This window comes from Lacerta agilis, chromosome 10, assembly GCF_009819535.1.
Source record: "Lacerta agilis isolate rLacAgi1 chromosome 10, rLacAgi1.pri, whole genome shotgun sequence".
Lineage (NCBI taxonomy): Eukaryota > Metazoa > Chordata > Lepidosauria > Squamata > Lacertidae > Lacerta > Lacerta agilis.
Genome location: NC_046321.1, coordinates 28,389,196 through 28,461,284, shown reverse-complemented (window position 1 = coordinate 28,461,284; position 72,089 = coordinate 28,389,196). Strand labels below are relative to the sequence as shown.

The 72,089-nt window shown below is 44.2% G+C and overlaps 1 protein-coding gene and 1 long non-coding RNA gene across 2 annotated transcripts; one reads left to right on the top strand and one right to left on the bottom strand.

Annotated features, from left to right (window-relative positions):
• Positions 1-15,135: 15,135 nt before the first annotated feature.
• Positions 15,136-59,267, bottom strand: MGAT3 (beta-1,4-mannosyl-glycoprotein 4-beta-N-acetylglucosaminyltransferase). The gene is made up of 2 exons (XM_033161389.1): positions 58,853-59,267; positions 15,136-18,731 (listed from the first exon to the last, which is right to left on the bottom strand). The coding sequence occupies exon 2, from the start codon at positions 18,728-18,730 to the stop codon at positions 17,225-17,227; it is 1,506 nt and encodes a 501-aa protein (XP_033017280.1). The 5' UTR covers position 18,731; positions 58,853-59,267; the 3' UTR covers positions 15,136-17,224.
• Positions 31,590-33,109, top strand: LOC117053565. The gene is made up of 2 exons (XR_004427418.1): positions 31,590-31,658; positions 32,859-33,109. It is a non-coding gene; the product is annotated as an uncharacterized LOC117053565 (long non-coding RNA).
• Positions 59,268-72,089: the final 12,822 nt, after the last annotated feature.

Here is a 72,089-nt window from a genome sequence, read left to right as displayed (position 1 = left end):
ATGCGATAAATAAATAGGTCTGCTAACCCTTTATAGTGGCATCCTTTGCTCCTGTTTCAGAAGACTATGGAGCAGTGCTGTCAAGTATCCCATTTCCCCCAGGATTCTCCCTTATTTTTAAGCAGTTTCCCGCTGCTCTCCCCTTATTTTTTATTTCCCTTAAATTTCCCGTTTTTAATGGAAGCAGCTCCTCCCCAGCTGGCCAGGGATTGGGTGGGAAGACCTCGCCTACTTGGAGAGAAAAGCCTCAGCCCTCAAAGCAAGTGGGAGATGTTTCCCGTGCTTACAGGGGGGTGTATTCCTCCCCCTGCATCAGCCCCTATCCATTGCCGCCGAGCCCCTCAGCCGGCCAATAGGGTTAGCTGGTGGGCAGAGCCTGGCTGCCTTTGAGCAGCTGCTGCTTCCTGTCCTGTTTTGATGGGATCAGAAAAAAAGACGATGGGGCTCCATTGCGCGGAGCACGTGGCTGCCCTCCTCTTTGCTGGCTGCCCTCCTCTTTGCTGGCTGCCCTCCTCTTTGCTACGCTCTGAGCCTGAGCCCGCTTGGAGTTTACATTGCTGCTCCGCCCATTTTTGCTTCTGGCTCCGCCCACCACTGACATGTGACTGTCCCCAGGATAGGTGAGACTGCTGATCCCTTATTTTCAAATCCGAAACTTGACAGCTATGCTATGGAGGATCCATTTACTCTTCCTGGATCTCCCCATCATGTCTTTCTTTGGCTATGTGCCTGATCGAGGATAAAAGCAGCTGGCCTTTTGGTCTACATTGCTTTGTTGACTTGGGCAATGCAGTTGTGGCCTCTTGGCTGCTCCTGCTTGTCAGTGTTCTTAACCAATGAATGAAGTCAGAGCTATGATTTATAAGTGAGTTGGTTTGGATAGATAGACATTTCTGAGGTCCTAAAAAGCTGCTGGTTTACCCTCCTGTTTACTGATTCTGCTTATTTCCTACTCCCTGGAATCTCTATTTTACTTCCTTTTCCCAGCAACCAGGATGCATCTTTCTTGGGCTGGGTTCACCTGACATTGGGTAGTCCCTAGAAGTTTCTTTCTGCAAATCATAGTACACAGTAAGTGTGGGTGAATGTTAAAGAATCCCTCTTCTTCCCAAAAGGCAAATGTGAAAACTTTGCAAAGAGGCTTAGACACATCTCCTGTTTTGCAGGAACTAAAGACCAGGCACTCATTAAGAATTTACTGCATAGTTAACAGTGGTATATATTTCTACCCAGAAGTATCTTTGTGTTTAATGGGAGTTACTCCCAGGTAAATGGGTACAGGATGGCAACTGAGGCTTTGGTTTAGGGTTGACATTTCGGAGAGAGGGGTTTTTGTGTATTTAACAGCTGTATGGCAGGGAGAGATTCAACAGGTTAAAGCTTTTTCCCCGTGTGGAAAATACAGTTATGTGGAAAGCTTCACCATGACTACTCTCTCTAAATTTGTGTTATGTCATGCATGCCCCCATGATAGTATTATATTTGATAAAAAATGAACTATTGTTTTAAACATGTTCTAGTTGTATGGCTTGGGAAAAATAAGTTTTCAGTCCTAGGCCTTCTCAGTAGGCATGGTTAGAATTGTGCTGATCATTTTCTCCCCAGCTGCCCAAAAACAAATTGGGCCTCTGCTGTGTCTATGTGCTGTAAAACACACTGAAGTGAAAAAGTAATTACTTCCACTTTCATTCCCAAACAGTAGCTGCATTTGATCCTTCAAAGTAAAAACAAATCCTCTGTACAGTGGTACCTCTGGTTAAGAACTTAATTCGTTCTGGAGGTCCATTCTTAACCTGAAGTACCACTTTAGCTAATGGGGCCTCCAGGTGCTGCCGCGCCACTGCCACGCGATTTCTGTTCTCATCCTGAAGCAAAGTTCTTAACCCGAGGTACTATTTCCGGGTTAGCAGCATCTGTAACCTGAAGTGTCTGTAACCTGAGGTACCACTGTATATTCTTTTCTGTGTGTAACCCCATCAAACTCAGTGTGGGTTACATCTAAGTAGAACTGCATAGGTTTGGGAATTATAATATGAAGTAGTTAGGATGAAAATTGAAGCAGGTTTTTATTTTTATTTACATACACACACACACACACACGGAGAGAGAGAGAGAGAGAGAGAGAGAGAGAGCTTTATTGTGGCCCATAGACCCCAAAAACATATTTATTATTGGTAAACGGTGTTTCCGTGCGCTGCTCTGGTTCGCCAGAAGCGGCTTTGTCATGCTGGCCACATGACCTGGAAGCTGTATGCCGGCTCCCTCAGCCAGTAATGCGAGATGAGAGTCGGACACAACTGGACCTAATGGTCAGGGGTCCCTTTACCTTTTATACTTATAGCCCACCCTTCACCAAATGGTCCCTGGGTGGGTTATAAAATTGCCACAATTAAACAAGTACAATTGACATTTAAATAAATACATAAAACCCACAAAACAGCCAATAACAAAGCAACAAAAGAACAGCAGGGCATCAGCTATGACTTGACCCACTCCCCACAGTCCCTATCAAATTACTGCTCACCTTAAAAAAGGAGTGTCCGCTCCTGCCTTAAAACATAACTAATAGGTAGAAATGCAATGGGAGAAACTCCCCCCCCCCCAGAAATGCATCTCTTGCTATTGAATTGGTGCTTGCTGTGAGGCATTTAAATATGCACCAGAATTGCACAGTGGGGGGTGGGGTGGAATATGAAGCACTGCCTGGGGGAGGGGGAGGGTAATCCTTGTTTATTTATTTTGTGTGTTTCTTTTTGATAGAGGGTACAATTTCAAAGCAGCAGCAAAACGGAGACCCTAATCCAGCCTACTTTAATTCCGTTGTTACATTAATCCCTATGCATTTCCGTCAGTTTTGCCCCACATACAGAGGGTTCTGCCAGCAGCAATCACAATCTGCAAGTGGTGCTCAGGAAGCACTGTTCCTTTGTAAATGTTCGTGATATTCCAGAGAAGGACTTGAGACCACAGATATAGGAAATAATAGCATGGAAGGCTCCCGTTATGCGCAAGAGCTGACTGTCCTCCTCCTCCCACCCCTCATGCTCAGCTCAGCTCAATGGTGCCGCCTTCTGGTTGTTTTCTTGAAAGCTCGTTGCTGAAACACTATTCTTGAGAATAGCATTTCTGATTGGAAATTGCAGGGAGGTCAGCAGCACAATAAGTGCTACAAATAAACTCCTTCCACTTCTATGGGAAGAGCAAAGCATTGTGGACCTGGTTGCTGGACTTTGTGGACCTGTCCTAGTCCATGTGCCCAGATGGAAGAAGAGGTTGCTGAGACATTTATGGCTCAGGGTGATTAAAAAAAACAAAAGGGGGGTAGTAAATCCTCCTGCTCTTTTGCAGTGTATGTTTTCCTATGGAACAGGAATTACAACCTGCATTGGTGGCTGCATTGCTTCAAATTTGGAGGGTGGCGATATGGTTCACTTTCTGCCCTTAGTTTGTTTAAAAGGCTTTATGCACATGCAAACAGTTCTGTATAATGAACTTTAAACTTGGATATTCTCACCAGGGTTAAACTGCAGAGTACATGGGATTTATGGGTCACTCTCTTTTAAGAAGAATGTGTATCCTACCCTGCTCCTGATTTTGTTTTATTAACAGAGAAGGGCCCACGCCATCACTTTCCAGAGTGTCTGTGTCTAAACTAGAGAGATGGATTACTTCCTCTCTAGAGAGCAGGCCTATGAAAAATCTGGTATACTCCTGCATAACTATTTTGAGCATAATTGTGGGGGGAACTGGGGAATGCGTAGTTGTACATAAGGAGTATGTGGACACTGCAGAAGGCATCCTTCCCACAGAAATATTCAGTATTCATGAAAACATACATATTCCTCATAATTGGATGCTTGGAAGTAATTTTCACTGAGGTCCTTAATTCCAATTAATGCATATAAGACAGAGGAACCACACAATCATTATGATTTCCAGGGATTTTTTAAAGCCAGAACTGTGTTCCGACACTTCTCAGGTGGGCGCCATTGCCATTCTAAGAGAACAAGGGAGGCGTTCATGGTGAGTTCCAGCACCTCTTTTTCTAGAAAAATGGCACTGACTATGCAGCAGCATTTTTCAGGGGCTTAGCAAAGGGGCTTAGCAAAGGTTAGCCGCCTTCAAATGTCCTATGTCCAGGGAATCCTTTCCATGTGGATTCACTTGCACAAAACCTGTTATACATCAGGATTCTATAGGTTTTCACAGGATCTCCATTATGATGTCATCAAAATGCCAATACCCCATTTAATCTGGATTTCCCCTTACACCAGCTAATAAAAACAACCCATTATACATCTGCAGTCACTGCTCGTGTGGAAGCTTATTAGTATTGTTTGGGGTGAATGGGTTTGTCATATTTTGGTGATGTTTCAGGGGCTACTGTCTATCATCACACCCACACTTCCCTTTACTCCTTATTTGGGCACAGCCTAGCCATTTTGTTTCCTGCAGCCTAATACCAGATGAAAAGCACCCATTTTTACAGATTGATGGTTACTAAAAGCACATCAGGTTCAGGGGAGCCATTCTCTCATTTACACAGTAAGCGTGACAGATTGTCTCATAGACTGTAATCTACATATATAGTGAGCTTTTTAAAATTAATACTAATAAGGAGGTTTTGCACAAGACCTATTGTGCAAACCTTATATGAGTCAACTAAATATAATGCTTGTGCAATACCTGGTTATTATTTAAATGTTAAAACTGAATGGCAATAGGTATTGTACCCCAAAAGTCTCCATTTTGCCCATTGTGAATCCATATCACAGGCTGGGAACTTTTTCTTTCGTATAAGAAAAGGTGTGTACGCACAAATACAGAAATAGTACATCCTCAGAACAAAACAAAAGTAGTGAAAGGTGGGAGGGGTGATTTGAGTGGGACAAAACAGCAACCCCACAACTCAAATTATTCCCTTACACACACCTGTTTTGTGATCATGTTGAAAACAAGAAGCCCAGTTTAAAATATTATTAAAGCAAGTTTTAGGCAATTGTCATAGTTTTGAAAATTAAGCTCTTCATCATTCACAAACATGACACAGCAGCCAAATTATGGCCCATGGTAATTTTACCAGATGTACATAAACAGAGCATTTGGTTATCTCAATACCAAATCATATATTCAGCAACAATATCACTTTTCCTTGTCACGGGTTCCTGTGAGTCCTAGATATTTTTTAGAATTTGGTATGGTATTTTTGTACCATTCCTTTATTTGGGACCGAGTACAGTAGTCTGCTCTACTGGTGTGGCTGTGGCGAGAGTACTAAAGCCTGGGTGTGATGCTATGCAGGGACCGGTCACATCTGGATTTACAGGCCAGTAGTGTGAGTTAGTGCCAGTGGAGGGTTTTGACTGAAGCAGCTCCTCTACCACATTGCAGCTAAGGGAGTGCTTGCTACTTTGGTTGGGATGGAACCAGAAGTTGAATGTTCTCTTCTGGTATGTTGATTAGGAGGCAAAAATGCACTAACTTGTTTTTGAGCTTGTGCTGAATGGGATTTCAATGTGCTAGTAACATTTGTTGGCAGCACTGGCAGCTTAAGGTTTCCGCTGGAGATTTGTTATGCATTGTATGTAGCTTGTCTGGGTTTTTATTTTTTTTAAATTGCTTGAAAACAACAATCTTACAAATGGTAAGGTGTCACGTTTACTAGCTGCCATTGATCTGCCTCCATTAAAAACAGTTTGCAAGGAATGAAAATATTTTTTTCCTTTTCTGATTGCATTGCACTGGTTTAGAGCTGAGAATCCTGCTTGCTTGATGATGGTGGGAACATGCATAGTAATTGTTAAGGCAGACTTGGTTCCTTAGTGTTCCTCAGATGCACTGCTAAGAAGTGGCTCAGGGGGGCCAGATCTTCTGCGCCAAGCCCCTATTTCCTTCCCCTTTCACCTTCTTTTTAAAAACTTACCTTTCTTTGCTTACAAAGTGGCTGAGCACATGGCAAAGCACAGTGTTGATGAGACCCCCAACCACCCATCATCTCGATTTTCCCAGAAGCATCTATACATATAAATTTTTGTTTGCAATTATTTTATTAGCAAATTTGTGTTATGGGTCTGTGTCCCAAGTCTGTTATGCTCTTAAGTAGGGGTGGCAAAGTTTATTAGCTTTTGAGCCACATAATTGAAGTATTCACAGAATGAACAGAAGCACTGCCTTCTTTTGCCTTCCACCCCTCAACAAGTCCTACGGCTACCATTCTTCCCTCTAGTCTGGCCCAACAATCTTTGCCCCGAGCTCCAGAATCTCCCTCCACCAATCAGACAACAGATAACAGTCCCTTTCCTTCCTTGCTAATCACATCTATTCTCAATGTGCAGTGTAGCTGGGAGAGGAGATGAGGAAGATTGAAGAGCTCGGCCTTACAGCACTAATGTTTATGCACACTTAAATACATCATACACAGCCCATTCCTAAGCATGTTTACTCTCTGGGGTCCTATGGGACTTTCTTCCTACTAAGTATGTGCATAGGAATGCACTGCAGCAGTGATTGCATTTCTATTTTTTGTCTGAAACCATCTGGGATCTGTGCTTGGAATGGCTTAAGAACAACCTGTCACTGGTGAGCTGTGGCTTGCTTCTCAGAGTGAAGTGCCTGGATGAAAGCACCATGATTAGGTAAAATAAACCGTTAGGACTATTGGTGAAAACATTTTGTTATCTGGAACTGTAGCTGTAGCCATTAGCAGAAGAGCAGGGGAGGTGGGAGGAACTGACTGAAAATAATTCCTCTACTCATAATTTTACTAAGCAGAGCGTATGGAAATCCCATAAACTTGGAGGGCTTTGCTTTATTGACACAATCTTTCCAGCTCTTTAGATTGCAATATAAAGTTATATTTAGTTCTTCAGATCATAATGTTCCCAACAGTGTACAACCCAAATTCAGCAAAGCATTTGGGCATGTGCTTAACTTCAGACCCTTAAGTAATCCCATTGCTGGGCTGCAAAATACTTAAGCATGCCAGTGCGTGGGCTTCTTCTCATTTTGCACTTTATTGACTGGCTCAGAGGTAAGCCCTAATACAGCTTTATGTATGCCACAGAGATTCTCTTTTGGCTGAGAGCTGTGGCGTATACATTTTTAAGCAATGAACTTAGCTATTTTTAGAGGGTTTGTTTCCATTTTCTGAATGCATCCGATCAATAGATGTTTTGTACAACCCCAGAAATACAACATATGCCTATCTATATCATTTTTATTTGAAGAATGTGTGCAGTGCCATCTAGCAAGGAGAGCCCCTAACGAGCAACTATATATAAGACAGTTTCCGTCTGATTCTTTGGAATCCAGAAGGAACAAACAAGCTTCCTCCCACTGGCTGTAAGATTTCTTTTTGTACATGGTGTTGGAAACTTGTGCATACAGTAATGGCACTACCAGATGGGAGGTTTTATGCATGAAACCAGACCTTTTGAATAAACATTTGCTGAAATTGTTCCTTTGTGATAAACGGAGGTCCAGGGTGGAAGGAGCACAGGTTTGGCACCAGATGTCTTAACAGAGCAGTATGAGCACTTCCAGACAGTTGCTGGTGAGGCACAGGTGTGTCAAATCACCCACAGTCCACAACAGGACAATGCCCATCCCTGCAGTATGTGAACCAGTAGGTTCAGTGTAGGTAGCACAACAATCACCACTCCAAAACAGCCATGGTAGCTATAAACACACAGGTTACTTGTTACCTTTGTCTTGGAGGTGTTTTCCTTTGGATGCCACGTCAGAACTATTCCTGCTGCCACTTCCTTCTCTTGTTAGATGTATTTGAGCTCCCCAGGGCTTCCAGAAACAAATGGCATTAGCCTCCCTCCTCACAATGGTGGGAGGGATAGGAAGATAGGAGCGCATCCTTCCTTGTGCTACACTGAGAATGCTTTGTGATATGCTGTCTCAGAAGGATCAAAATAAACTAAGGGCACTGGTGACTTCAGCAGTAAGCCACTTCAGTCTTACTTAATCAGCTCCTAAAATGTTATCGTAAATCGGGTAGTAATAACCACTTTGGCTGTCATAGAGAGCCAGTGTGGTGTAGTGGTTAAGAGCGGTAGACTTGTAATCTGGTGAACCAGGTTTGCGTCTCCGCTCCTCCACATGCAGCTGCTGGGTGACCTTGGGCTAGTCACACTTCTCTGAAGTCTCTCAGCCCCACTCACCTCACAGAGTGTTTGTTGTGGGGGAGGAAGGGAAAGGAGAATGTTAGCCGCTTTGAGACTCCTTCGGGTAGTGATAAAGCGGGATATCAAATCCAAACTCTTCTTCTTCTTCTTCTTCTTCTTCTTCTTCTTCTTCTTCTTCTTCTTCTTCTTCTTCTTCTTCTTACAACATAGAATTGAAACCTATGATTTTTTAAAACACTTTTCCTAAATGCCCGAGCAATATTGAAATCATTTCTGTGGAGTGTAAAATATCAAGCTTATTTTATTTCATAAAGGAATAATTGCATTGCAAAAGTTTAAAAATTCAATTAAGATCCCAACTTGCAAAGTTTGCCACAGAAGCAAGGCTGCTATTATCAGGCTGAATATTTACAGATTTAATAATGGCACCAAATCCCTTTCTCTGAAGTTGTTAGCTACATACCGTACCTGGAGCTGAGACAGTGAGCCATATAATCAAAAGCTTTGCAAAAGGAGGAAGCAAAGAGAAAATGTGAGCCTTCAGTTCTCTGGGGATAAGATCTATTGTCTGGACCAAAAGTTTCACACTGTTCTTCTTGTCACTGCTCTTTTCCTCCATGAGTGGAGTCACTTTAAGCTGCATTTAGGAACATAGGAATCTGACTTATACCAAGAGAGTCAATTGGTCCACCTCCTAGCTGATTATTGACTACACAGACTGGCAGTGGCTCTTGTCAAGCAACAGTCTCGCCCAGCCCCTACCTAGGCTTTGTACCCATAGGAAGTATCTATGATTTAATCATCTGTACACACCAACATTTACTCACCTAGTTGTATTAGACTGAAATCCTAACCTCACAGAATTTAACAGGGCTTACTTCTGAGCAGATGTGGTTCAGATGGCACTGCTACTTGCTACGCATAGCAAAAGATAAACTAACAACATTTGCAATCCTACATGAAGGGGAATTGAACCCATGTTATCATTTCCAGAAGTGAGTAAATTGCTCCATGCAGGACACTGGGCAATTCATACTATGAGGTAGTGTTGGGGAGCAGAAAACATGGCATAGGAGTTTGTGCAAGATCATCTATTGTCTGTTAACGGAAGATTGCTTGAATAGGTTGATTTATGTAGGTGCTTCCCAATCCTTCTCTCCCATTAATAACCTATGTAAACAGTTTTGTGTGCTTTAGGCTGTATATTGTCTCCCTGCTTATTTAACTTATATGCAGAATTCATCATGCGAAAGGCTGGACTGGATGAATCCCAAGCCGGAATTAAGATTGCCGGAAGAAATACCAACAACCTCAGCTATGCTGATGACACAACCTTGATGGCAGAAAGTGAGGAGGAATTAAAGAACCTTTTCATAAGGGTGAAAGAGGAGAGCGCAAAATATGGTCTGAAGCTCAACATCAAAAAAACTAAGATCATGGCCACTGGTCCCATCACCTCCTGGCAAATAGAAGGGGAAGAAATGGAGGCAGTGAGAGACTTCACTTTCTTGGGCTCCATGATCACTGCAGATGGTGACAGCAGTCACGAAATTAAAAGACGCCTGCTTCTTGGGAGAAAAGCAATGACAAACCTAGACAGCATCTTAAAAAGCAGAGACATCACTTTGCCGACAAAGGTCCGTATAGTTAAAGCTATGGTTTTTCCAGTAATAATGTATGGAAGTGAGAGCTGGACCATAAAGAAGACTGATCGCCGAAGAATTGATGCTTTTGAATTATGGTGCTGGAGGAGACTCTTGAGAGTCCCATGGACTGCAAAAAGATCAAACTTAACTATCATTAAAGAAATCAGCCCTGAGTGCTCACTGGAAGGACAGATCCTGAAGTTGAGGCTCCAGTACTTTGGCCACCTCATGAGAAGAGAAGACTCCCTGGAAAAGACCCTGGTGTTGGGAAAGATGGAGGGCACAAGGGGAGGGGGACAAAAGAGGATGAGATGGTTGGACAGTGTTCTCGAAGCGACTAGCATGAGTTTGGCCAAACTGCGGGAGGCAGTGAAGGATAGGCGTGCCTGGCGTGCTCTGGTCCATGGGGTCACGAAGAGTTGGGACACGACTGAATGACTGAACAACAAAAAGTTGACCTGAGATTTGATTTAGAGAGGTACATGGTGCAGAGGAAGATGTTTCTTCACTCAGTTAGTGAAACTGACTGATCCAGGGATTGAAGGGAGAAAGAGGAAGGAAAGTATGTTGGCAATGAATGGGTCCTAACAAATAAGCAGGCATTTACCATAGGTGGATTATTTGCAGAAGGAAGGAAATGTTGCTACATAGTATGAACTTGTCCTATGATTTTAAGACTGCTGTTAAGTAAGCCTCCAATGACTAACTGACCTTTTAACTAAAGACTGTGCAATAATTCACTTATTCATTCATCTGCTGTGTATATATTGTAGTCATATGCCATTTATTACCAAATATTTTGTATTATGTCTCATTTGCTCCTTCTCCTATCAGAGACAGTAGAGATGGGTGCATGGCACCAAATCTCACATTCCTGTTTGTCTGACAATTCTGGGTGGAATATTCAGGGGAGGGGTATACAGTACATGTATAAATCCAGTTGGGAATCATGTGGTTGAAAGTGGCTACATACTCTGCTATATCCTGCTATGGAGAAAACACAAAATATATTTAACTGTGCATAGGCTTCCTCAGTTGACTGGACAATTGTGCTTTCAGGCTAAAGGGAAGTAATATACAAACACAGTCAGTTCCAAGCTGAAGGAAACAAGCAAGCTCCCCTCTCCTCTTCCACAAACATCTTCCAGGTTCAGTTGGAAATAAAACCACCACACATGCTCATTTCCCTTTCATGGTTTGTAATTTGTTTTATTTCTTCCTTTAAACATCCCTTTAAGGGTGAAATGAAATCCAACCATTTACAGAGAAAATGATTTCAGAATGTACACTTTGATTTTTCCCTTACAAAAAATTATTAATTGGTATTTATAAATTAGACTTTAAAGGGCTTCTTCAACTTATTTGGCAAGTCCCATGTATTCCTTAGCCAACAAGGGGCACAAAAGCTATTTCTTTGTGCTGGGACAAGAGATTCCGTATCCTTTCCTTAAGAAATGAGCTATTTTCAGGACTTTCCATGGCAGAATACTGCTCAATTGTTCCCTCAGGAATCATGCTGGATAGTGGTGTGTACCCTTGTTGCAGATTTTTCTTCATATCTCGTTTACGCCAATTTACCAGCCTTGTTCCCCCCACCCCCACCTATGAGAGAGTTCTGCATAAAAATTCTCTCTTGCTTCTTCATGGCAGGGTCATAGCCTTCCAGATGTTATTAGACTACCACTGCCACCACCCCAGACCATTGGCCATGCTGGCTGGGGCGGCTGGTGGTTGACTCCAACATCAAGTGGAGGGCCACTGGTTTTCCAGCCCTACTTTTAAAGCGTGGTTATGGCCCTTAATGCCTCCCTCTCTTCCCCCCAACAAAACTCATCAACTCAATATTTTCCCTTTTTAAGATCCTTCAGAGTTTGAAAAACGCTCCGAAGGTTGAGTGGAGTACCATTCCTTTTTTTCAAACCATTCAGTTTAAGGTCTATAAAGCCATGGCACCTTGTCCCTTCCAATCCAATCCAGAGTGTGACTACTTCCACGATTACTCCAGATCTCCACCAGTAGAGGACAGACAGAGAAATGAAGTTTGGCAACTGCCAAGGAGCAGGCAACGAGTGAAAATGAATGGTAGTTCAAGTCTGAGCTCTAGATTCGCAATGAAAACGCTGTAGTTTCACCAGAAACAATTCAGAACATCCGTATGTGCCAGCTATAGAAAAGAAGTTACGAATCTTCCAGTTTTCCTTTTTCAGCAGCTGAATACTCAGTCTTAATGACAGTATCGGGAAGACAAGGAGCTACAAAGCAGAGAGAAAATATCTCTTCCATACAGATAAACAGAACTAAAAAGAACAGCCTATCCAGCTCTCTGCGCAGTGCCAACTTTGTCCCTTGTAACTGGATACGGTGTGAAGTAGCCCCCAAGGTCACAGAGAACGTATGAATATGAGTAAGAATTAGTACAAATTGATAACCAGTCACATATGTTGCTGCTTGTATTGGTCAAGGGGTGAAAAGATGCTTACAAGTAGGTCAAAGGAGCTGTTCTCTAATGCTTAGTTCATGTAAAGAGCAGTTAAGATGGGGAAACTGTTCCTGGGCCGTACCCATTTCGTACTGCAGCTATGGGATTTCATAGCAGAGTGCTATCTCATTGGTGAGGGTGGGTAGGAATCCCTAGAGACACAAAACGAACATATCATGGAAAAGTCTAGGGTGGCTATAATTCTTCTCCCTCACATCTTCTTTCCCACACACAGGGAAGTTAGTTTTGTTTTCATATAAGGAAAAGCATTCAACCCCCCCCCCCCCTCCACACACCTTGCAACTTAAAAAGAGGTAGAGTTCAAAGACCGATTTCACAACCTCATTTTGTACAAATCAGGTTTGAAGACAGTGGAATGTGGCACTATGGGAGATAGGGCTTCTCTGAACAAATGGAAAGTTATCCTCTAAATCCTGTCTACGAAGTGGGCACACTCTCCACAGTTACTGGCCATAGTTGCTGTCACTGGCCATGACAATACTTCCGGAGGTCTACTAGGGATAAGCGAGGTGGGTTTGTTGTGGGGGAAATGGGAAAGATATACTCCCCAACTTCCTCCAGCTGTTCACGGAGAGAAGAGACTCAAGCTAGCTATGCTACGAGTTATATGCTGGCATTCATGAGGATAGTGCATCATGATGGTTACAGTACTATTGGTACACTTGCAAGTAGCATTATGCAGCACTGTAACAAAGACTGCTCCAAACGTTTCTACATAGCAGGAAAGAACTCTGCTAATACTTTTAAGTCAGCCCACCCTTTGCCCATTTGAAGTGGCATGAGTTATTCTAAAAATCAAAGTTCTTTCCAAACACTCATCAATACAGTTAAGACACGACGTCACCGCAGCTGCAATGCTGAACACAAATTCTATGTATACATTAAACTGACAGAGGGGCAGGCACTAAATATCCACTTGCACAGCAGCAGCTCCTCGTTAGTATGCAGCCACTGAACACTCCAATGTGAGGTTGGCTTTGCCCACCAACCACACCAAGGGCTCATCCACATTTCTGTTTGCCCCACTGCTTTCTCATGGGAAAACCCATAGTTTAGTGCTGAATCGGAACAAACCGCAATCGGCAAAATCACTCAGACCTCTGGCTAGAAAGCAGGGGACAAGCGGAAGTGGGGGCGAACCCTTAATTACCTTTGTAATGATGTGCAAGGATCTCAGATTCTCTATGTGGTACCAGCTGGATACAGTTGTTACAAGATGGAGGGTGTGCACACCCTGATTTTTCTACATCGGTCCCTCTACAATTGTGCCTAAAGGTTCTTCAATCATCTCAGAGCTCTCCTCTTTTACCTGTTGCATGCACATTTAATATCTGACTCATTAAATGTGCTGTTGCATGCACATTTAATATCTGACTCATTTTCCATTGACTCTGCAAGTCAAGGGGTAAAATTAGGTGCCTAAATTACTGGCTTGCCAAGATATTTCCCCAAATTTGTTTCTCCTTTGGCCACTGTCGGCCACCCTCCACTGGAATGCAGAAGTCCAAAGGCTTTTCTATTAGTGCAAAGTTCCTTAATGTGGGACTCTGTTCCCACTACATAATAAATAATTAAATAGAGGGTTCTTAAACTGGAAATGTTAAAAAAAACCATCATATGCAAAAGGCAGTCCTATTTTTTTATATATAAAAGCAAAGCTTTTACTGTATATTCTCCTTTTCATTTCTTCCCCTACCCCCAACCCAAGAGGTCAGTTTCAAGTTTCACTTTGGTGCAGTCAAAGAAGGGGACCAGAACAAAGAGTTCTTTCAGTGTCCCAAAGGAATTCAGTGCTAACTTATCCAATTACAATGGGATCTGTTCCTTGCACACAACAGGGCGGGGGGGGGGAACCCCCACCCCAAGGAAGGGGGAAGGGGAAGAGTTGCGGAAAGTATAACAGGGCTAGGAACAACCTCGCTGTCTGTGTGTGTTGCGCTTTTCAGTGACAGATGGAGCCTAGAGACAGCAGTGATGGGAGTATTACGAATTCATGAGCAGTAATTGTGAAAGTCCTAGATGTGCACAAAGCATGCCCTGTAGAGCAAGTGCAAGGACTGAAATGAACAGCGGGCCGGATTGGAGGAAGGAGCTCGGTTTGCAGGAAAGCAGCACAGTGTTGAAGATATGGTGAAGTCACCCTCTTGGTCCTCATTTCTTGATGGGCTATTTTTCTTGAATTTCGCCCCAATACGCTGCAGGCTCACAACCAAGCACTGCAGCATAGCCAAAACGCACATTCTCCATGTCCCAAGGGTTGGAGCCCATCTCTCCCCCCTCCCTCTCTCTTGCCTCTCAACACACATCAGTAGTGAAGGAACATACTGCAACGATTGTGTTAGGCAGGCTGGGTCATATGAGCTGAAGGTCAAAACCTAGATTCCCATTTCCTCCCAAGACTGAAAGAAAACTATTCCCTCTGTGTAGTGGGCCTTTGTATGGCAGTACTGGGAACCAATGGTGCTTAACTAACCTCCATTAGTCACCAGCAGCTCCTTTGCTATTGCTGCACATTCATTTTGGAATAGCTGCTTGAGATCTGCTCCATCAACTCTACACCCCACTGTGCCCGCTGTATCCAGTATGGTTCAGGAGCCCTCTCCTTTAACGCAATGAAGATCTTCTAAGAGAAAAAGCAATCAGCCCATTCCATGGGTCATTTTAGTGCAGTCTTCCCCAACATTGTGGCCTCAAGATGTTTTGGACTATAATTCCTATCAGCCCCAGCCAGCATGGCCAATGGTCAGGGATGATGGGAGTTTGAATCCAACAATACTTGAAGGGCACCAGGTTGGAGAAGGGTGGTCTAATGCTTCAACAGAGAAAGGAATCATGTACAAAATTTAGCATTGCCTTAGAGTGGTGCACAGAGTTAGGTTGGCAGCACCAGCCAATCCATTCACCCATCCAACAAAAAGAAAAGGGGTTTCAAGTGAGCTCAGCTTTAGGCCGGAATTTCCTTCATTTTAAAGGCATAAAGGTCAATTCATACAACCATTTTTACATGGCACAGCTAAATGCAATATGACTTTGGTTGGTACAAGGAGCCATCCTGCAACTGGCTGAAGCACTTCTCCCAACACCCCTTGGCTCAAACCCACAGGCCAGAAAGTTTGCCACTAGAAGAGGTGTCATCATCTTGAGGTATCCAAGCATTCACAAGACCAGCAGCTGCACCAAAAAAGAAGAGTCAATGCAAAGTGATTTCATCACATGAAAATGGTAGAGCATGAACTGGCTGAGCACATCATGGAGACAAAGCATTAGGAGTGATGCCAAAGGAAAACTATAAAGCAAGACACAGCACTTTCTGTGTATTTTATAGGGATCAGGAATAATGCATTTGAAGGGCAGGAAAGACAAAGGGAATGAGAGAGAGAGAGAGAAACACACATACCACACATCAGAGTAACACACTTCCAATGGCAAGGAACCTGTGTGCACCTCCTATTGCTGCACACACATCACCCATTTTTTGCAGTTAGCATAGTAGCTCACTGTTTAATATATTTCCTTAGCAGCAAACATAACATGGGGTTTAAAATACATTTCACCCTGACTCCATATAGTAACTTAAAAGAGACATACTGGAGCCTCTTCACCAAAGGAGAAAGGATGCACACCGTAAATGGAATACTTAAACGCTTGGCACCCAGATCTAACTGTTGGGCTCTTGCATCAGCCTCATCCGCCACACACCCTGTCCCCTCTACTTGCCTATGCAAACCACATTATAGGCGTGCAAGTATATAGCACTGTCCTCAAAAGTATATAGCACTGTCCTCAAAATGGTGGCATCATAGAGCCAAGTACCTTTATACCTCTCCTGTTCCAGAAGTAGTAGGATGGGCGCTGTAGCTTTAGCATCCTAATATCCCCTTTCCTTAAAAGCAACTCTAAGTATGACATGCACACTGTTTTAATTGAAAATGTAAACAGCACATTTTGTTGTCGTGGAAGAGGGAAAATAGGACCTCAGTGGGCATTCCCTTTGCAAGTCTGTGGGCTATAGCCCTACTGTCATGTTCCTTCCGCATTAGAGAATGACTACCAAAACTATCCATTTAATGAGCAAAACCAGACAGCTTTTCAACCTCCATAGCCTGCCACTTTGCAGAGTTTTTCCCTGAATGTTCATCATCATCAGGTGGAAAGCAGAGTTCTTTGGTGCTACTGTGCTCCCAGTTTGTGTGCACACCCACACTCAAATGTAACAAACACAGGTGGCAAAATATACATATCCTAGACAGACATGACTCCTGGAGTCACCTACAAAAATCTTTCACACTTATACACACATTTCCTAGTGAAGCTGCCACCCACCCGTTCTGGCTCTAAATAAAGAGCATTGTATCCAGGGACACGGTGCTCTTTGGCCAAACATCACCACACGCTCTTGAAAACAACCAAGACAAGAAGAGTCCACTTATCTACCCTGACCTCTGACCATAACCTCTATGGGCTGAACAAGTGGCAATATGCTAGGAGAGCGGAACTGAATTGGACATCCATTGGTTTCAAATTACTCAGATGAACATTGGCTTTTAGCAATGGAGTTTGACATCACGCCCACCTAAACTACAAAGACTCGAGGCTTCTGCACCCTCCCACATCCAGCTGTGTGCTCCTTCTCATCTCCATGTCACACAGAGAGGCACTACCTGTCTTAAGAGTTTTCTTCCATCCCACAAGAGAGGTGAAGGAGCTGTACCTCCTGCTGGTTCTCAGGGCCAGTTCCTACATCCTCTGGTCCTTGTTTACATGGTTTGGAATCTCCCCCACACCCAGACACACCCAAGTATATTTTCTGGGATGGGGCAAACAGAGGCTGGAGAGAACACACACTTCTCCAAGAGGAGTGGGTGGGGAGGGGGGGAAGAAAAACAAAAGACGTACCCCACTTCCCCCTTTTTCCATAAAGTCCCATGCAAGCCCTACTCCCCTCACCCAGCCCCCTCTGCTTTCTGGTAAGGGTTCTCCAATAAGTAACTAAACCGCTGGTAGTTCTTCAACAGATATTTGGGGGCATACATTTGTTCTTTGGGGTCCGCAGCAGGGTACTCTTGAGTGGTGCCATCAAACCACCCGCCAGTCCGAATTAGCTCCCGGATATAGTTAAGGTCCCGCTTGTCCTCGTAGTCACCCCAGCGGGGGAAATCCCCATTCTGGGCTGACACCAATTTGAAGTAGATTCCTTCTGGTGTAAAGCACCAAGAGCAGTGCCAGCCAGCAAAATGGAGCGGGCTCCCCAGCGACCACTGCACCAGGATGTGACCTGTGCTGTTTTCATACTGCCGAAAGCCTGGCATGGTGTAGTACTCCCTCCGGCGCAGGCGAATCCCATCTGTGGCGTAAACAGTTTGGAGCATCCCCACCGTGCAACCAGAAACCACCTCCAGGGTGCCGGGCTGCTTCCAGAAGAATCCGTAGAGGGATTTGCGCATGTGGAAAGCAAAGGGCTCCGTCCAGCCATCGTAGAGTTTGAGGAAGAGCACGCCATCGCGGGCCGGGATCTCGTCGGCGTCGTCAATTATGAAAACGTCATCAGGCCGCAGATTGCGGAAGCGGGAGATGCCATCCCGAGTCAGGAAAGTGCGTAAGTAGTCATCGGCAATCCAACCATCCTGGCGCCCGCCTGGGGGGAAGTGATCCAGGAAGACATAGAGCACCTTGTGGCGGATATAGTCAAAGGAGCCATTGAGCAGCATCTCGCGGAACTTGAGGGGCCGTGGCTCACCATATGCAGTGAAGTTGGACTCACAAACCACAAAGGCATCTACCACATCGCCCAGCTCATGGAAACGCACGTCCAAGAGGTCAAATTCATGGTTGACGTTGATGGCATTAATGACTCTCCGAGGAACCTCCCGTGGGGTCAGCCGGTCTTTAGTGGGGAGGTTTGAGTACTGGACCACAGTGGGCACCCCACAGCTAGGCCCATGCCAGCCAGGCAGGCACACACACTCCACCCACTTGCGCCGCTTTGTCCCATTGGTGCTCAGAGGTTTCCGGCCTGTCCGCCCAGAAGCAGCTCCTTCTATTTTCTCCTCTGGCCGGCCCGCTAGTGGCTTTTCCAACACCTTGGTGCCTGGTTTGAAGCAGACACCGCCAGCTTTGGTATGCACAAAGTATTCCGCCGTGTCTTCAGGCAGCACAAACTCGGCTCTATGCAGCTCTTCGCCAGCTCTGCTTGGGGAGAGGGGCTGGAGCAGAGGTGAGTGGGAGTACAGTGGCGTACGGAGGAGCTCCGGGCCCCCAGGCTCAGGGCTGACCTGAGATGTGACGGGTGCATTGTTCCAGAAGAAGTTGGAGACCAGGTTGGGGCTAAGCGACGCCAGCTCCCTGGGGAATGTGACATAGGAGAGGGCCTTCAGGAAGTGAAGGAAAGAGATGAGGCAAAGACCAGCCATGCACAGAGTCAAAAACAGTTTGTGGCGTCTCATCTTCATCCTGGGATGGGAGGGAGGGAAGACAAAGGGAGAGAAAGAGAGAAGTTGGGTTAAATATTTCCTAGCCCACAGAGATTGTTTAATCATTGGTTGGGTAAAAGGCAGGAGTGCCATCAGGGGCAGAAGCCAAGCCCCCCCCCCCACTCAGCAGAATGAGCTAGAGGTCCCCCTAACACACAAGAGCTGGCTTACCACATTAAGAAAGTGAAGGGATGGAGCCCTCCATAAGACTATTAAGTCCAGAGTCTAAAATTACTTAACTGCACCACAGTTAAAATGTTGCAGGATGGGAAGCATAACCAGGGTTAGGCGTTTTTCCTCCTCACAGATTTAAGCAACAAAGGTTCAGCAAAGGGCACTACATGGCATGAACAGAGTCCCAACAATCCTGCGGAAATGTACAGCTCATGAAATTAATCCTTGGGGAGATTTTAATTCTGTAGAAACTTACAGTTCTTGCAGCCGTCCTCTATCAGTAAACCACAACCCAGAAACCTGGGCTTAGCTCGGTTTCCAAAATAGGGCAAAGCTTATATAAAGTTCTGCATTAACAAAGACCACAATGCACACCTTAGCTGGCAGGAAAGTCCATTCATAAACAAATAACAGGCTTATCTTTTAGTTGCAAGCTCAGCGTAGGCTCGGCTTAGGTTTGAAATGCAGCTTATTAGCTCAAAGTGTAGGTGCAGACCTCAGTTCAATCTGAAAAATCGGCCTACAGTTTCAAAAGCTAGAGTGCAAGCATTAAAAATGAAGCAGGCTTACAGTGAACCAAAGTTTTGCTTTCCAGAGGGACTTGTCTTCATCCACACTCCCTTCTTCATTCCTGTTCACTTTCTATCCCCCAAGGGACTCAGCTGATCAAAATCCCCCATTAAACCACCACAACTCCTGTAGCTGATCTACACACACTTTTTTTTAAGTCCCCTGAGACTATTTGGCTGCAGCACAAGTTGGGGGAAGCTAGCCAGGTATATAGTAGTGAAGGCAAGGCTCACGAGGAGCCTAGTTCTTTGTGCTCAGCCCTACTGACAAGAGGAGCAGGAGTGGGAAAGGTATGAGAATAGGATGTCACCTACTCATTTTGTTTTACTGCTGTTTGGCATTATGAGCAACTGGAAGGAAAATCAATCCTGAACTCATTTGTCTTTGCCCTTAGATAGGTATTTTTATCTAGTTGCTGTCAATCTGTGTTGATAATGTTTTCCTGCCCTTTTGTCTTATTCTGATGCAGTTTATCTGGCTAAGTGTGTGCCTCACTATTAGCTGCTGTTTCTGTTTTATCAAGCTGAGGGGCATCAGCCTGTGCCCCAACAATTATAACGATATTCATGTGTGTGAGTGAATCAAGTATTTCTGGGCAGGGGGAGAAAGAACAGCAGGGGTAGGAGCTTCATGTCTTGCAGTTCAGTGAAATGTTTTCAATTGTGTATGTTTTCTTTTTTTAAGAAGCGCACTGCTTAAAAGGTCTTGTAATGAAAGGCAGTCTATATCTCAACTAAAGCTTTTTGCTGTTGGGGGCAGATACCAAAACAAATTATCTAAAATACTTTTGGTGATATCTAGGGATTGCTATGCTGTCATTTTGACCTGGATGTGATTATTCATGGTTTAATAATATCAAGATTTGACTCCTGGGACATGACTTAACACAGCAATGGCCCTGAAAAGCAATGGAAAATGTAAACTGATATAAAATGCTACCCACCTGGTTATTCATTTGTGATAGGTGCTGTTTCTTAAACTTTTCACAATCTGCACTGGCTTCCTGTTTCTAGGTTCAGCTCCAAGTGCTGGTTCTGAACTTTGCAACACTTTAAAAAAACTTGAGATCTTTTTTTTTTTAACTTGAGATCCAAGTAGTTTTAAGGTCTGCATTCCCCCATATGTACATCCTTTTGTACTCTGTCCAACATCTGAGTACACTGGCCAAATGAAGTGTGGAGAATACATGCCTACTTAGAACAGGGCCTCCTTGGTTGTGGTGGCATAGTTTGCCAACAGGCCCCAACACTCTATTCCTGGAGTTCCCAAACTGTACTCCAGGGACCATCAGTAGCCCAAGAACTTCATTTAGGCAGTATCCAGTGTCTGTGGATTTGTGGTTGGAGACGGCACCTCCATCGCATTAAATATTCTTTTAATTGTATTTGGTTTCTTTTGATTTCTTAATATTGTTGGTGTTTTATTGTATTACAATTTGAATTTATTTAGTTCAAATTGCAATACAGTGCAACATATCATAAATAAATAAAAAATACAATAAAAAACCATACAGTATCTAGCACAACAAATTACCATTTCTACATCAGGCGGAAAACTCATTAAGTAGTCTGCCAAGACACTCAGCAATCTTCAAATGGTCTATTGCCCCCCCCCCTATTTAGTTTTTCAGCTTTGATTTTTTTTTTTTTTACTAGTAATAATAATAATTTATTTATATGCCACCCATCTGACTGGGTTGCTTAATTAAAACATTAAGCGCACTAAAACATCAAAGATTAAAAACTTCCCTATATAGGGCTGCCTTCGGGTGTCTTCTAAAGTTCAGTTGTTTGTTTCCTTGACATCTGACAGGAGGGCATTCCACAGGGTGAGTGCCACTACCAAGAAGGCCCTCTGCCTGGTTCCCTGCAACTTCACTTCTCGCAATGCGGGAACTGCCAGAAGGCACTCAGAGCTGGATCTCAGTGTCTGGGCTGAATGATGGGGGTGGAGACACTCCTTCAGGGATACAAGGCCAAAGCCATTTAAAGGGCTTTAAAGGTCAGGACCAACACTTTGAATTGTGCTTGGAAACGTACTGGGAGCAGATGTAGATATTTTAGGACCGGTGTTATGTGGTCCTGGCGGCCGCTCCCAGTCACTAATCTGGCAGCCACATTCTGGACTAGTTGTACCGGTAGTTTCTGAGTCACCTTCAAAGGTAGCCCCACATAGAGTGCATTGCAGTAGTCCAAGTGGGAGATAACCAGAGTTTCTCCCAGTACCCTACAATGCACAGGCAGGTAGGGGCTCAGCCAGCATACCAGGTAGAGCTGGTAAACAGCTGCCCTGGACACAGAATTGACCTGTGCCTCCATGGACAACTCTGAGTCCAAAACAATTTCCAATCTGTGCACCTGGTTCCTTAAGGGCACAGTTATCCCATCTGTCTCCCATTTTGTGAGCTGCTTCTTTTTCAGTTTTAAAATGGGATAAAAGTTTAAAATCTAGGGTACTGTTTTTGCTGCTGGGGACTGAACTGCAGTAAGGTTGATACTGTTCTTCTAGGTGTCAGATAGAAAATTCTGTCTTTGAAAGGACAAGAACAGCTCATGCAAAAGAAGAGCCCGTTTCAGATGTCACCACACTTGCAGAAACCGCTATTTGCAAGAAGTACTATTTGCAAAAATTGCAGGCCAGCTGCAATGCAGAAAAGACAATTAATGTGAAGGACATCAAGGCTAGTTTAAGGATGTTCACCAGTAATTGGAAGGTAAAAAAGGCCTTACTTTCTATTTTTGGTAATGTTTGCAGGATGCAGCTGAAGATAGAACAAAACCCACAAAACTAGTTCAGTACACCTGGGACGCTCCCAGACTCTGACTGATATTCATAATATTGGATTTTGAGTTATCATTGTTATTATTATTTATTAAATGTGTATACCACACTTCATCCAAAGATGAAAAATACAAAATGAGAAAACAAAATACATAATAAAAACAAGAATAGAAACAAACCAATAACCTTCCCCGCCCCCACAAACACTTTTTTAAAAACACAGAATGTTAGAAATGCTTTTGCCTGGTGCCTGAAGATATGGAACGAAGGCGACAGGTGAATCTGCCTGGGGAGAGCATTCCACGAACAGCGAGCCACTGCAGAAAAGACCCGTTCTCGTGTTGCCACCCTCCAAACCTTAAGAAGGGCCTCAGATTATGAGTGTGGGGCCCAGGTCAGTTCACTTTGAATTGGGCCCAGAAACTAATTGGCAACCAGTGCAATCAGGCCAGGATCAGTATACAGTAATGCAGGCAACTCTCCATTTGCGCAGGGGTTGCATTTTGGACATTCACACACGTCAGCGGAGTGCACATAAGCCCTCTTCCGCATCCAAAATGACCTGTGCATCAGTGGTTGTGTGTCAATGAAAAACATGCTGAATGGTCACCACCTGTATGCTCAAACCATCTTGCCTCCATGAGCAACCTGGCTGTTGAATTCTGCACCAGTGGAAGTTTCTGAACCACTGTAGTTTTAGTCCTTGAAAAATTGATCCAGGAAGTGGTCAGTTGATTCTTAACCTACCAGTGGAGTGACCATCCTATCTATATCTAGAAACTGGGTCCCCACGGCCAGTTCATGGATTTTTAAAATTAACAATCATTTATAAACTTCTCTTGACAATATTAGTCTTTTGTTATGGGGTAACAGGACACTCCTATGCATGTAATCCTATGCAGTAAATTCAATAGTTTACTTCCCAGTACGTGTGCTTAGGAATGAAATTGTGTTGTATGAATAAGCTTGGCTAGACATCTACTGGTTATTCTAGCAACATATTTTTATTTTAAATGTCACTGAAACATTTTATTCATAGAGATTTCTTTGTTTAATCAGCATATCTCTTCATTTTATGTGTAGCCCATATGAAATTCTGAATTATTGTTGTTGCCATCCATCTGTTGGGAGTGCCACATAATCTGCCTAATGTAGAGGCACCTTCCTACTTGCTCTGGTTCATGGCTCAAAGGGCTTTGGGAACAGCAGACAATCTGGCAAATAAGAGGTATGCCAGAGCTTCTACTAAGTCCTATATCACTTGTGGGGGTGATAGGTCTTCTCCTTCCAGCCTGGTGAGTACTTGAAAGCCTCTAAGTTTTCTAAAGGAAGGGAAGAAATATAAAAAGCATAATACAAATCCTATTGTTTATCTTCTTGACCTGCTTGGACTCTTCACATCAGTGTTAATCTGATGACTGAGACAGGCAAAATACTGCAGCAAAGGGTCTGAATTAATATCTTGTGGATAGTTCTTCTCTTAACGCTGCTTAAATTGGATTTTGGTTTTGGTGTGTTTTGCAACAGTTTCACATTACTGCTGACTCATGTTGAAATATTTATACACTGGCATCCCTGGGGCATTTCCCAAACTTTTGATACCTGTGGAACAGGGTTTTAGTTCTTTCGTTTTTCTTTGATCAGAATTGAATTTCCATCCTAATACTCTAATTAAGTGTAAATGTATACATTGTCTTAATTTGATCCCAGAAACATGGGCAGGAATATTGCTTGGATATTCAGTGCATTTCATATACTGTTGCCTCTCAACATTCTTTGTCCAGTCAGGGACAGGGCCATGATTTCTAGTGATGCTTCTAGAATTCCCTCATACCCTCCAGGTGTCACATGGGCTGCACTGGGGAATTCCTACTAGTCTTTAATACTGGGGATGAGGAACGTGTGCCCATCGGCTGTGTTTGCACTGCAACTCCCATCTGCCCCAGTCAATATGGCCAGTGCCAGTGGTAGGAGATATTTGGAATTACAGCCCAGCAACCTCTAAAGGGCCACTGGCTCCCCATCACAGCTTATGCCCGCCTTTAGATGAGGTCACCCACTGCCCATAAAATGGCAGAAAGGGTGGTGAAGGAAACTCTGTGCAGTCCCTGTCTATAGAAAGAGGCAAGGAGTGATGGATGCATCCAGGAATGCACCTTAAACTACTTAGGAAATATGCTCTGACTCCTCTTATGGTACACTAATGGAAGGGAGGGGCCATAGATCAGTGGTTGAGCCCATGCTTTGCATGCAGAAGGTTCCCAGTTCAATCCCTGACATCTCCAGGTAGAACCGGAAAGACTACCAGTACTCTCCAAAATGCTGGAGCCAGCTAGCCAGCAAAGACCAGAAAAAGCTAGATGGACCCATGGTCTAACTTGGTAGAAAGCAGCTTCCACATGTTTACAAGTGAAGCTAAGCTACTGCCACTTGGCTCTTTACCGTACACGTGTTTCCTGCCCTTTGTGGTCAAGTCCACCTTTCTAAGATTTCAAAGAAATCATTCCAAATGGCTCTGATTTCATTTCAGTCACCATTTCATACAAACCATGATAGCTTAAAGAGCAAGCAAGCTAGCTTGCCCACTTTGACCCTTTCCTCCGATCTTCCTTGCTTGGAAACATCATGCAATTAGAAATTTATATGTGCAAGAATCAAAGAGACGTAAGCAGAACGGATAATTTCCCTCTTTTATTTGTCTCTCCATGACTTGTTGCCAAGAAAATGAAGCAGAAAGAGCCAAAGTCCACCAACTCTACCCAGGCAGGCAGCCTAGGTTGCATTCTCCCCAGGATCAAAACGGCATGCTGTCAATGGGTTCCATCTGATATTTTCTAGTTAGGAGTTAAGCACTATCAGCAGGAGTTGCCGGAAGATAAACAAGGAGCGATCTTTAGAAGAGGTTGTGGCAAACCTCCAACAGTGCAATAACAACAGCCCTTGGGACTACGACCTAGTTCTCACTGAGCGGTAAGACTTCAAGTGTGAGAATTGTACGACTGAATGATCCTCCATACAGTAATCCTGTGAGCCCTCTGCCTTCAGTGGTATACAGTACTGAGACAAGGGGTTTTACCACTGCAACAAGGCCTAAACATCCAGCTTTCCCTGGCAACCAGATTGTCTCCAAATCCATCCGCTAGGAATACATACACCTTCCTCCTTAATACTGTTACAAAAGTGGGGTACCCCCCCCCCGCCACCTCTGCCCAGTGATAGGAAGATGGGGGGGGGGGTTCCAGGCACTCCCCTCACCCCCCCTTTGTTCCTTTGGCGAATCCCATCACCTCAAACAGACACCCCATCACCTTGGCAATATCTGTCTCCCCAGGCAAAATGATTCCTTTCAGATGGCCTATCTACACCTTTTGTCATGTTAACAGATTTGCTCTTCACTAGACCACTCAGGCTGGCTTGCATAAGACAGGAGGAATTCCTTGTCTGGCACAGCTTGTATTTTCTTCAAAATCTCAATTAACAAAAATCCTACCATTTACTAATTTCTAGGGTATAGGGGGATCACCCCCAAAAATATATAACAATACTCTTTCTGCTACATCTGCAGGCAGAGAAGGGTTCACTACATTCATGTATTAACTTGAGAGAGGCCCAAGAACTATGGTGATTAAGAAGATACTCAGCATAGGAAAAGACAGGTAAAGCTTATGCTGGGAGAGACTCCTGTCTGAAACCTTGCAGAGCGGTTGCCAGTCAGTGTGGATAATACTAAGCTGGAGTTTTGCCCTTCAGGCATACAAGTTCTACAGCAGTTTTTAAGATGAAGGAAATTCCTTCATGCCTAGACACAATTATCTATGCCTGAAGAAAAGAAAAACAATCCTCTAAATTTGCAACTAGTAAAACTTATCAAGTGGAAAGCATTTAATGTATCCTTCTACAAAGGGTTTAAAAAAAAGACACAAGAATTTGCTTTAATAATAAAAAGGCAACAGCTTGAAGTAGGTTTAATAAAGAGACCCAGACAGAGGTTATCAAAAAAGGCCAGAAAACCTTGTTCTGTTTCTTAATGCTTGTGAAACATGAAGACCTTTGGCAAAGTGCATTCACAGCTATCCTAGTAGGAATACACCTGGGCCATTAAATTCAGAATGATTTTCAGAACGACAACCCTGGGCATCAAAGGAAATGCAGACCAAAATGTTCCAGTGAAATAAATGTTGCTTCCAAAGTAACTAAAGGCAGCAGCTCTATGCATGTGTATAGGCAACTTTCAAGAAAGGCCCATTGACTTTAAAAGGAGAGACTGTACGATCAGGTAAGTGTGCATAGGATTGCAGGCTAAATGAGTTATGTCAAATTAAAACCATAAATCAGTAGGGATCTCTGAGATGTAATAAGTTTCAAGCCAGAGGGTGTGAGGCTGCTTATTTAAACTCCAGTTCAGGAGTCAAGAACAAGTTGCCAGAGTTTCTTTCGAAATTTTTTTGCACAACATTTAATTATGTGCATAATTATTTTTATACACAACATTTAATTATGAAGGCAGTGGACAGTATGGGGAAGTCTATGCAAGCTAGGGGTCAGAAAATGAGGAAGGGGACAGGGCAGAAGACGACCAGCAGAAGCAGAGACTAAAGTTATCTTACATCTCCTTCCCAGAGCCGTCTCATCCATAGAGGCCGGTGGCGCGGCGCGCCAGGGCGCAGGGCACCCCAGGGGCGCCCCCGCGAGCCCACCGCCATCCCGGGCTCCCCCTCCCCAACCCGCCCCCGCCCCCACGGGCAGGCGGGCACTCGCGCGCCGGCGGGCGGGCGGGCGGGCTGTAAGCCGCCCGCCCTCGCCTCCCGGAGCCCCAGCTGGAGCGCTGAAGCGGCGCGGGGCTTTGCGCGACCTTCCAGCCCTCCAGCTGGGGCTCTGGGAGGCGAGGGCGGCCGGCTTGCAGCCCGCCCACCCTCCCGCCGGTGCGCGAGCGCCCGCCCGCCCGCCCCTCATCCTCCGCCCGCCGGAGCGCGGGCGCCCGCTCCAACGCCACGCCTCTCATCCCCGCTCGCCCACCCCCCCTCCCGAGGGGCGGCCAGCGCGGGAGGGAGGCGGGCGGAGAGGCAGCAGGCTGGGGGCGCCGAGGGATCGCTGCGCCAGGGCGGCTGATCCCTCTAAGACGGGCCTGCTCCTTCCTCTACCTTATGAAGCAATTCATTCCCAGATAAAAGAGAAGTAGCATTGCACAGCAGATAGTATTTGGTTTGCCTCCATTAAGAACTCTCTAGACAAGGCACTATTTCTTCCATTCAGCTCTCCATTGGCAATACAGGCATAAAACTGGCCTATCTTACAAGGCTAGCATAGGGCTGACCAAGAATGTGTGTGAAAAAGTGATCTGAGCTATATAGCCAGTTATTATTGAAAACCAAGGACAAAGTATTTTCCTGAAGCCAACACAGCTAATGCCAGCAGTTGTTTTTGTAAGTAGCATTGCCAATGAGAACAAGATTGCCTATTCACCTAAAACCCCAAGCCAGGGGTCAGCAGTCTTTTTCAGCAGGGGGCTGGTCCACTGTCCCCCAGACCTTCTGGGGGGCCAGACTACCGGTATATTTTTTGGGGGGGATTAATGAATTCCTATGTCTCACAAATAACCCAGAGATGCATTTTAAATAAAAGCACACATTCTGCTCATGTAAAAACACCAGGCAGGCCCCACAAATAAACCAGGGATGCATTTTAAATAAAAGGGCACATTCTACTAATGTAAAAACACACTGATGCTCGGACTGTCCGGATTTAGAAGGTGACTGGGCCACAGGGAGACTCGGTATTGTCTTTGTCTTTGTGCTGCGTTGTCGGGAAGGGGCTCTTAAATTATAGCGTTCTTTCCGGGGTTATGGACTCCCTTCTGGAGACGGACCCAGTTACAATTTTTATAATAATCTGATGACTTCGGTGGGACTTTCCAGTTTTCTGAAGATTTTGGGGTTCCTGGGGAAGGAAGCCCAGCGCCCTCCCCACCAGTTGCAGGGAGGGCATCCAATCCCGGGAATACCAAGATCTCTGGCAGTAAATGGAAGTCCACACAGTAGCAGCAGAATCAGGGGACTGCCAGTTGGTTCCTGCTGGGATGTGAGCGTTGCCAGAGGCCATAGGCTTCCAATTCTGGCCCTGCACCTAACTACTTGCCCAAACAAAATTTATCTTTGCTCATAGTTCCTCTTGTCCGGTCTCCTAAGGAGGTAGCAATATCACTGCACTGTTTCTGTCCACCCAAGTGTCCCTCCTAATAAATAACCTTTCTAATTCCATGCCACCAATTAGTGATATTCCTGCGTACACAAAATATAACCTCACCCGAGCCACCTCAGAGGCCAAGAAACATTGCTTCCAACAGTGCACGCAAACCCCTTTGTTCACCAAGGCAATGTATTAAAGCCTCCCAGAAATCATCTTTTGGGCAGGAGAGTCTGCCACATTCTCAGTCTGCCGTTCAGCTAAGAAGGGGATGAAGGCCCATTTTTCACTTACGGATAGCTGGTCCAAGCAGAGAAGGCCCCGATGGAGCTCCACGGGAAGGCAGGAGTGCTGCTCACATGACACCAAGTAGTTCTCTTACAGGAGATGAGCCACCTGTAGGTTGGTGGTGGTTAGGCCTCAAACTTTCCCCACGGTTTCCTTATAACTACAACTGGGCCTAGGCCCGTGGATGTCACATTGTGAAAGACTCTCTTCATAGCATCCTGCTTGCAATCTTTTTTTTGGTTAAAAAGTTTGAAGACATTGGGAAGCACAGGAAAGCAGAAGCTTTCACAACTTGGTAGCAATAGTATCTCGCCCTCTGTTATACACACATATACCACAATGAGGACTTCTGAAGTAAGCCCAGAAGTCCCTTTTCACAGCTGCGGCATTGAACACTACTGATAATATTTTTTCTTCGTTTTCAATTACTATCCAATAATTGCCTCATTATAACAATACCAATTTATAAAACAATTACTAATACCAGTCGTTCAAATACTGAATTATATAATTTAGGTGGCCCCCCCGCGTACTAGGACTGATGGTTTGAGGATTTTATTTCTGCGTTCCAAAACACTGAACACTATTATGGGTCATGACTGTTGAAACATTAGTCTAAAAATCTGAGGCAATCTCTCTCTCTCTCTCTCTCTCTCTCTCTCTCTCTCTCTCACACACACACACACACACACACACAATTTTGCAACACATGAGTAGAGACCCTGGCCCAAAGAGGATTACGTATATACTTGAGTATAAGTCGACCCAAATATAAGCCGAGGCACCTAATTTTCCTACAAAAACCTGGGAAAGCTTATTGACTGGAGTATAAGCCGGTTCACCTTTGCCGCTGTGGAGGAGGAGGAGGACGAGGAAGAGGACGAGGAACAAGCAGCCCGAAAGCAGCCCTTTGGGCTGCTCCTTCCTCTTCCTCCTTTGCCGCTGTGGACCTCACCCCGTCGTGGGGATTCGAACCGCCATTCTTCTGATCGGCAAGCCCTAGGGCTCTGTAGTTTAACCCACAGCGCAATGTTCTCTTGTGTTATACAGAGAAGGCTGGGATCCTGTCCTGTTTAAGCAGGAGCCAGGGAAAGTGAGCACCTGTGGTGTTTTAATACTTCCTTAACTGATAGGCTTTGTGCCTTCTGGGGTCTAAAGTTTGCATTTATGTGAGCAGTTCAGGAATGGAACAAGCTGCCTGGGGAGAGTAAAGAACCGCCGTTCTTGTACGCTTCTTAAGGAATGGTTGACTGGGGTGAGCGGGCGACGGCGGCACGAGTGGAGAGAAAGGGCTTCTTTCTCGCCGCCCCCACCGCCTGCCTCACTCGAGTATAAGCCGAGGGCAGCTTTTCCAGCACAAAAAATGTGCTGAAAAACTAGGCTTATACTCAAGTATCTAAGTATTTGACTAGGATACAGATTTTTCAAAGAAGGGCCTGCTTGCCTTAAATTAATACTGGTAGGTTTTTGAAAACTTGAATAATCATGGGCCTGTGGATAATTAGAAAGATAGAAGCACAGCACTAAAATCCATAAATTGGCAATTCAGCTTGGGGTTTATTTAGATATAGGAGCCCTCACTGATAATCCCCCAGAAAAATGCTTCTGCGCAGTCGGTGCCATTTTTCTAGAAAAAGATGTGCCAGGACACATCGTGAACACCTCCCTTGTTCTCTTATGATGGCAATGGTGCCCACCTGAGAGGTGCTGGAACTGAGTTATGGCTGGAAAAAAAGCCCTGGGGCATATACCTCTCTCTCTTAACTAGGGCTGCCATACACCTGGAATTTCCCGGACATAGCTGGAATTCGTTCATCAAAAATGTTGTCCTTGGCGTAATTTCTGGAAATCGGCTCAACAACTTTGCCAAACCTTTGTGTCCGGATTTTCACTTTTTGAAATATGACAACCCTACTCTTAACCATCACACAAGTTCTCAAAGAGAACTTGCCTGGTGGGTAACTTTGTTGTTAAATCTGAATTCACCTCTACTATTATGTATGTATGTATGTAGCACACACTAGAAACCTTGATTTCTAATCTGGATTTGACCTACCCACTGGCAGATGGATTCATATCCTAGGATTCCAGTTGTCTCTCTCCCCTGTGGGAGACATCACTGCAATAAAAAAAATTCTCTTTCATTGGGGAAACTTGAATTATAGTAACTATTTGTCATAGCACCCCAAAGCTATCAAATTAAGAACAGCCCGCCCTGCTCCTAACCACACACAGAGTCACCTCTGCATCCTCACATACCAGAGATTCCTCATCTCAGAGAGGAAGAAACACTTGGCCTCTGGGTGGGCTGACATTCTGTAGCCTTCTCTCCCATTTTTCCTTTTTCCATTTCCTCAGATCAACATTGCAATGCAAGAAATGCCTCTGAATTGCAGGCGCTTGAGGCCAAAGTTCATCAGATGAAGCAATCAACACATTTCTCCTTCACCCACAATTAAGAGAAAAACAATGCACAGGTGGAAAGGAGACGGTGCCCTTTCCGGTTCTACACACAGAAGCTGACTGGTTTGCCAGCTGACTCTTAATTCAACACTGGTGATGGGGTAGTGCATCTAAAGCAACAGGCTAGTATAGCAGAACCAGGACATGCCATGTAGTAGTCAACCATTCCCCTGAACATGAACCAGTCCTGACAGAACATATGAAAATCAGAGAACTTAAAGGATCTTCCCACCTCCCAAAATAACTATGGAAACTAGAGGTCTCCTATACTATAACACCTACATGAAACTGTTGGGTGGGGTTATCTGGAGTTTTGGAGTACATTGTCAGCAATATGATGACAACACACAGCTCTATTTCTCCTTTACATCTGCAGGTATGGATGTGCTGGACCTCTGTCTTTCCTTGGTAATGGACTGGATGAAAGCCAAACTGAAGCTCAGTCCAGGTAAGAATGAGGCACTGCACCCCTGTCTGGACAAGGATAACCTAATTACTGTTGTTTATGCTCTGTTAACATCTAGGTTAGATTACTGCAACACATTATATGCAAGGGCTGCCTCAGAAGGTGGTTCAGATTCGGAAACTTTAGCTGGTACAAAATTTGGCGGCCAGGTTGCTCATGGGGGCAAGATGGTTTGAATATTGTACTGGCTGCCAATTATTAATTATTTCCCTTCACCATAGAGGTTTTGGGGTGGGCTACAATTTTAAAAATGCAATTGTTAAAAATAAAAATCAGTTAAAACAAATCACAGAATAAAAGGGTAGGTCCTAAAATATATGAGGTATCAAAGGCTAGGGGTAAAGAGGCACATCTTCAGCATTCAATGAAAACTCTGTAATGAAGGTGCCAGGCACACTTCTGTGAGGAGGGGGGGATTCCACAGCTTAAGGGGTGCCACAAGGGTTGCCCTCCCCTGAGCAACAATCACCTCCAAACTACTGAAGGCAGTGCAACTACCAGAAGGGTACCCTCTGCCTGTCTTCAAACAAGTGAGCCTGTGGGGAAGGCACAACAAGCCCCACAATCAGCAAGATATTACTAGTTTGCACTGTGGCAAACACTAGGTGGTATGTTCAGATACATATGTCGGGTCAACGATGTACTGAGACAGTTTCATGGTTGTCATGAAGTCTTGGCCCAGCCTCAGCACGGATATTGGAAGTCCCTCAATACAATCACGAAAGCGTTCTCCATCACCACATTCAATATTACATTCTGCCAGCTTGGTGAAGGAGTTTGTAGTACAGTAAGGTAGACAGTACACTAACAACATCTCCTTTCTGTCTCACTGGCCACAAACACCACAAGCAATTACTTGAACCCAGACACAGCGTGTATCAGTCTCATAGTGATGGAAATGGATTTTTTTTTAATGGGTGATAGCGACCTCCCTTCCCTGCCTCTCTGACCTATAGAGTGGTGTTGTGCTGAGCACCCAGACAGACACAGCCAGGTTAGAGATGGGGAATCTGTGGCCTTCCAGATGTTGGACTCCATCATCCCTGATCATTGGCCATACTGGTTAGGGCTGATTTGGTTTAGAGTCCCACAAGGAGGACCACAGGTTCCTCATTCCTGATTTAGTGATTTCAACAATCAACTGAGCCAGTTAAGAGATTAGAAATCCATGCTTTATTTTAGGTCATCAATTTAATGAGCACCTTTTCCTGCAGCAGAATTTTGATTGCTAATAGTATAACACAGTCCTGTTACCTGGTAACCAAGAAACAGAAGCCAGAATTAGGCTATGGCAGAGAAGAGGCTGGCTTGTTTCCCAATGACTTCTATCGGACACAACATAAACAAGCATTATGGGAGGGGCATGTAATTGTTTTTGTTCATTACTATGTTTTGTGTGTTTCTATTGTAAATAAAATGCAGTGATCCTTGGATGAAGGGTGGTATAGAAATTTATTAAGAAAAAAAATGTAAGGAGACTGGAAAATAAGAACTCCAACTTCAAGTGAATGCATCCTTGATTTCCTTCAAGTGAATGCATCCTTGATTTCCTTTCCCACTTAAATCAATGGTTCTGGCACTTGAGACATGATCAAGGTAGGGCAAAGCCTGCCTTCTACTTGTGATACTGAGTCCCACTTTCTAGTACGAGTAGCCAACATGGTGCCCTCCAGATAACTTGGAACTACAACATATGGTACATCAACCACAGCCAGAAAGACCAATAGGGATGATGGGTGCTGTAGCCCAAAAACATCTGGAGGGAACCATACTGACTACTCCAACCAACATCATAATGGCTGTTATTCTGCTAGCTGCTATTCCCTAATAATTTTTCAAGAAACAAACTCTTCAAATCATTACTTGAATTAAGACACCTAAATCTCCTTCTGAAAATTAATCAATTTTACAGGTTCATTCATTATTTGGTACATGGGAAAATGACTGGATCTATTTTAGATCTAAGCAATTATAAATCTGTGCTTATTGTCATCTTCCTAAGCAGTAAAAAACTGGGGCCAAGTGCAGTAATACACTAGAGATTATCTTCTCCTTCCCTAGAATTAGGCCTTTTTATTGTTCAGAATTATCAAGTGATTTATACCATCCTGTACTCACATCCGAAACATAATGGAACTTTAGTAAACAGGTCAACAATTACTGACGTTAATGTCCACCTTGGGAGCTGAACAAACAGAGGATGCGAACAACTTGATGTTATTCCTTACCAAGGAACTGCCCTTACAAAATATTCTCCAGTATGTAATCTGGAAGCATAAGAAAGTAATTGGGATATGTCTTGCACTCAGATGTCTGTGCACACCAGTACAAGACACTTGAAAAATGAAACAGCAACCTGGGAACCACAGAAACTACCGATACTTATGTTCTAATCTAATACATTTCTGCACCCAAGGCAGAAAATATAGATGCTTTGTTCCTCATCCCGCTGCCCACCAGTAGTGACAATAATAAAAATAGCTATAATATTTTTAAATTAGTTTCCAAAGATTGCTTGAGGACTCCTTTTGGCATAATGGATGTTGCCTTAGAAAAATGAAACTTAAAATTATAAGAATGAAAACGTTGTTGTTGTTTAGTTTTTTTAGTCGTGTCCGACTCTTTGTGACCCCATGGACCAGAGCATGCCAGGCACTCCTGTCTTCCACTGCCTCCCACAGTTTGGTCAGACTCATGTTGGTAGCTTCGAGAACACTGTCCAACCATCTCATCCTCTGTTGTCCCCTTCTTCTTGTGCCCTCAATCTTTCCCAACATCAGGGTCTTTTCCAGGGAGTCTTCTTTTCTCATGAGGTGGCCAAAGTATTGGAGCCTCAGCTTCAGGATCTGTCCTTCCAGGGAGCACTCAGGGCTTGATTTCCTTAAGAATGGCTAGGTTTGATATTCTTGCAGTCCATGGGACTCTCAAGAGTCTCCTCCAGCACCATAATTCAAAAGCATCAATTCTTCAGCGATCAGCCTTCTTTATGGTCCAGCTCTCACTTCCATACATCACTACTGGGAAAACCATAGCTTTAACTATATGGACCTTTGTCGGCAAGGTGATGTCTCTGCTTTTTAAGATGTTGTCTAGGTTTGTCATTGCTTTTCTCCCAAGAAGCAGGTGTCTTTTAATTTCGTGACTGCTGTCACCATCTGCAGTGATCATGGAACCCAAGAAAGTAAAATCTCTCACTCTCCATCCTTCATGGATCACTGCCTTGTCATGGCGAAGGGGCTTGAATAACTCAGAGAAGCTATGAGCTATGTCATGCAGGGCCACCCAAGATGGACAGGTCATAGTGGTTTTGACTAACGTGATCCACCTGGAGCAGGAACTGGCAAGCCACTCCAGTATCTCTGCCAAGAAAACTCCATGGATAAAGACAACAGGCATATGAAAACATTAGGAGTGCAATTATGTGCTTGTGAATAAGCCCCACTGAACATAGTAAGACTTTTGAGCAATTTTGCTGTAGGTGTTTACCTTTTAAACTTTAAAAAGGGTGTCTTAAAATGGCTTTAGGAATGGGGTTTTCCTCTTCAGTGATGCCAGTGGGTATCTGCAGACCCAGTATGCCCTGTCCTTCAAAGGGAAATAAGGACAGATTGTAGTGATGGGGTAAGTGATGCTCTACTTATCTCTTCCTACCATACCCTGCTGAAATTAACCACCTTGGGGTGGGGTTGCTGGTAAAATGAGTTTACCCCACAATTAATGTGCTAATTTTCAAAATATCACATGTGTATTGTACAAGTGGCAACTGCATATTTCCAGTGCAATGAAATGATTCTTAAGAACACACAGGTTACCGGTAAATGTCAAATTCATTCTACACTAGCAACACAACCATATGGAGTTCTATTATGTTTCTGCACACTAAGAGACTGGGTTCTGAACTCCACCTCTACCCCAAGCCAAAAAGAATACAGTGGTACCTTGGTTTACGAACTTAATACGTTCCGGAAGTCCACTCTTAAACCAAAGCATTCTTAAACCAAGGCATGCTTTCCCATAGCAGCGGAGGACTCAATTTACAAATGGAACACACTCAACAGGAAGCAAAACATGTTCTGCTTCCAAGGCAAAGTTCACAAACCAAAACACCTACTTCCAGGTTTGCAGCATTCTTAATCCAAGTTGTTCATAAACTAAGCTGTTCTTAAACCAAGGTACCACTGTATATAAATATATTTCCTTCCAGAATGAAGTCACCAACAGGCCTGCCTTTCTTCAGTTTTAGCTGACTACCCTGAAGTAACTCCAAAACTGATTGACTAACAAAGGTAACAATGGACAAAGAACAACACATTACATGCAGATGTGTATTAAAAATCTTCTTCTTCTATGGTTCTCTGGATGCATTGGACTACAATTCCCATGATCCCTGACCATTGGGCCAAGCAGGTTGGGGTTGATGGGAGTTGCAGTCCAACAGGGGCTACATGTAGAGAAAAGCTGCTTTGGACGATGTGAAGTGGAGAAACAGAGGGCAGGGATGCTTCACTCCCTATTACCCACTATTTTTCTGCTACAACTCTCCACCTTCTTTATTTCTTCCTTGGGGCTTCAAGATACATTTTTGTTTGCTCAAAGTGGAGTTGGTCCCATCCAGTCACTTCCTTCTGTGCACAGACATCTAAATACAAACCGGTTCTCTCTTGTGAAATTCTCCTTTGTCATATCAACAGAGTCAGTCTTTGATTGGATTATGTCGCCCTGGCAGGTCAGTTCAGGCTGAAAACACATCCTTCTTTTACTGCCGTTTCTTTTCTGAAGAACTCCATGTTTATGCCCTTTTATTTTTCACTTTGCATTTGATGGACTGGTCTATGGACTTAACGAGGCCATGTATCTTCATTTTGGTACGGAATGTTTAGTTGTGTTTTGAAGACTAATCCTCCGGGCCAGATACAACATTTTAAAAAAGCTGTTCTTAAAGACAAAGCAGGAAGTTATCTGTCCTTGTTTAAGCCCTACTTCCCAATGAATGCCCATAAAGATACTTTAGTGCTTGTTTTTCAAATAAGGAAACCAACTTGGCTTTAATGGGTTCTGCTGTGTCCAGCCAGATCAGGCCACTTCAGTATTGCTGCTGTAGCAACTTTCTTTGGGATAATTGGGATATAACCACCCAAAAGTCACAAAAGGATTCTGACTTGGGGAGGGGGGGCAGTGGAATGAGGTGCAAAGACATTTTAAAGGGCACAATGATGCAGTTTCAACAGTTTCAATGATTTCCTAGATCAAGTAGCCTTGAAGGAGCTCCTGTAATTTTGCTATGGTTACAAAGCACCTTTGTGGGGTGCGTTTTTAAAAATTGCCTTTAGAAAGCAAAGCAATTTTCTTAATGGATGGCTTTTCTGTGGAGCAGGTTTCTGGAAAGGAGGGGCTCAGAAAGAGGAAGGCACTGCAAAGCACAAATGACAGGATCACTACTTGGGGGGGGCGGCAGCAACAAACACACACATACCCTGGTCACTTGAGGTTTGGCAGCAGGATCACTTTCCCACAGTAGCAGCTCTATTACTGTTTTGGAATAGAGCAGTCACTCCACCTCCCCTCCCCTCTCTTCCCCCTCCCTTTCTGTCTGCACGGGTCCCAACTTGGCTCCTTCTCTGCTTCAATGAATGTTTGGGGATAAGCCAATCCTATGCAAAAAGCATTCCCCGTCGCTCTCTCTGTGAACACCCCTCCCACTCACTACACACACACACACACACACACACACACACACACACAGGGGGAAACCTGACTCCACACTTTAATCTAGGGGGGGGGTCTCTCTCTTCCTCCCCCCCCACCCTTTCCTCTAATCACAATCCAAAGGTAGCAGGGGAGCACAGCCCCTTCCAGTATGCATTACTTTTGCTCGAGGGAGATTCACTTGATCCAAGAAGTGGCCTTATTTATTTTTCCAGCCTTCTTTTGTTCTCCATTTCCTCCTCCTGAGCTCTGGCAAGACCCAGCAAATCACCTCATCCCCAGCAATTCTATAAGATTAACCCCCCCCCCCCGCATTTTTAAGAATCATGCAGTTAGCCAAAGGGAGAAATAATGAAATACCCCACACTTGGGATGGAGATGGAATCTGTTTTAAACGGATTTATTTATACATGGAATTTGGAGGTTCTGATCAGACGGTGTTTTGCTCACACCACTGCTTCTTGTGTAATATGCCAATTTATGTCCTAGCTGCTTGTGCATTGTTGTGGTTGTTTAAAAGTCCAACTAATTATGTGCAAAATTAAATGGGGGGGGGATCTAAAGCTTCATGCTGTACTATATTTCTCCAGCAAAAATCCACCCACTCACACAGTTATACATATTGTTGTATGATGTGCTGGTTATTTTAGGAAGCCAGGAGTGGATATGTGTGTACATCATTATATGTATAATAGTTCATATATGAGAACTGTTCGTATTTTTAGTGAAAGGGACCTTATCAAGATTAGGAAGCAAGCCAGGAATTAGAAAAAAATCCATGCAGATAAACTCGCCATTTAAGATTTGCAAAAAATTCCATCCCTACCCTGGACTGCCACAAAGTCTGATGAGTTGGCTTAAAAGAGGATGTACTGCCCACCAAGTACATTTTTGCTTGGCCAATATCCATCTTCTTGCAAATAATGGCCTTGCAGCTAGAGGACCCTAACCAATAGGATTAAAGTTCTGTAGAAGCTAGCTAGTTAACAGTTTCTGCACAGTAGTGACCGGCACAACATACCCCCAAACCAGGTTTTACAATTGCTAAACCTAAAGCAAACATTTTGTAGCATATTAAACTCACAAGCAAGGCTTAGGCACTGAGTTTTAAGAAACCTTTCAGTTATTTCAGAGGGAAAATGAGGATATAGACTGAGGGTCTTTGAACTATGATAGAAGTATCTTCCATATGATTCAAGCTGAGTGCAGATTTGGTAAAGATTCCCTTGAATCTGCATTCTCAGCACACCATATTTGGACATTTCTCAGAATTGCCTCCTCTAGAAATGTATGTTTTTGACCTCAGATATAACCTTCTAATAGTAGGTGGCAAGAAAGCCAGGAGGACTAGGATCACATCCACACTGTTATAAGGGAAAAAAAACTGTTCTTTTTCCCTTATGGGGTACCCAAGAGCCCATATAGAGTCCTTTTGTAGGTTCTCTATCGGTAGGAGAAAATAACAGAGACCAACCAGAGAATATTGAGAAGCAAAGCAGCTAGTAAGCCAGATCTTTATTAACTGCTGCAACAGGGTGCTCCCCCACATGCAGGAAAGAGAAGAAGGACCCAGAACAAAGGTGTGCCTGCCCTTATATAGACATTTTAAATTGCCCGCCCTGGAGTCCAATACCACCCCCAGAAACATCATGCATACATCACAGAAGGGGTGTAGCCCAAGACCACCCCCCAGATACATCATACCTACATCACAGAAAAGGCAGTCTACAACAGAAATCTGAGAGCGTTTATCTCCTGTGTGGCAAGTTACCTGGTTGCATTATCTGGGTTTGGGCCACTCCTTTGTTATTATAACTACAGTACTTAATTCCTGAATCTAGGTCACAGGTTACAAGCTCACACCCTGTTCATATCTTGAATGTGTCCTTAAGACAGGATTTGTGAGGACAGGATTTGTGAGGAAAGAGACAATGGGGATATTTCCCACTTTGACCTTGCAGAGAAATATTTGAGGTCAATTTGTCAGGACCAAATCTGTGCAGTTTCAGACATGTGGTTTATATATACAGTTATGAACATTATATATATTATATATATATGACCTTAAAATTCTAATGACAACACCATACATTGAAAAACACTATGTTACCACCTTAAACAGTTGTGGCTTCCCCCAAAGAATTCTGGGAGCTGTAGTTTGGTAAGATAGCTAGGAGTTGTTAGGAGGCCCCTATTCCCCTCACAGATACATAATTCCTAGAGTTTCCTGTGAAGAGGATTGATTGTTAATGTGGCTAATTATCATACTCAAGATCAGCCTCATTACAGGGTGGGCTTCAAGCTGTCATGCGCCACCACACTTCAGGCAGGGATGTGGAAGTGCAGTTTTAGTGGCAGGAAATGCTGTGGTCAGATTTTGTTCACAGTGTGCTGCCCGTGATGCAATAACTTCACCATTGGGATTTGAGAAGTGTTTCCAAAAGAACACTGAGTCTGTGCAGCATTAAGCACAAACTACTTTCTGGAGACAATGGACACCCTACAACTAGGAAGCCTGCAGCGCCTTATACCAGAACCTGCCTCACAAGGGCAGGAGGAGCAATGGCTCAGTAGAAGAGAACATGCAGGAAGCCAAAGGTTCAAACCCCAGCATCTCCAAGCAGGGCTGGGGGAAAACACTTTTTTTCTGAAATCCTGGAGAGCCACTGCCAGGCAGTTTAGAGAATACTGAACAAGACAGACTGAGAAAGGAGAACATGTCAAACCTTCAGAACATTTCAGTCTACCGGAACACTCTGCCACTGATACCAAGGTAGACATACTTGAGCAAATGAATTTCAAACATAACATTCACACAGCATAGTTGCATAAGTGTTACAGTCCAGTCTTGTTAGCCCTTTTGACAGATCTGAAAAAGTTGGGAGTTACAACAATGGAGCAGCAACATTTACAGAGCTTACAAAATCAACATAAATTATATTAGATACAATGTTTCCATTTTTCCACAGCATCACTTATATAATTATATAATTCCACAGCATCACTTATATAATTAAAGGTGAAAAAGTTTTCCAAATGCTCTTTTTAACCACCTGTTTGCAAGTTCAGCCCATTTTATTGCTTCCTTGTGAATGCAAATGGGGCATGATATTTATGATAGATAATAGCACAGTAATTGATCCTTGGGTAGCCTCTCAATCAACCCATTTCAGTTTCTGTTCTCACAAGATGAGGGGGGAGACTTCAATTACTAGTTTCCTCTCATTTTTAACAGCAAAAAAGAAGACGGGGGGGGGAGAGAAACTAGCAATTAAGCCCTCCCCTCATGCAGGAACAGAAACTGACACTGTGGGGATAGGATATAACTAATCGTCCTCCTACAGCCATTGAGAAGCAAATCAGGCCAGCTCTACAAGGGGAGAAGCTTTAATAAGCATTACTGGAAACCTTTGCTGAATGGGACTTACTTGGGAATTAATACAGAAGGGGTTTGGCCATTAAAGAAGGGCCCTGCTGGACAACTGGGTGCTTTATCAAGTGCTTGTGTGGAACCTCCCATTTTAATTCTGCTTCCATCTACCGGTAGTTGAGGAAAAGCAATGCCTCAGCAGCCCTAAGGAAAATGAATCTAGAATGGAAGCAGCCTTTTGTCTCACGGCATGCTGATATTTTGCTGCAGTGTACTCAGAGGCCATTTCATACATTACAGGAAGTGAAAAAACACCACATTTCTATGGCCAGCAAACTAGTATTTTAGTGGCTTAAAACATCTGTGCTTCAGAAAACTTGTGGTGAAATGTACGCACCAAGCCTCAAGCCAACTGCATCTCCCAGGAGTGGGTTCACTACTTAATTTTAGATGTGCAAATGCCCTTCAGCTGTTGACAGGAAATGTGTGGTCCCACTGTGCCAAAACAAAGTCCTAAACCAGCCAGTCTGAACCACTGCACAGCCAATATACCTAGTTTGTCTGCAAGCCACCAGCCCAGTCTCCACCGGTCTGGTGGCTTCCAGATGTTGTGGACCACAACACCCATCAGCCCCAGCCAGCAAGGGAATTCTCTGAAGAGCATCTACCAGGCAAAGGGGTGGGAAGAGAGAATGCAAAGAGTCAGTAAAGCCACTCTGATTTCAGCTGCTGAGATATAAATCACCAGGACCAGATAGCGCTATCTCCAGTATTTACAGGAAACCAGAAGATGCTGTTCCACTGCACAAATAGCCTATAAATGATGCAAAAGTTTGTTTAATAATGCAAAAGCCATCCTATAGCTCTCCTGGCCGTTCCAAATGCAGGTGTGGCCACAAAACAATGGCAGGAACTGGTGGGAAAGCAGGATTCATATGGATCATGCACTCATGCAACAAAAAGACTTTTAAAAAATGACAACAGGGCCAGTAAGCAGTGGGGAATGGCCATATGGCAAAGGGTTTAAGAAATATCCTGTTGCCCTAACCCCAGTTACAATTGAGGAGCTGCTGCAGCTGCAAAGAGATATGGCTAGCCACAAGCCTGTGATGCTAAAAAGAAAATCGTGCTCAAAGTAGGAATGGCGGACAGATTGGCTTCAATTCACTTTTAAAGGTGAAGCTGCTTAATCTGCACTTTCCAAAGCAATTCATGAACCAAAACAGCAATCCTTCCAAATTTGCACTTCCCCAAATTTTGTTAAGCAGTAATGTGTACAACAATGCACATGATGCAGTAAAGTGTGCACAAAAATGCATATATTAGGAAACATAACATAAAATTGCATTATATTGGGGAAAATTGCTTTGCAAAAATGTGTGTGTTCGACAAAATTATGGTACATACAAACATATTACTGGTAGGAGAAATTTGCTGGTGAAGTTCCATGAGGTCTTTGAAAATAATTTGCAGACTGATGTGGAAATGTGTAAAAACTGAACTAAAGATTGGAAAAGTGAGAAACTAAAATTGACACAGTTGCCCACCAGATTCACATGTCATTTGAACATAGGATTGTAGCAAACATCTCTCTTCAGACTCTCTCCTAGGGCTTCAGTTTAGGATGATGGAAACAACACACACAGAATCACAGAACTGCAGAGTTGCAAGAGATCCCAAGGGTCATTTAGTCCACACTCCCAACAATGCAGGAATTTCAACTGGATCATACATGACAGATGGCCACCCAATCTGTGCTTAAGAACCTCTAAGGAAGGAGAGTCTACAACCTCCCCAGGGAGTCCGTTCCATTGTCAAACAGCTCTTACCATCAGCAAGTTCAGGTTCTACCCTCTGGAGCAGGAAAAAACAAGCTGGCTCCCTCTTCCAAGTGATAGCGCTTTAGATATTTTAAGACGGCTATCATATCTCCTCTCAGTCTCATTGAAAGAATACAAAATAACTATGCCCGGTATTCAAGATAAGACATCACCCACCTAGGTTGCACAAGGCCCAATTCACACATTGCAGAAGAGAATACACCTCCTCACATTTCTACCACAAACTGACAGCATCTCTCCCACCAAAAAACTGTTCCCAGTCTCTGCCGATCCAGATATTTTGAGTGAAGAAGAAAGGAAGAGGAATATGTAACAACATTGTTAATTAATAATTGTACATTGCTTCATTCTACTTCCTCTGGGGCATAAAAGATTGACTCTGTCCCTGAACTGGCCTGACCTTAGTAATTAGCCTCCTTTATGGTGGTGCCTACATTGCTCTTTTGTGCTGGGCAAATAGTCAACACTATTTGTTGACTATTCCCCTGCCTTTCCCCTTTAAGTAGTTCTCCTATGTCCAATGTAACTCCAGCCAGAATGTGCTTGGTCTGTTTCCTCCTCTCACTAGCAGGGATACATCAATTTCAGTTTCTCTCGGTTTCTTATTTTTTATTCTTAATTTCAGTTCTTCATATTTCCACATATGTTTGCATTTAAAAAAAAACAACCACTCATGAAAACTAATTACCATTAAGTGAGAATTTCTCCAAATAGACTCATTTTTGGAAAGCCATTTCCCCATATATATTGCATTTTGGTGTGGTATTTTCACCACTGTATGCATTTTAATGCAGACTTCATCTCAGTATATGCACTATTGTGCATGTCATTGAATGGAGAGCTGCACTACAAAATTTCATTTCATATATCATTTTGGAAAGTGCAAATAATATAGACTTACCTTTAAATGTGAACTGGATCTTCCGGTTTTTTAAAATCTGCCTTCTCATGTTAAAGGGCGAGAACAAGGGTAATCTCATTTTCTGTTTGGTTCGTAGAGAATTTTTGCTCTTTTCTAAATAAAGTGCAACAGGCTCTAACTCTATCTTTTGCCAGCCTCTGCCTCTCCCTAAGAGGTTCTTCCCCTTTTGTTTCAGGCTTCAGAGAACTGGCACCTCTTTTCAGTAGTGCTAAGCCAGAAAAGGGAGGTCACCAATTAAGACAGGGGTTTCGTGCAGTGTCTATTTTATTATTATCAATAATAATTGATTCTGTTCTGTTCTGATTCTGCTCATGTTCTAGTCTGCCATTAGGATTAGCAAAGATCATTAATTCCCATGTGGTTTACAAGTGTCTGGCACATCAGTGCACCTGAAGTTGCACTTAGCTCAGTCCAAGCCCAAAGTTTCACCCTTTCTTGATCCCAATAATCCTACACTCACCAGTCCTGAATATCTCAATCCGCAATCACAGATGTAAGTCAGTTTTAGCAACAACCTCTTCCTAGGAAGCAACAGCATCATTGTTCTGTCAGATGGGCAAGGAATCTCTAAAGATTATCAGCATTGAAGAGTAATATTAAGTAGTGGGTGGACATAGCAGACGACACCGTGATTCTCCAAGCAACTCTCTTTATTCTCAGGCTGGAACAGAACTGAACTGAAGGGCTGAGCCAGCCTGCTTATATAGTAGGCTACAGTGCTACCTCATGTTACATACGCTCAGGTTACCTACTCCGCTAACCCAGAAATAACGCTTATGGTTAAGAACTTTGCTTCAGGATAAGAACAGAAATCATGCTCTGGCGGCGCAGCGGCAGTAGGAGGCCCCATTAGCTAAAGTGGTGCTTCAGGTTAAGAACAGTTTCAGGCTAAGAACTGACCTCCGGGACAAATTAAGTACGTAACCAGAGGTACCACTGTACTCAGTAACATGCAACAGTAACAACTCTCTCTAGCTACCCAATCCGTGAACGGCACTCTCAATCCTTCATTTGCATGTGGACCTGAGTGAGAACTGCAGTCACGGTGGGCAGAGTGAAACTATATACACAACACCCCTAGTGGCCTAGGGTGAGAACTTCAATACATAACAAGTAAAGTTCCCATGACTCTTTGGGGAAAACCATGAAGTTAAAGTGGCATTAAGTACTGTATATAGGTTTGAAGCAGATCTATGCCTTAGTGTCCAAATGGAGAGAAACTCAATACCCTCCACTATTGCACAAGGAGAAATAGGCTTCTCAAGGCATCAGTGTTTGCAAGACACTTGTTTTCATAGCTTTGTTTTCAGTTCCGTTCTAATTATTCTTAGTGCTACGATAACTATCTTACTGTAACTAAAACCAACATAGCAATTACACAAGGAGGATTGCAGACTAGCAAGAGATTTTATGTAGGGTGGCTACTTAAAGCGGTGTCTCTAACACTGCGGTTTTGTTTGTTTTTTAAAATTAACAACAGGTGCATCCCAGGTGAACCTTCTCCAGTCCCAAACATGTTCATGAGTAAGTCCATCCCACTCATTTCAACAAAGCGTATTTCTAGAAGTCTGAGCGTGTGTGGAGATATAGGTGTGCCTAACAACATCAATTTAATGAGGCTTAAGCGCACATAACTCTGAATAAAAGCAAATTGCAAAAGCACTTTCTTGGCTGTGAGCCTAAGTACGGTACATTACCTGAAATTCCACTGAAGCCAAAATGTCATCTTTAGAGGGCTTTGCACCAGGTGAAGATTTTGGCATCAAGTAAATACTCCCCATCTTTTAAAAATGTTTTTTTCCCCAAAGTGTTTCTAAGATGCACTGTTGGTGAATTTCAGTTCTTATTGGTTTTAAACAATTGATTTAATCTCTGAGGCTTAATTTTATGCTGCATTTGTGTTTTTTTATGCTTTAATTTATTATTTGTATTGTAAGCCACCCATTAGTTCTGGTTGTAGGGCAGCATAAACGTCGTAAATAAATGGAGTTTGCTTCCATATATGCTAATAGGGGAGAGAGTGAGATTTCTTGTTTCAAAAGTTGCATTTCTACAATTGCAAGTAGTAAACGGGCTTGACATTCTGCACTGCCTCCTCCGCCCCCCAATGAGCTCCCTATCCCTTTGCAGTTTTATTGGGAATTCTGCCAGTAAGTTCAATGGGGCTGCTCTTAAGTCAATGCACAGGATTGCGTTGCAAGTGCTTTCAGATCTTGCAGCCCATGCCTCCATGCACTCCTACTGTCTGTTGCCAGTCAGTGTAGGCCATGGATTCCTAAACTGGGGTCTGTGAGCTTCATTCAGATGGTCCGAGACATGTCTGTGAAGAACAGTGGGTGCAGTGGCTGCTAGTCACTCTTACAACCTGGAGGTCCTCCAGGAAGGTGAACAGAATGGATCAGAAGTGATATGGGGAAGAGGCACTTGAAAGGAGTGTAAAGGATTAGCAGCCAGAAAGAAAGTGAGGGGTAGAAAGAGGAAGCAGTGAGAAAGATAACCAATAAATGGGAACAAAGGTGAACACACCTGAAGTCAAAACAAAACAATAAAAAATTCCTTCCAGTAGCACCTTAGAGACCAGGAGTAGGAGGATAGCAAGAAACCCTTTTCTAATAGGTCTGTACTGTACATGGTAGTTACACCCAGCTGCTTGCTTATCTGTTCTTGGGTAAATTCATTAATAAGCTGATGTCATCTTTAATAAAGTTAATGGGAGGCTAGGATCAAGAAGTTCAGTTTTAATATATTTGTTTTTAGTGGTGGCAATCTGTTGACTCCAAGAAATAAGGAATTTCCCCACCTTTCAATACCACCTAAGAAATAAAAACACAGTTAAAATCACACAGCATCTAGGATAGTACATTACAAATGCTACAACAGGCACAAAACCATTAAGTATTCTGCCAAGACCCTCTGCAATTTTCAACTGGTGTGGATGGTACTGAACTAGATGGGGCAGAGACCTGACTCAGTAAAAGGCAGCTGGTTATGCACTGAAGTCAATAGGGACTACTCTGAAGAAGGGTATACAGCAACTTCAGTCCTATACCTGGAAAGATTTTACAATAGTAAAAAATGCACCTGTCAGCCTCAACTGTGAATAACATAAGACGACATCCTGATACCTGCAAGCAAAACAAATCTTTAAAAATCTTACTATCCCCCCAACACTAATAATTATTATTTCCAAGGAACACAACCACCCAAGTATGTACTCTTTTTGTTATTTTTATTCAGTTGTATTCTCTCCCCACCCCACCCCTCAATTGGAGCTTATTTCTTTTCTTATGTTTTTGATTAAATAAATATAAACAAACATATTTTAAAAATACAGGAAGAGGATGCTCACTGCAGATTTATTTCCCTTAGTAACATGGCCCAAAGGTTTCACTGTTAGGGTATAATTAATTACTCAGTGTAAATAAGGCTGCATTGATCAGGAAACAAAAGTCTGGGAAGATCCAGGGAAAGAACAGAAATGGATAAGAGCAGAAACGAAAAGAGAGGTTAAAGTGGAACAAACCCCACTTCTTACCTACTGAGAAGCTGCTTTTCTACTTCTTTGATTGAGCCATTACCCAGAAACTCCTGGCTCCACTCCTTTACCTACCTAGTTGGGAGTACAGTACTGTATGTCTTCTAAACAGACACATTACAGTACACTGTTAGTAGACTGGATGTTGGTCCCTTCTGGTATTCTTCAGAAGAGTAAATTACATTCTACAGAGCCTCTGTTTCCCATTCTGTGAAATGGTGGTAGTGCTACTTCCTTCCCACCTGGGGCTGATTAATGCAAATTGGCAACAAACATGAGATTCCATAGCTAATTACGCTTCCTCCCCCAGTGCTTGCTAATTGCATTGCATTCCCAAAAGAAGTGGAGTGTATGCTTAAGAGCATTGCCAAGAATGCCCAAGTTCTTCTGCACCCACTTTCATTGCCTCAGCGTGATAATTACCATGCTTCAAAACTAACATAGGTGACAGTCCTAAACTTGCTTACCTGAGAGTAAGCCTCACTGAATTCAATGGGACTTACCTCTGAGTAGACATTATTAGGCTCGCAGTCATTTATTTATCCACTCAGCTCCTAAAACCCATTTGCATACCCTCCAACATTACTTCAATGAAAATAGGGACATCCTATTCCATAATAATAATAATTTTATTATTCATACCCCACTCATCTGACTGAGTTTCCCCAGACACTCTGGGCAGCTTCCAACATATATAAAACATAATAAAACATTAAGCATTAAAAAGCTTCTCTTAAAGGGCCGCCTTCGGATGTCTTCTAAAGGTTGTATAGTTACTTATCTCCTTGGCTTGGGGGGGGGGGGTCGCATAATTCCATGCCCTCCAACATTTCTCTGATAAAAATGGGGCATCCTAAGGAAAGACGGAACATTCTGGAATCAAATCAGAAACCAGGACAGCTTCTGTAAATCCAGGACTGTCATTGGAAAATAGGGACACTTGGAGGGTCTGCATTTGTTTGGAAGTTACCGGTAAGTCCAAGCAAATCAATAAGGCTAATGTGCAAGTAACAGTATCTAGGACTACCGTGTCAGTCTTCAAACTATTTTTCAAGTGTTATATTTATTTAAGATATCTATTCCCCATTTTACCAAGTCCACAAGGCAGATTATAACAAAACTTTCACAACAACAACAACAACAACTTAATAGTAAAGGTAATAAAGATAACAAAATAATAATAAAGATGAAATTACAACCAGCTAGAAAAGATGAACAGCTAGCAGAAAACCCAGCAACTGATTACCCACGAGAGATTCAATAATCAATATGTCACTCATCATTCACCCCTAAAAGATATCTGAAGGTAGTTCTCACTCGCGTCTAAAGGCTAACAGGGAAGGAAAGAGACAAGACAAGAAAATTATGTAGCCTTCAGGCTGCTATTGGGAAATTCTTTTCCTACAGCATCACCTGCTCTACCACCAACTGTGGGGGACAATTTGCTGCCTGAGGCAAAGGAGAAGATGGCACCCCCTACCCAAGCAACATACAGAAGCCAACCAAACTGGAAACTTTCTGGAGTCTAGGCTTCCAACAAGATCTCCTGAGATCTCTCACGAGTTCCACAAGATCCCATGAGATATTGTCAAAAGCCACTGAAGCCACACAACCACAGCAGCAGCAAGAGATGGCAGGGCACCTGAAAGGTCACTACTGTGTGGGATTCTGCCACCCCATGATCTGTTTCCGTCCACCTCATAGGCAGGCTGGCCCTGCTGGAACCTACAACTAACATAAACACTGTCCAAGATAGCATCTCTGAAGTCAACAGGCTAGTTTAGGGGCCCCAGGACAGGCCACTGGCCACTTTTTGCCTAATGGTAGGGCTGGTCTAGAGTGGGGCAGGGTGAGACAGCAAGCAGAGAACTCTTGTCAATCAGGAGCAGGCTGAAGATATCTTTGGATCTCCTCGTAGATATCTGGGTGAGTTGTGGCAGGTTGGCATGTATTTCCTCCTTCCAAGTTATAACAATAGCTTGTAGAAGTTCATTTTAAAGCAATCTCTGCCATGATGACGTCTGTCTTTGGGCTAATTGCTTATTATTCTCCGAGTTCCTCTCCCTTTGAGATGCGTTGCTTTCCTCATATTGCTCAATTATTTGTTTAGTATCCTTACCAGCAAGTCTAAAGCCAACACAACAATTATCCATAAAAAGATTGTTGACTTTAAAGACATTTTAGACAGTGTGTCTATTCTGCAGGCTCCTTTCTGTATATACAGTAGTAAACGTTTGCTGTCACTATGAAACCTACAGCAGCCATAACTTTCAAGTGTGCCCTAATGAATCAGGAGTCCAAAGGTCGCAGGCATCAGGGTTTGAGCTTTATTTCAGAAAGGCCACAACAGCCAGGGAGAGGCATCATTAGAAGGGCTATTTACTTTTCATAAACCTGTTTATGACTTTGGCATACAACTGGGCGTTCACATGATAGGGTGCTGATGACACGATGAAGAAAAAGGAGTATGTGCTTACAGAAAAAGAATATTGCTGGAAGAAGGCTAGGCTAGCATCCTTCTATCAGACATTTAGCTTTAGGACTTCTTTGGATGGAGAACCATTCAGTTGTGTGAGCTCCGACCTGCAGTCTCAAGTAGACATGAGATAAATCCAGGCATAACATCTCATCTGCTGCTTAGGAGATGGAGACTGCCCACACCATACGTTTAAAGCACCCCCCCAATGAATTCTGGGAATGGTGGGTTACCCCTCACAGAGCTACAATTCCCAGCACCCTTAGCAAACTACAGTTTCCAGGATACTTGGGTGGGGCCGGGGATGTGCTTTAAAGGTAAGGTTTGTATGCAGCAGAAGTCAGGTCTAGGAAGTTTATGTTATGCTATAAGTGCCATTTTAAACTGAAGACTTCCTTTTTAAATGCTATTTTGATTTTGTTAGCCGCCTTAGCTATTTCACATTAATTAATGGGATTGCTTATTCTGATGCACTTTCCTAGAGAAATACTCTAAAATGAACTATCCACACGTTGTCCTAAGAACAACAATCAGCATTGCTGCAGCAGATAATATTAAACTGGCAAATGAAGCTGCTCATTTCTTTCAGGGTGGAGGCTGTACGTTTCACAGACAGGGAAGTGTTTCTTTGGGCATGAGGAACAGAGCATATTGAAGAAGCAATACTTCTGTAGCCGTGGAGAATGAAGGTGGCACATTGGGGAAGGGATGATGCCCAGAGGTTAAAGCACTTGTCTTGCTTGCAGAAAGTCCCAGGTTAAATCGCTGGCACCTCCACGTAGGGCTGGGACACACTCCTGCCCAAAAGTCTAGAGAGCAGCTGGCAGTCAGTGTAGATCAGGGGTGAGGAACATCTTTCAGCCTGAGGGCCACATCCCATTGTGGGCAGTCTTCCAGGGGCAACAGGCCAGTGGTGGGTGGGGCTCAGGCAAAAGTGGGTGGAGCAACAAATGCATATCATACCTTTCTATAGTAGGCTGATTTATGTACACACACCTGCACTGCAGGGCAGGGGCGTAGCATGGGGGGGGACTGTCAGGGTGATCGCCCTGGGTACGTTTGGGGGAGCGCAATGGCGTGAGAAGGACGCCATGCACCCTTTGACCCCAGCCTTGCCCTTGAGGGGCTGGGATGGAAGGGTGCATGGCATCCTTCTCGCCCCATCCTCCCCAGATCCTAGCCTTGCAAAACATGGCCTGTGCCACTTTGCGAGGCTGGCACCATTCCAACCTTGCAAAGTGGTTTGGGGCTGGTGTCACTACGTGGGCAGCAAGGGCTGGTGTGCAGCAGGCTCCATTCATCCTCCGTGCTCTGCGCCATGCCCCCCGGCACACACATGTGCCCCAAGCACCATAAAAATACGCTCCGCTGCTGCTGCTGGGGATTGGATTAGATGAGGCTCAGGGTCCCTTCTGATTCTACAGTTCTATTAATCTATACAGAGGCACACACAAAAGCACACACACTGGATGACAGTTAAGAGATCAACTCCTCTTACAACATTTAAGAGGTTACACCTGAAAACGTTTTCTTTTAGGGCAAGAATTATTTGCGCAAAGAGAACGCACACTCCCTCTGTTTCTGGGTGATTCACTATTCTGAGTGTCCCTTCTGACAGGAAGCTTTCTCCTCCAAGGAGTAGGTAATTCTGCAGTGACTCATCAGAGAGGCAACAGGCAGCCTCCTTCTTGGATGGGTACTTCTGACTCACATGAGCTTTTTCTGAACAGTACATGGCTCTACATGTTTACTCAGGAGTTAGCCCCTCTGTCTTACTCCCAGGAAAGTGAGCATAGGATTGTAACCTAATTCCCTTAATTTTCACAGCACATATGCAATTATCCCAGTTTGGGAATGAATGGTCTAGAGCAGCCTTTCTCAACCTTGGGTCTCCAATGTTGTTGAACTACAACTTGCATCATCCCTGAGCACTGGCCATGCTGGCTAGGAATGATGGGAGATGTAGTCCAACTACAGCTGGGAAAGTTGAGAAAGGTCAGTCTAGAGACACCTCAGAGCCTACAGCTCTATGTCCTGGGTGAATACAGGGAGCTGCCTTATATTGGGCCAGACCATTGGTCCACCTAGCTCAGTAGTGTCTACGCTGACTGGCAGCAGCTCTCCAGGGTTTCAGTCTGGGGTCTTTCACAGCCCTACCTGGAACTGCAGGGCATTGAACCTGGGACCTTTGGCATGCAGAACTGATGCTCTACCACTGAGCTACGGCCCGTATGAGCACCTCAGGGCTTGTCTCCATTAGTGCAACTCCACTAGTCAATTTTACCTTGGATTCAAGCCAATACACAATTAATCTGCTTGATCTGTACCTTAGACTGAAGCGATCACCATGCTGGCATCAGCTTGGTTACCTGGACTGGGGTCAGGACTGTGTCCTTCTAGGCTGTGCCTGGTTTAAATTTCCTGAGTTTTCTCTTTTTCTTTCTTCTTCTATCTACTTTATTCTTCCTTATGTTTCGTTCTGTTTCTTGATATCCTCTGCTCTGAGTTAATGAGGGAATGCAGAGGGAAGTGATGGATGGAAGGGGAAAGACCCTGTTTGAGAAGCAGGGAAGGGAAGATCTCCCAGGGTGGGGGGCTGGGAGTGTTTGCCAGCTTTTATCTAAGAGTTAATATCTACCTCTGATAGGGGGCTTTGTATTCCCCCCCCTCCTCTCCCTCTTTTTTGCTTTTGTTTTTAATTTTTATTTAGATTACTTTGTTTGTTATTTATTGTATTGTATGCTGGAAAATGTCCATAAAAAACAACAAGGGACACAATGTCCCTCAGCCATTCTTCTCATGGCAACCTTAAGGGGAAAGCAGAATGGCTTGACCACTCCTTGCACACACCTGCCAACCTGGTGGCACACCGAGCGGAAAGTACTTCTCCCCCTGCCCTGTGCTCACCCCCAGCAGGGTGGAAGAGGAGCAAGCACTGCTCACACCCACCAGTGTGCAACCACAGGCAATGCGCTGTGAGTGTAAGCCAGTCCTCCTTGGTGCACATGACCTGACCCAGAGATATGAGCCGGGCTTGATTTGCCAGGCAATGGCCGGCCACCCACCCACCCTGGCATGGCTGCAGGCTGTGCCAGGCTTCCTCGGCACTGGCACCTCCTCCTCAAACCGTATCCCATTCTCACTGGGTCACAGATTCCAACAATGTACAAAGAGCCCGTTTCAGAGAGCGCAGCCCCACCTCGAGCCTTGCCAGCCTTGGCAACCGTTAGTCACAGCCCTCTGGGGAAGCTCTGCCCACTGCCCCTGTCTGTTTCAATGGGACTTTTACAGGAGAATTTCCTGGGCGGATAGTCCCCAATGGCACTTATCCTGCCCCCCCCCGGACTCCATTCCTTCATCCAATCTGCCCATTCTGGCATTTTTTCTTTTAATCTTCAAGATGTTGTTCTTAAGAAAGCTTGATAAGACCTCTGTCCCCGTGCAGAGTTTTATCCCCCAGCCAAAAGATTAACACACAGCTGTGTGTGTGTGTGTGTGTGTGTGTGTGAGAGAGAGAGAGAGAGAGAGAGAGAGAGAGAGAGAGAGAGAGATGGCATAAGCTGCAATCAGGTTATATACACACTCCTTAACTGTTCAAGTATATCAGACGTTCCTACTATTTTATGTAAACTGCTCAAGAGATTGCTATTATGTAATTAAGCAGTATAGATGCTGTGAAATAAGTAAACCCATAGATCTTGGGTATATGCATATTTAGCCATTTTTAGGTCAAGGGCGAATAGAAGCATGGAGCATTTCTTAGGGCCTGGTAGTATGTCAGATCCTCCACAGAACGGTTGCAGTGGCTGCCCAGAAGGTACAAGATAAGGAAGGAGGAAGAGGCCTTAGAGGTCTTCCTCAGCCTGCCACAACCTGGTGCCCTTCAGCTGTTTTATACTACTCCCATTAGTTCCCAGTCAGTGGTAGTCCAAAACAGCTGGAGAGCACCAGGCTGGGGGAGATCGTGCTACATGATGGGCTCAGGTGTCAAAGTCCAGGGCAAAGAGATGCGTCTCTGGCATTTGATGAATCCATGTTGTATTCAATGGCAGTCCCACACAGGTGTGCACTGCAATAATCCAGCCTGGAAGTGACTAGAGCATGGGGCACAAATCATTGTTGTCCAAAAGAGGCTGTAGCTGGTGAACCGGCTGTAGCTGCAAAAAGGCACTGTTATCCCCTGAGGTATCCTGAGCCTCCAGTGACCGTGCTGAATCCAGAAGCACCCCCAACCAACAGAACAGCCCTTCCAGGGCAATGCAAATCCATCCATAACAGACTGTCTTCCCACCTTCTGGATGTGAGAACTTGGGACATAACACCTCTGCCTTTTCAGGATTTGGCTTCAACTTATTGGCCCACATTCAGCCTATCACAGCCACCAAGCACCTTTCTAACACCTCAGCTGCCTCTTCTGGTTCAGAAGGAACAGAGAAAGTGATATTATATTGGCTATCTATCCAACCTTTCTTTTAAAAGATAAAAAAAGAATTTATTTAACCAGCTTTTAAAATTATTTATTTCTGAGTTTCTCTCATGGCTACCAAATTTCTTTTCGTCATGGCTCCTGTGCCTTTAACAGCAAACAGAAATTCAGCAGGCAAAGCATGGAGATGCACTGGAGATAGGAAACCATTCACCAACTAAATTTTGCTTCTCCCAAAGCTGCAATAGGTATAGAAACTGTGCTGGAAAGAGTTGGCAACCCTAAAATGTCTTCTAGTCCCTGGCCACTCTGTATGCTTTGTGTACATCCCATAGTAATGTGCATGCACCACTTTCAGCTTACTATGCAAGCATGCCCACAAAAATAAAGGCACAAGGAGCAAATACTGTAAGAATAAATGGGAAAACAACCCTAAACCAGCACTTTGATAAGCACATGAACTCTGGATAGAAAATGATTACACCTAAGAGACTCTGATTTCTGACAAAGTGTGTTCAGTTCCCAGTCTCCTGGTTGTCTTTCATGAGTATGGTGTGTGTTTATATCAAAATAAATCCTAGGATGCAATACAACAAAAACCTATTTCTTCAGCTGCATCTCTGTCTGTCTGTCTGATATTTTCTATAAGTAAGAGGCCATAGCATGTCCCTGAAGCAGCTCAAAATGCTTGAGGGATACGGTGGCATTTCAAGCAGGCACCACAGACGCAAAGAAACATGATGGTATTAGAAGCAGCTGCTTGGACAGCAATCTGGGAAAGGGCCTTCTTAATGTGAGCTGGCACCCGCAAGGAAAACTGGTCAGGTTCCCTCTCCGCATTCGGCTGGGTGCACTCTGCATCCAGTTTTGGGTAATCTGCATATTCGCAGAATCCAAACCAAGGGATATAGATATCTGGCACAGCACCCCAGCAGGAAAGGATGTCACACCTGCAGCAAACTTCCTGTCTCTACTGCAAAGCTACCTTGAGTCAGTCGGTCCAGCTTCTAGGCTGGGAGCTTTGCCACAGCCTGTGGTAATTGTAGGCTTCAGTCCAAGTCTACTGTTTACAACAATACTTCACTGCAGAGACTCAAGGATTCTCAAAGGGCATCAGAGAAGGGAAAATTTGGGCATTTCTCCCCTCAATAAGACACAGACAAAATGCCATTTTTCTAGACCTAGGGTTTGTTTTTTAATGCTCCTGTCTCTATTGTCTCACCAAATGCTGCACGGATTATCCCCACTTTTACTTCTCTATTTGGAATGGAACTTATCTTTGGAGGTGGGGCTCCAGGGAAAGGGGTAGACTTTACTCTACTCAGTGGTAGAGCATCTGTTTTGCATGCAGAAGGTCACATGTTTAATCCCCAGCATCTCCAGGTCACGGGCTGGGAGAGAATCCTGCAATGAAATCCTGAAGAGCCACTGCCAGTCTGTGAAGACAACACTGAGATGGGTGGCTCAATGGTCTGACTTCATCATATAAGGCACCTTCCTATGACCCCCTCTTCTATCCTGGCTGAGTACTGACTACAGTCTTTCAGAGATTTGAATGAAGTACAGAAGAACCATAGTAACATGCATATTAAAAAAAAAAAAACAATCCATCCCACTAGGGGCAAAGCAGATTTTTCAAGCAATGCAAATTCTGCCAATGGGATAGAAAAAAAGAGAGCACGTGTACCAACAGGCAGTGATAGCCCTATTGTACTATTTTCAAGTTTCTGAAAAAATGTCACCCATGCAGCCAGTTCCTAGTTGATGTCAAATTTGACCCCAGATTTGCAGCACACATGGATCACATACCCTACGGCAGTGTTTTTCAACCACTGTTCCGTGGCACACTAGTGTGCCGCGAGATGTTGCCTGGTGTGCCGTGGGAAAAATTGAAAAATGACTTTATATATAGTCAATATAGGCACAGAGTTAATTTTTTTAACATTTTCTAATGGTGGTGTGCCTCGAGATTTTTTTCATGAAACAAGTGTGCCTTTGGCCAAAAAAGGTTGAAAAACACTGCCCTACGGTGTGCCCTGCCATCCAGCACAGGGGGAACGGAAAGGTACTATAGATTATACTGACTAGAGTTTGGTGGATTAGATAACATAGATGGAAAAGAAATCAATAAGAAAAATTAAATGAGGAACTTCCAGGTGACACAAGGACTTGTTTGGGAATGTGTGGCCACTCTGCTCATCACATAATTATCACTGCTTCTCTGCTTTCCTGCATTTACTTTTTCTTCTGCTTACAATCCCACCACTCTAGCATGTGCATGGGACTAGCACATAATGAATCTGATGGCATGGGTGGTAGTTCATTAAAGCTTGTGCCATTAAAAAAAAAATGCTGGTGTGAAGGGAGAAGCACAGCAGTTCCAAGGAATGGGGGAATGGGCTGCTTTTCTTGATATCTGTGATTCCTTGTGATCTGAGCTCTGCTGTATAGGGAGTTGAGGGGCTGTAGGTCAGGGAAGGGCCATAGGCCAATGGTAGATCACATGCTTTGCATGCAGAATCAGAGAATTGTAGAGTTGGAATGGATCCTGAGGGTCATATAGTCCAACCTCTGCAATGCAGGAATCCTGCCCACCACCATCCCTGGAAGGGCCATGAACCACCAACCTTTTGGTCAGTTGCCAGTGTGACTTGGTAGGATGCATCTTCCTGTGCTCCTATGTATGGGAAGGTAGTGAACCTTGTGGAGGATTCAGTTTCTGCTGAAATGCATGTATATTTTGGGATTTACAGATGACTCAGCCCCTTCCACTCTCAGCAGTGGCTGTGGAGGGGCATAAACGCATCTGAACCTCCAGGAAATTTGTTGGTTAACTGAGTAACACTCTCAGCCTAAGGTCTAGCTCAACATGCAAGCTCATCCCATGATGACTGCAACATCAAGTGATGACTGGCATGTGTGAAAGAGTCAGCTGCAATCTATCACCACAAATGGTTATTTATATCACAAAATGCCCCAACTAAGATGCTATACTTTTTCAGTGTAGTCAAGTTCATATATTCCACTCCCAGGCATGGTGCATTGACTCATGTGATGTACATATGTGCAAAAGCAGCCTATAAATGATTGTCAAGTATGTCCCTGGTTCAGATCTAACTCAAACTCACCAGGTTGTCTTTGGCAAGCCACTACCTGCCTTCCACCTACAAATATGGGGATAAAAATACTGGCCTACCTAACAGGGCTGTTCTAAATATTACTGAGATGGTTTGTGTGAAGAACCTTCAACAGGCAAAAAGCTCTGCTATGCTATCCTTGCTGCTGATGGGGACAGCTTTCCTAATTGTGAAAATTCTACTTTTGGGGAAAATTTGCTCTTGCCTGATATACTTAGTGGTCCTGAAAAGGTGCCAAGAGGACAGCTTTAATGTGGCCCAAGAAGAGAACCCAGCAGGTAGAACCCACAAATCCCTGGAGAAAAGAAAGCTGTGGGGGCCCAAGTCTTCTTTCTTTTCCATCCCTCCTGCTTGCTCTCCCCGCCCCTTCTTTCCATAATACTGCCTAAGTAGGTTTACATCTGCAGCACAGGCTCCACTCCCCCCTCCCCACCACCACCACAACACCTTTGTTGTGCTCCTGCAGACAATCACATCTCCCTGGGATGGAGCAGCATTGGATGGTCTCTCCTTCACTACAATATACAGAGAGGGAGAGCTCTGTCTGTCTAGCTGTGCATCTTCAGACATTGCCAGCGGCCCTATGTAGAAGCCAAGGGAAAGAAGCCCAGCTTCTGTATCAAACCCTGTCGAGGGATCATTTAAAATCAACAACACAATGAGCAATATGCTTGAGGGAGCGAATCGGAAAGGAAAACCTCTGTGCTTATTCTATAGAATAAGTGTTCAAAATTGCACCTCTCTTTTTCTCATCTCTTCCCCCCCCCCCTTTATTTGCTGCCTATAGCACTATGCAGGCTTGGCACAAATACACCATCAGTGCCCTCCTGGCATTGAGAGCTGGGCAGCAGATGGGCTGTTGCTGCAGTGCCTGCGCTTGTAGGTTCCCAGCCTTGCTTTGAGGTGTGTATCTCTCTATCTCTCTCTTTGTAGGGTGGGAAAGGCAGAGTGGGCTTGCAATCTAGCCTTGGCTTTGCAATGCAGGAGATCCCCATCATCCCCCCCCACACACACACACAGAGAGAGATGCTGGGGTTATGGTCTTTCAGAAGGGGCAGCATCTTCGCTCTGGTCATGTCTTAGCCATCCCTGCAGATACAGGTGGGTCGTTTCTCTACAGTGATAAGGAGGAGAACGAACCCTCCCCCCCCCCCCCAGTTCCCTCTTTTCCCCATACTACAATCACAAGCAGCAGCAGAGATAGGGGGAGCGATGGCAGGGTCCCTGTCACCCCTTACCCTCCCAACACACACACGCACATGCACCCCCCCCCATTATTTCTAAGGCTCAGAGTGAAATAAGGCAAGTGAAAGATAAAAAACACGAGTTTCCTCCTGGATGGATGGTGCAGAGTGTCTGGTCCCCAGACCACCATTAGCTCCCTGACTCAAAGAATGGACTGATTGTGACCTCTTCCCGCAACCCTACAGTCTTAAAATAATTGTGCCTCCAAAGAAGCCCCCCCTCTCCTTTCCTAATCATACACAAAGATCTGATGATGGGGGGGGGGGGGGGGAGGGAGGGACGAAGCGAGGAGGCACAAGTGGCAAGGGAGACCCTTGGGGTCAGGAGCGATGTTGGGTGGAATGGGAACACACGTCAAAAGGGAATATGCGTGGAATGGGGCAGGAAAGGGTGGCAGTTAGATGGGGAGTGGGGGTTCGGAGTACAAGTGGGAAGGGGGGCAGCGGGGAAGGAGGGCCGGAGAGGAGAGCGTGACGGCGGGTGGGGGACAGTGAGGGGGGGGGGCTTCTCCCACTTACCCATCGCCCGTTGTTTTTCAGCAGCGGCGGCGGCAGCGGCGGCGGCGGCTCCTCTGCCTCGCGGGCCCCCGATGGGGAGATGCTGGACTCCGCAGCAGCCTCTCGCCCCATCCCTGATTCCGGCAGCCGTGGCCGCCCCCCGGCATGGCTCAGCCGAGGCGAAAGCCCTCCACCTCCCTGCTCCTCCTCCTCCTCCCCCCCTCCAGCAGCAGCCTCTGCAGGGGAGGGAGGGGGCGAGCGACCCACACACCGGGGTGCGGAGCGTAGTTTGGGGGAAGAGAGAGAGAGAGAGAGACCCGAAGGGAGCGCAGGATGAAGAGAGGGGAGGATGATGAAGATGGTGGTGATTATGAAGGCGGGGAGAGAGAGAGAGAGAGAGAGAGAGAGAGACACAGAGAGAGAGAGAGAGAGAGAGAGAGACAGAGAGAGAAGCAGGCGGAGCAGGCGATGGATCTGGGCAGAAATAGGGAATGTGTGCGTGGGGGAGGGAATCACCTCCTCGCGCAAGAATAATACTAATAGTTCTAATAATATTGCGGCCGAGGCTCCTCCCCCGCCTCCTCCTCGGACCGCCAAAGGAGGGAGCCCGATGCTAATGGGGAGAGAGAGATCAGGTTGGGAGGGCTGCTCTCCTTCCCTCCGCCTCGCCTCGCCTGGCAGGTCTCTATGCTGCTGCTGCTGCAGCAGTCATTCAAAAGCCCTGCGTGCGTGAGAGCGAGGGTCCGTCCGTGCCCCTTCCGCCCGCCGCTCTGCCCCCGAAGGTTCCTTCTCAGCCCGCCCCCCCCAAAAAAACCTCCTTCTGCCCCTGCCAAGCCAGATCGCCGCAGCTCCTTCCCCACCTTCCCGTCCCTCCTCCGGTTTAAAAATATCCCGCCCCCTACCCCGACGCAAAGTAGGGAAGGGAGCGGACGGGGGGCGGGGGAGGGAATGAGGAGAGAAAGGACTCGTTGGGAGGAGAGGGATTAAGTCATCCGAGCATCATCGTGACCCCCAGAGGCGCTCTCTCGCTCTCTCTCTTGCATCTAGGTAGGAGTCGGGGGTGGGCTCCCCACCATCTTCAAAGCGAGCTCATCCCGACGCCCCTCAAAATACAAAATACAAAACACACACACACACAAACTCGGGACGGATATTTGCGGGTGGAAATCTACGCCTAGCAATTGGCGGCGGCTTTTGCAGCTTAAAGAGCTGTGTGTGTGTGTCTTTTTGCGTACTCGCACTCCTGTTCTGCCTCTGCAATGGAAGGCAATACAAAGGAACGCCTTGTGTTTGGAAGCCGAGTTGGGAAGGGGTGGGAGCGGCGGGAGGGCGGGGAGGAGACGGCGGGGTGGGCTCGGTGAGTGCTTGAACTGGGCACGACCACTTGTGCTGGGCGAAGGAATGCGCCACGCTCGAGAACGAAGGGGGCGGGCGGTGGGGAGTAGGCCCTTTCCCAAGGCACCTGAAAGGGCAAGGAAAGCTGCCAGGACGGTGCAGCGGACAGCTGGGAGTGGACCCGGCAAGTCCTAGATTTGAATTTGCTGCGCGTTCAAGGCACCGTCTGTAAAATGGGCACAACGGACACCATGTTCCAGAGAGGGCCGTGGCAAAAATAGGTGGGTCGGGGTGCAGTTTGAGGCACAGCTCCACTCTTCAGTTCAGACTGGCAGACCCATGATGGGGGGGGGGCATTTTAGGAGCCTTCCAGCAAACCATCCTTGCTACTTATCCATCACCAAAGAACAGGAAATGGAAGGCACATATTTACCTAAAATTTACCTAGGCTAACTTATATGTATTGATGCAAATTTAGGCATTGATACAGTCATTCAGTACATCTGACCAGTGTGGCTGCTCAGTTTGCTGTGAATGGACCCCTCTTCAAGGTCCCTGCTCTTCCTTCTGATGGACCTTGATCTATAGATTGGCAGAGCATTTCAGACTATCCTCCAATATCCCTTCAAAGAGAGAGAAGAACTGCTCTCTATGAAGCAGAAGGAAAGGCTACCCTGTTACTGCCTCTAGGCCAGGCACATCCAACAGGTAGATCTTGATCTACCGGTAGCTCACTGAATGTCTGTGGTAGATCATTGGCTCCCCCCAAAGAAGCCCAAGAACTTTGGCTCCCCTAAAAATAAGCTAAACATTTTAGCCCTGCGGCCCATAAAAAGCTCAACAACTTTGACCTGAACCCCCCAAAAGGGGGTAGATCACTGCCAGCTTTTAACTCTGTGAGTAGATCACAGTCTCTTGGGAGTTGGTCACCTCTGCTCTAGGCAATAAATGTATAGGTCAGCACAATCCTCAGTGTTTCTATTCAGAACCAAGCCCCAGAGTTCTGTGCATCTTACTCGCAAGTAATCATGCACAGGTTAGCAGCCGTTGTTCATATTGTTTTGCTGGTGATACAAAAAAATCCCTTCCCTAAAAAGTGGAACATTTGTTGTGCCAAGTTAATATTCCCCCAGCATTCAGACTGGGTTATTTTGTCACTGGGAAAATGCAGCAGTCCAGCAAATGCAATTATGAATCCTATGTGGCAGTGCGGTGGTTGCACAAGTGCCTTCATAGAATCATAGAGTTGGAAGAGACCACAAGGGCCATCCAGTCCAACCCCCTGCCAAGCAGGAAACACTATCAAAGCATTCCTGACAGATGGCTATCAAGTCTCTGCTTAAAGACCTCCAAAGAAGGAGACTCCACCACACTCCTTGGTAGCAAATTCCACTGCTGAACAGCTCTCACTGTCAGGAAGTTCTTCCTAATGTTTAGGTGGAATCTTCTTTCTTGTAGTTTGAATCCATTGCTCCGTGTCTGCTTCTCTGGAGCAGCAGAAAACAACCTTTCACCCTCCTCTATATGACATCCTTTTATATATTTGAACATGGCTATCATATCACCCCTTAACCTTCTCTTCTCCAGGCTAAACATACCCAGCTCCCTAAGCCGTTCGTCATAAGGCATTGTTTCCAGGCCTTTGACTATTTTGGTTGCCCTCTTCTGGACACGTTCCAGCTTGTCAGTATCCTTCTTGAACTGTGGTGCCCAGAACTGGACACAGTATTCCAGGTGAGGTCTGACCAGAGCAGAATATAGTGGTACTATTACTTCCCTTGATCTAGACGCTATACTGTGCTCCTATTGATGCAGCCCAGAATTGCATTGGCTTTTTTAGCTGCTGCATCACACTGTTGACGCATGTCAAGTTTATGGTCTACCAAGACTCCTAGATCCTTTTCACATGTACTGCTCTCAAGCCAGGTGTCACCCATCCTGTATTTGTGCCTTTCATTTTTTTTGCCCAAGTGTAGTACTTTACATTTCTCCTTGTTAAAATTCATCTTGTTTGCTTTGGCCCAGTTGTCTAATCTGTTACGGTCATTTTGAAGTGTGATCCTGTCCTCTGGGGTATTAGCCACCCCTCCCAATTTGGTGTCATCTGCAAACTTGATCATGAGCCCCTCTTGGGCAAGGCTTGTGACATGGCAAGAGATGAAGACATGAGGACCTTTCAAGCTGTGTTCATCCATTGATTGAGTCACTGATTACTTTTAGGTATGAATTCGTTAATTTATTAAAGGAATTTGTAAGTTGCCTTTCATTTCATTTTTAAATTGCTTCCCAGGAAACACATTGAAGGAACTTGACAATTTAAACATCAACAATAAAAAAATTAAAAAAATCCTTCTAGGACCAACTAAGTTTGTTCTTGATATGAGCTTTCGTGTGCATGCACACTTCTTCAGATACACTGAAACAGAAGTCACCAGACCCTTATATATAGTGAGAGAGTGGGGAGGGGTATTACTCAGAAGGGTGGTGCGAATGGGTCCTGATAGGTGTGGTAAACCTGTTGAGGACTGTTAATTGGTCTTACCTTTTTCCTGTAAGACCAATTGCTTTTTCCTGTAAGACCAATTGCTTTTTCATGTAAGATCAATTGCAGTCATTAACAGTCGTCAACAGGTCTACCACACCTATCAGCCAATCACCCATTCCCACCACCCTTCTGAGTAATACCCCTCCCTGCCTAATTACACTTGTCCTGCCTAAGTACACAACACAAAGAACAGCAGGATCAAAGCATAATAAATCAATAGGAAGGATCTGGATGAGAAATATGTTCATAAGTGTGTGGGTGCGCATAAATTCCCAAGGGCAGCCATATGACTCTGTTTTAGCACAGGGGTAGGCAACCTTAGGCCCGTGGGCCAAATGTGGCCCAATCGCCTTCTCAATCTGGCCCATGGACGGTCTGGGAATCTGTGTTTTTACGTGAGTAGAATGTGTCCTTTTTTAAAAAATCCATCTCTGGGTTATTTGTGGGGCCTGGAATTTGTTCATTTTTTTTCTTCCCAAAATATAGTCCAGCCCAGCACATGGTCTGAGGGATGGTGGACCGGCCCATGGCTGAGAAAGGTTGCTGACCTCTGTTTTAGCACAAACAACAGAGATTTCGCGGCACTGTATTGTGGCATAAGTTTTCTCACTGTTATGGTTTATTTGTGAGTCTTTAAGGTGCCACAAGGCTTGGCTGTTTTCATATCTACATGTGAGCACATGTATGTGGGATGGTTAATGGAATTGTGGTGGTTGGCATCCTGGGAGAGAGGTGGTTTCATTTCTAGAGATCCCCTCACCCCACCCCAACTCTTATCACTCAGTTTTCTAATCTCTTTCTCCAGCTCGCTTCCTGTTGCTTAAAGTTAAGGACAGTGGGCATGTCAACACCAACAGCTTGAACCTTTGTGCAAACAGCAACTTGCACAACGAGCTGCATGTTTTATAGTTCAATTTGGAGAAGGAAGAAGCCGAAGGAGTGGCAAAGGGCAAGCAGCCAAAGAACTCCCCACCCTCAAAGGGAAGGACCTACTTGCACTGCTTCTGGCACGCAATTGTGCACATTCACTCCCATGCAAATTGCATGCAATAAATGGCACTGCATTTGCAGGCTGAGGGTGAAATGCAGCTGAATAATGCTTTGAGGGATCATGTGGGAAGGCTTGCTGATAAAGATGAGAGAGCATGCTTTAGGTTAAAATGTTTAGGAAGCTGTTAAATAAGAAAAAAATCATAAATTCCATCCAAAGTTGAGCACCGTAGCACATCCCATGGGTTTGAAATAAGCCCACACAGTTTGCTTTCCCACTGAACTGAATGGGAGTTAAAAGTAGTTAACTTTCACTGGATCATGCCTAATAGCAATAGTAATCTTGTAATGGGATGGGACAGGTCAGTGATAATGTCCAGGCCTACCATTACGAGTGAATTGTCTGTGTGGAAGTAGGATTGGGTCCCATTGATAGCCATGGAAGCTTCAGAACAATAGGGACATCCAGAAGTCAGTCAAAAAGCATCTTCAAAGCACATTTTAGTCTTCACAGGCTAGCCCTGCAAGCCTCAGTCCAGTGCCAGTTAGCACTGTATTTTATTTAACAAATTTATAAGCTGCTTCATAGCATGAAGCCACAGAAGCATCGTATAAGATGAAAATAGAACAAAACACAAAAATGAAAGCTCCAAGAACAAAACCACTTTAGTAAATCTGCCCCCCTCCCCCTTAATTGGGTTGTAGACCTGGTTGCTGTTTTTTTAATAGGCTTGGTATCCATTGTTTTCTCTTGTGAGACTGGACACTTTCTGTTGAGTGGCAAAACTCTACTGAGCCACCTTCAGAAGCATGTGAGAAATAACTTCCTTTGGACCCTGGAAATGCAGCTGTCCATGTTCTTTTCTACAGCAATGTACTAGATATCTTGTTTTTTTGTGGTTATGTTCTGATATGCCAGTATTTAAATCCTTTTCTGTTTTTTCTGAAATAGCTACATGAAAACTCGGGGTTTGTCTTTATTCAAAACCTGTAGATGAAAACAAAGCACTTAGAGGAGGGGTGGTGGATTCCTACCCTCCATCCCAAGGGCTGCATAACCTCATGGGCAACTTCCCAAGGTCCTCATGCCACTGGTAGGAGTGGCCAGAGGCAAAAGTGGGTGGGGCAACAGGTATGACTTGTACCTTTGTTGGGCTGCCTGTGTTCCAGCTATGCAAAAGCCCATGGTTTCTACACAAACCCGTCTCTCTCCATCCAGGCAAGCAAGAGGCATGTTTACATATCACAACCAGGCAAAAGCACTTGCAAAGAGCTCAGAGTAAGGCTGGAGAAAGGTGTGGCTTAGGAAGGGCCAGAAAAAGAGGCCAGCCCCCGCCTGAGGTTCCCAACCCTTGATTTTAGAGCATAACTTTTGGAAAGCACATGATGTTCAAACATTGTGTTGCCTAAGTGCTCTTTACAATGCCCATTGAAATAAGACTGTGCTGACCCAGACATTGTTTGCATGCTCCAACTGGGAAGGGCTTCTACTCCCCAGTCTTAAAAAAATGGGATGGGTTGACTGCAGTAGCAGGGCTGGGTGGGGGAGGAGGACTGGGAAATGACAGTAGCAGAATTCTGGACACTACTAGAGACAAGGTGGCCATCTGCCCTACTTTATAGAGACTGTTCTCTGTTTAAAGGTGTCCTTTCTTTGTCTGGTTCATGTCTCCGTTAATGAGAAAGAGCCAGAAGTAAAGAGAGCACAGATCTACAGTTTGCACCTGAGCAGGTACATAGGCCGCCTTGTCTCAGTCTTCCCCATTATGTGGAGGTCTATTTATATCTCTTTAAATTATAGTGGGAGGGAGTATAGTTTTTATTTTAAATATTTTAACTTTTAACCCTAGCTAATATTTTTTAATATTTGTATCTATTATTATTATTTTGTCACTTGCTACATTTTATTGTTTCAAAATGGTTTCCTTTTTATAAAAAAAGAAAAGAAAAGCCCACAATGCCAAATTAAACTATACGAATATTCAAAATGGTTTCCTTTTTATAAAAAAAAAGAAAAGAAAAGCCCACAATACCAAATTAAACTATACGAATATTTAAAATCTTTATTAGCTGAAAAGGCTCATCCTGCAAAAACATAAAAAGGACACATCCCACATACCTCACCCAGCTAAAAGAGGAACACCAAGTAGGAGTAAGATCCCTGAGTAAATGAGAATCAGGTTATAGTCATGGGGATGGCAGATGGTTGATGGAGAACACTGGGTGAGAGACAGGGAAATGTCGGTCTCCAAGGGTGAGAGACTGGGAGGAGAAAGGAAAGATCCCAGGTGAGAGCTGGGAGGAGCTACTATCTTCTGTGGGTGTTATGGGCTAAGAATTAATTTTAAGAGAGGACTCCATATTCTACTTTTTCTATTTGTACATTTTGAAGCAGCTGTTTTATTGTATTATGAAAAACTTTAATAAAAAACTCATAATAGGTAAATAAGAATCAGGTCTGGCCTGAGGCAAACCACAAAATGGGGCCTCCTGATCCCCACCAGGGAAGAAGGGCTGAGTGAGCATCTACATCAGGAACAAGGCAGGAAATAAAAATCTACTGTTCCTGTGGATCTTGCTGCCCAAGGCAGTTGCCTCACCTTGTCTCATGGGTGAGCCGGCCCTGATAAGAATATTTTCACCTGGTGCCTAAAGATAGATAGTGATGGTACTAGGCCCATCTCTCTGCGAAAAGCATTTTAACTGTACATTTAAATTAGGACATGCAATTTTTCTGCAAATAAATACCTTCTTTCATCCTCTTTTTTTGGTGATGCATAAATGACCGCTGTGATGCAGCACACAAAACGAGAAGAACAGCAGGGAAGACATTTGCATCTTTAATGTTAAGGGGAAAGAAAGATAAATTTTTGCAGGTTGATACATGGTTAAAATGCTTGGGTATTTGCATGGGAAGTGCTGTAGATCAGCCTGGTGCCTTCCAGCTGTTTTGGACTCCAACTTCTCATGCAACCACCTCTTTGAAATTTAAGATGGACCACCACAGAATGGGACTTTCTTCTGAGTGGACATGCATGTGATTACATTATTAATCAGCTAAAAATGTGCCTCTGTTAACTGAGCAGCAAATTTAAATGTATATTATTTTTAAAAGAGAAAGCTAGTGCCATCTTCAAAGAGATGTTCTCCTTTCTCTCACTTACACACAAAGGAGGATTCCCTCTTCCAAGACAAGGGTAGGGAACCTGTGGCCTTTCATATGCTGTTGGACCCTTCCAAACAGCATTGTCACTGTTCAAGGATGATGGGACTTGTAGTCCAACAATATTTGGAGTGCCAACATTCCCCCATCCCACTTCTATATATTCATCATGGCCAATCGCCATTGGGAGCAGAGCTCAATGTAGGGCAGCCTTTCACATCATGGTGCCCTCCAGCTATTTTGGACTGCAACTGGGGCTGATGCGATTTGCAGTCCACAACAGCTGTTGTCTACCGTGAGGCTGGCCATGGTGCTGGACATTCACCCCCTCCTTCTCTTCTTTGACTGCTGGATAGACCAAGGGCATTTTCTTTTCTTTTTTTCTTTTCTTCCCTCCCCCACCAATGCTAAAAGCAATGCTTGTAAGCAGCTGTCTCTTCCAAGATGCTATTAAATGTTTGCTTGCACACTTCACAGAGAGCTTCCCACTGGAGTTTATGTACAGATGTCACTCGTACCTTCTGTGTTCTGTTATTGTTGGCGCTGTGCGAATCTGGGTACACAGCCTGAAAGCGATAATTGACCGATCAATACAAATAAGCACTTAATGGGTTCACTGCACATTCCAAACATAGCTTTAACCAGAATCTACAAAGTGGGCTCTCTCAATAGAACACATATGAAATGCAGTTGGTTCAGGAATGAAACAGTAATAGTTGTAGTAGTACCGGTAGTAGTAGTAGTAGTAGTAACAGCTGCAACCCAATGAAATGAAATTTAGTCTAATCCTATGAGTTATAGTCAATATGTTTGTCACATTTGCATACGGGTGAAACGATTTATTCTGAAACAAGAAGCATACTTTGTTTTTTAATACTTTGTTTTTTAAATGGTGCACACCTGTGTCATAGATTAGACGTCATTTTAGACGACAGGTAGGGAACCTGTGGCTGTCTAGATGTTCCTGGTTACCATCCTCATCATCCATGGTACCTGGAACTGATGGAAGTTGGGAGTCCAGCAACATTTGGAAGGTCACAGGTTCCCTTGCATTGGAACAAAAAATCCTCCTGTGTGTGAGAGAAGAGAGAATGCCTCTTTGAAGATGGTGCTTGTGAGCATTTTTCTGAAGCATTTTTTATTTTTTAAAAATGCATACATTCAAATTTGCTGCCCACTTAATAGGAACATGTTTTTAGCTGATTAAGAATGCAATCGCATAAATGCCTACTAAGAAAAAAGTTCCATTCAGTTCAATGGAGCTTCCTCTTAGGACACTTGGGCCTTAGTGACAAAGAGGTGTAATAATAAGAATATTAAAATAAAAATGCAGCCAAATATTATCCCTATAACTTTGAAGGAAAGTTTATTCAAACATAATAGATGATAGATACATAGATATAGACAGATAGTATATTGCATCAAACCATTTAATGAAAATGTGTAATTCACAAGGAAACAACTATTGAAAACAGAGAAGCTGTCCTAAGATTATATTCTTTTTGGCAAGAGGTGATGAGGATTATAACTGAAATTCTTGGTAGCAGCATAATGTGAACACCAAAATATACCTTATCGGGATATCTGAAAGGCATAGTAAAAGAGGAAAATATTGAACTTGCAACAGCTATTATCACTGCAGTCAGACTAGTCACAGCAAGAAATTGGAAATCAGATAAACTGGTTGACATGCAATGGCATAAAAATGTATGGGATATAGCACTGTTGGCAAAACCTGTATATTATAAAAGAGACATTGAAGGAAATGCACCAAATAAATTAATGTAAAATAGAGTTTGTGGGTTAAAGAATGTAAAATTCCAAGGCAATGCCCAACCTTATATATCATTTTCATGCATATAATTTTATGTTCTCCTTAAAATACAGCAGTAGTCAAGGGCACCTAATAAGTGCTTATGATGCTCTTTAATTGACTTTTTGTACATGAATAAATTATAATATAAAATAATATGTATGTTTTGTGTTCCTGTATATCGTTAACGTACTTGACTTCTTTTGTAGTGATCTGAATTATATATATTTTGCAATATAAATGAAAACATAGAAAGAAAGAAATGGAACAAAGAGTTACCACCCATCTTCCTACATTGACAAATCATTTCTTATTCCTGTTGATGCCACAGATGAACAGCTGCAAGACAAAAGTACAAAACTGAACCATGAGAAAACCCAGGCCTTAAATACAAACAGATTCCTTCAGCTTTGTGTTTCATATTAATATGGGATAAGCCTTTGCATAAGGGAACAGAAAATGGGAAGGATGAGATCCTATGAGTTGCAAGAGCATCGTCAAACAGAGGTTCAGCGAGGCACAGGAGAGGCCGTGAGAGAAAGGCAGCATCAGTTCCTTCCTTTATGGTTTTCTATTACTTTAGATATGCTGGAAACTTAAGAGGCCAGGAAGAGAGAATGTGCCAGCTGATGACACAATGTCAGTGATCTTCTGTTATCCTGTAACGTGTTGGCTTTGCACAGCTCTGTGGCTGGAAGCTGAAGAGAGGAATAGGCTCGGGCAAACAATCCTGCATGTAAAGATCTCTTTATTAAAGGCAACATCTCTAATGGGATGCGGGTGGCGCTGTGGGTTAAACCACAGAGCCTAGGGCTTGCCAATCAGAAGGTCGGCGGTTTGAATCCCCGCGACGGGTTGAGCTCCCATTGCTCAGTCCCTACTCCTGCCAACCTAGCAGTTCGAAAGGACGAAGTGCAAGTAGAGAAATAGGTACTGCTCTGGCAGGAAGGTAAACGGCATTTCCGTCCGCTGCTCTGGTTCGCCAGAAGCGGCTTAGTCATGCTGGCCACATGACTCGGAAGCTGTACGCCAGCTCCCTCAGCCAGTAAAGCGATATGAGCGCCGCAACCCCAGAGTCGCCAGCGACTGGACCTAATGGTCAGGGGTCCCTTTACCTTTACCTCTAATGGTACACATGAAGCCGCCTGAAATGAAGTCAGACCATTGGCCCATCTTGGCCTCTGTTGTCTGTAGGCTAGGCATGGGAAGCCTCCAGCCTGAGAGGTAGTTTCCCCCAAACCACACCCATCCACACCATGTCGGATAGAATATATGATGTCAGATGTAGGGCAGGTAAGGACTTGACTGCAAAGGACTATTTGAGAGTCCTAAAACCTTTCAAATTTGGCACCAAATGCCCAAAGCTGTGCTGGCATCACCTATCTGATTCTTGCAAAAGCATGGCTTGAAATCATCACCGGTCAGTTGATTGGTGGTAAGCTCAGACTCCACTGGTGCCATTTGAATCTAACCCATGCCCGGAGAGGAACTTTTTAGGTCACCTGATGTTATATGGGTATGTCAGGTGATTGACAGGTGGGTGACCCCATCCATCTGTCAAAATGGTCTGGGCAAAGTCTTTCAATCTCTAGTGTGGAGACAGACGGACCAATGTTTGGGTGTCTGCAGAAAAAATTGAGCAGGGCGGGAAGTCTATGCTTTGTAACTACAGGTTGTTGATGTGACTGTTTCCAGTCTTCATGGGAATGAACTTCCCACACCATTACATGGTGCTGAAGAGAAGTCAGGAGAAATAATTATGGGCTGTGCCTCTTGGTGATTTACTGTATTGTGTGGGATCATACATTTCAGAACTAACTCCTAACAAATTGCTTTGTTTGTTCATTTAACAATAACAGAATAAGTACTAGAAAGATTACAGGTAGGTAGCCGTGTTGGTCGCCATAGTCAAAACAAAATAAAAAATAAAAAATCCCTTCCAGTAGCACCTTAGAGACCAACTAAGTTTGTTCTTGGTATGAGCTTTCGTGTGCATGCACACTTCTTCAGATACACTGAAACAGAATTCACCAGACCCTTATATATAGTGAGAGAGTGGGGAGGGGTATTAATCAGAAGGGTGGTGGGAATGGGTGATTGGCTGATAGGTGTGGAAAACCTGTTGACTAGAAAGATGTACAGCTTCAGTTTGTCCATTAAAGAACAATACTGTAGGACTCTAAGCCAAAATAAAAACTATTAAGAAATACTTGTAGAATGACAATAAATCAATCTTATCTTATCAAGGCTGTATGTCACACCTTTTGCACAGAATTGCCTTGGTTAAATGCCAGATATAAGGTCTAAAACAGTCAGACTTTTTGTTAATGCTTGTCTGTGCATAATATAATGGAAAATAGAGTACAAAGTGGGCCATTCTTTCAATGAAAACCAGAGTCCTTGAGGGTTGTAGCTGAAAGGGCCAATAAGATTATAAATTTCTCCTTGGGACAGGCTTCAACTTTTTCTCTATGGACACTCAACAAACAGAAGCCAGATGGTCAGTCTTCACTCAAATTGCGCTTGTTGTAACTGGGAGGGAAAGTGCTGCAAGGATGGCCATTTTAATAACAAGGAATGGTTTAGGGTGGTTCAACAGTTCAGTAAGTCTCATGTTGCTTATGTCACACAATGAGAGGTACATTTCTTTGTTATGTCTGTTTGCCCAAAACTCATACCATGTAACCGATTCATCTCCATAGTTTTGAAATTTGTAAAGTCCCTGAATGAAATTGACATGGGCTTGAAAGTTTTTTTCTTTCAGATGTATGTAGTTTCAGCAAATTGTAAAAAAAGTATTCAGTGAGGTAATAAGCAAATCCAGGTAGAGAATGTTGATGGACCACAGGTAGCACTCCTCTCTGGATTGGTTGTAATGATGGGCTAGGCTTTTCTGTCCTATGGTTTGTCCAGGTGTTGTAAATCCTATATCTACTTCATTGGCCAGTTTCTTGCACTTCTTTATTATTGTGCTAATGGTCCTCTCGTAAGTGTCCCTGTGTTGTTCCATTATTCCCAACAAAGCCTTTATATGCACTTTCATATAAATAATATTTAACTTCACAGTTTGTAGAGCTTGGTTCTAGCATCAAAAAATGTTTGCTTAGGATCACAAGATAAATAATAAAAGTTGATGCCCATGATGCACAGAACAACTGATACAAAAGTTGTCTTGTCTGATCCTGCTAATTGCTTAAGCTGTGAGAAAAAGTGTAATTTTCTGCAAAGGTATGGATTTATTTATTTTTTTAGTCCACCACATTTCACATAGCATTAATATGTTGGGTATGTCATCTTTGAATGTTCTCATGGGATTTTTATGGTGGCTTAAATGTCAGCTTTATTGCACACATCACTTACACTGTTAGATCATTTACAGTGAGACTATGTTTATGGGATGAGCAATGGACAA

Coding starts and splice junctions, on each gene's coding strand:
- MGAT3 (XM_033161389.1), bottom strand. CDS start 18,730: ATGAAGATGAGACGCCACAAACTGTTTTTGACTCTGTGCATGGCTGGT.